The sequence below is a fragment of the Pristiophorus japonicus genome, chromosome 20 (genome assembly GCF_044704955.1).
Source record: "Pristiophorus japonicus isolate sPriJap1 chromosome 20, sPriJap1.hap1, whole genome shotgun sequence".
Taxonomy (NCBI): Eukaryota; Metazoa; Chordata; class Chondrichthyes; family Pristiophoridae; genus Pristiophorus; species Pristiophorus japonicus.
This window is the reverse complement of record NC_091996.1, coordinates 55133195-55205283: the sequence shown is the minus strand read 5'-3', so window position 1 is coordinate 55205283 and position 72089 is coordinate 55133195.

The following is a 72089-nucleotide window of genomic DNA, read 5'->3' as shown; positions in this document are numbered from 1 at the left end:
AATTCTCTACCGCAGAGAGTTGTTGATTCCAGTTCATTGGATATATTAGTTAGATACGGCCCTTATGGCTATAGGGATCAAGGGGTATGGAGAGAAAGCAGGAAAGGGGTACTGAAGTGAATGATCAGCCATGATCGTATTGAATGGTGGTGCAGGCTCGAAGGGCCAAATGGCCTACTCCTGCACCTATTTTCTATGTTTCTATGCTTCTATGTTTCTTAGCCTGTACAGCAAGGCTGCTGGAGGACTGCTGTGTTGGGAGCCAGACAATGCAGACGGTTTCTCAGGACGGCCTGGACCAGCTCTTAGCTTTGAACTGAGACGCCTCATCATTGGCGTCACCAGTCACAGCTGGCTGGGTTGTCAACTGTATATGGAGCATGGTGGGCGAGTGAGTTGTGAGATCCGGAATGCTATCATCCTGAGAAAGGACAGCCCCTCCCATTTCCGTGGAGCCACTGACTCTCCAACGGGGCTGGGCCCTAGCAATCAGAGCACAGTGTGTCCCCACACCTTGCTGGCCTGCTATGGCACCGTCACTTCCCTGTTGGATAGTGGGAAATGCAGAGAGTATGGAGGCAGACATTAACTGCATCACTTGACCAAGCTGAAGCATAGCTTGTGCCTGCGATGCGCCCGAGTCTGCGATGTGATCAAGGGCATGCACCACACTCTCCGGAACTCCACTGCCACTGCTCGAGGCCACCAGCTGGACTCATGACTGGCAACGACAATCTGCAACACTGCCTCCACAACAGATGCAGTAAGCTTGTTGATGCTGACTGGGATCCGTTCCAATGCATCCATAAACTCACAGTGCATTACTGTGGTTTGCTACATTTTTTCACCAGGTCCAGTTGCACGTCTGCCTGTCTTTGAGCAGAGCGACTTTGCCGCTTGCCCTCCGCAGAGTTGGCCTGCAGGATTCCAACCTGGCACTGTATGGAACTGGTGGGCTGTGACGCTCTGCAGGAGCAATCTCCTCCCCTCCCTCGTTGTCTCCACCATGGCCTGACATGGAAGCCTCGCTCGAGGGATGTTGTGCCTGTGGTTGGTTCTCTGGAAGTGGAAAACAACAGAGGAGTGGTTAGCAGCAGGGGAGGGGGCAGGGTGACATGAGGAAGGTGGCATTGTACATGTTCATTTGAAGGCCCACCGCAAGTTCATTATATCTCTCAATGCAGTCTGTTGAGTCGTGCCACCTCACTACCCGAAGGGGGCTCAGCATCACCCCTGGCAACTGCCCGAGCTGGGACCCCGATTTGGGCCGATATCCTGTGTTATATATGTATACTTGTATTTACTCTGTACAGTCACCAGAGGGCTTATCCTCTGGAGTCCTAAAGGATCCTATAATCCCTTGGGAGCACAGGTATTTAAGGAGGCTTCACAGATTGGAGAGGCACTCTGGAGACCTGCAATAAAAGACTCAGGTCACACTTTACTTTGAGCTCACAGTATTCAGTCTGACTCTTTCTCCATATACAACAACTGGCGACGAGATACAGATAGAAAACCCAAAGATGCAGAGAACAGTGGGCATCCTGGAGAAATTCTCAGAGGGAGATGATTGGGAAACCTTTGTGGAACGACTCGACCAATACTTTGTGGCCAATGAGCTTGATAGGGAAGAGAGCGCTGCCAAAAGAAGGGCGATCCTCCTCACCATCTGTGGGGCACCAACGTATGGCCTCAAGAAGCATCTGCTCACTCCAGCACAACCCACGGAGAAATTGTATGATGATGTGTGCACACTTGTCCGAGAGCATTTGAACCCAAAGGAAAGCGTTCTGATGGCGAGGTACCGGTTCTACACCTACAAATGGTCTGAAGGCCAGGAAGTGGTGAGTTATGTCGCCGAGCTAAGATGCCTTGCAGGACATTGCTAATTTGAAGGACATTTGGAGCACATGCTCAGAGATTTTTTTGTACTTGGCATTGGCCACGAAACCATACTTCGCAAACTTTTGGCTGTAGCGATTACTGTTGAGTAAGGCCATAGCGATAGCCCACGCGTTCATTGCCACCAGTGACAATACGAAGCAAATCTTTCAGCATACAAGTGCTGCTACAAGTACTGTGAACAAAGTGATGTTGTTTTCGAATCGTAACGTACAGGTCAGGTCACACATACCTGCAGCTACACGTCCACAGATGTCTCAGAGTCCACCATCAAGGGTGATGAATGCAAGGCCTTTAACACCTTGTTGGTGTTGCGGGGGTGATCATCGTTTCCATTCATGCCGATTCAAAGAGTACGTTTGCAAGGGCTATGGAACAATGAGACACTTCCAACGATTGTGCAGGCGAGCTGCAAAGCCTATTAAAACTGCAAACCACCATGTTGCAGAGGAGGGCAGATCTATGGAGGATCACGATGTACCAGAGCCTCAGATCGAGGAGGTGTGCATACATTCACTACGAATTGTCCCCCGATAATGCTGAATGTTGAACTAAATAGATTCCTGGTGTCAATGGAGCTGGACATGGGCGGGAGTCAGTCCATCATGGGCAAAAAGACTTTCGAAAGTTTGTGGCGCAACAAGGCCTCAAGGCCAGTCTTAACTCCAATTCGTACGACACTAAGAACTTGCACGAAAGAACTGATTCCCGTAATTGGCAGTGCTACCGTAAAGGTCTCTTATGATGGAGCAGTGCACAAGCTACCACTCTGGGTGGTACTGGGCGATGGTCCCACGCTGCTCGGCAGCAGGTGGCTGGGAAAGATACGCTGGAACTGGGACGACATCTGAGCGCTATTGCCCGCTGATGACACTTCGTGTGCATCGGTCTTAAACAAATTTCCTTCGCTGTTCGAACCAGGCATCGGGAAATTCCAAGGAGCAAAAGTGCAGATCCACCTAATTCCGACCCATCCATCACAAGGTGAGAGCAGTACCATGCATGATGAGAGAAAGAGTAGAGATCGAGCTAGACTGGCTGCAAAGAGAGGGCATCATTTCCCCGATCAAGTTCAACAAGTAGGCCAGTCCTATCGTCCCAGTCCTCAAGGGAGATGGCACCATCAGAACCTGTGACATTTTCAAAGTAACTATCAATCGTTTCTCCCTGCAGGACCAATACCCACTACCAAAGGCTGATGATCTCCTTGCAAGGCTGGCGGGAGGAAAGACATTCACAAGCTGGATCTGACTTCAGCCTACATGACACAGGAAATGGAGGAATCATTGAAGGCCCTCACCTGCATCAACATGTACAAAGGTCTTTTTGTTTATAACAGATGCCCGTTTGGAATCCAATCGGTGGCGGCGCTATTCCAGAGAAACATGGAAAGCTTACTGAAGTCAGTCCAGCACACCGTGGTCTTCCAGGACGACATCTTGGTCACAGGTCAGAATACAGCCGAGCATCTACAGAACCTGGAGGAGGTTTTTAGTCGACTCAACCACGTGGGGCTCAGGTTAAAATGCTGGAAATGGGTTTTCCTTGTGCCTGAAGTGGAGTTCCTGGGAAGGAGGATTGCGGTGGATGGCATCAGGCCCACCAATGTGAAGACGGAGGCAATCGAGAACACACCGAGGCCACAGAACGTGATGGAGCTGCGGTCATTTCTGGGACTCCTGAACTACTTTGGTAACTTCTTACTGGGTCTCAGCACACTGTTAGAACAACTGCATGTGTTACTACGAAAAGGGGATGAATGGGTTTGGGGCAAAAGCCAAGAAAATGCCTTTGTAAAAGCGAGAAAATTATTATGTTCAAACAAATTGCTTGTATTGTATAATCCATGTAAGCGTTGGGAACTAGCATGTGATGCGTCATCATACGGCGTTGGGTGTGTATTGCAACAAGCTAATGATTTTGGGAAACTGCAACCATTTGCTTACGCTTCCAGGAGTCTGTCTAAGGCTGAGAGAGCCTACAGCAAGATTGATAAATAAGCGTTAGCGTGTGTCTATGGGGTAAAGAAAATGCATCAATACCTGTTTGGGCTAAAACTCGAATTGGAAACTGACCATAAGTCACTTATATCCCTGTACTCCGAGAGTAAAGGGATAAATACCAACGCATTGGCCCGCATCCAGAGATGGCGCTCACGTTATCCGCATACAACTACGCCATCCGCCACAGCCCAGGCACAGAAAACTGTGCCGATGCTCTCAGTAAGCTGCCATTGCCCATCACGGGGGTGGAAATGGCACAGCCCGCAAATCTAGCCATGGTTATGGAAGCAATTGAGAGTGAGCAATCACTCGCCACTGCCTGGCAGATCAAAACCTGGACAAGCCAGGATCCCTTATTATCTCTAGTCAAAAGCTGTGTGCTTCACGGGAGCTGGTCCAGTGTCCCAGTGGAAATGCAGGAAGAGATAAATCCGTTCCAACGGCGCAAAGATGAAATGTCTATACAGGCAGACTGCCTTCTGTGGGGCAATCGAGTTGTGGTCCCCAAGAAAGGCGGAGACACCTTCATCAATGACCTCCACAGTCTGACCCAGGCATCGTAATGATGAAAGCGATAGCCAGATCCCACGTGTGGTGGCCCGGTATCGATGCGGACTTAGAGTCCTGTGTTCACGGATGTAATACATGCTCGCAGTTAAGCAATGTACCCAGGGAGGCGCTGCTAAGTTTATGGTCTTGGCCCTCCAAACCGTGGTCCAGGGTACACGTCGATTATGCAGGCCCGTTCTTGGGTAAAATGTTCCTTGTGGTTGTAGACGCGTACTCCAAGTGGATTGAATGTGAGATAATGATGGCCAACACGTCCACTGCCACGACTGAAAGCCTGCGGGCCATGCTTGCCACACATGGCCTACCGATGTCCTGGTGAGTGACAACGGGCCATGTTTTACCAGTGCTGCCTTCAAGGAATTCATGGCCCAAAACTGGATCAAACATGTCACATCTGCCTCATTTAAACCAGCGTCCAATGGTCAGGCAGAGAGAGCAGTGCAAACCATCAAGCAAGGCTTGACGAGGGTAACTGAAGGCTCACTGCAGACTCGCCTATCCTGAGTCCTGCTTAGCTACCGCACGAGACCCCACTCACTCACTGGGATCCCACCTCTGAACTGCTCATGAAAAGAGCACTTCAGACAAGACTCTCATTAGTTCACCCTGTTCTACATGAACAGGTAGAGAGCAGGCGGCTTCAACAAAGTGCATACCATGACAGCGCAAATGTGTCACGCGAGATTGAAATCAATGATCCGGTATTTGTATTAAATTATGGACAAGGTCCCAAGTGGCTTCCCAGCACTATTGTGGCCAAAGAGAGGAGCAGGGTGTTTCGGGTCAAACTTTCAAATGGACTCATTCACCGGAAACACTTGGACCAAATCAAACTCAGCTTCATGGACTATCCTGAGCAACCCACTTTGGACCCTACCTTTTTTGATCCCCCAACATACAGACCAGTGGCAACTGGCACCACGGTTGACCACGAAGCAGAACCCATCATCCACAGCAGCCCTGCAGGGCCCAACACATCAAACAGCCCAGCAAGGTCAGCTGCACAGCAGCCCAGTGAGGGCCCAACAAATGATTCAATAAAATGAACTTTCACATCAAGACGATCAACCAGGGCAAGAAGGGCCCCAGATCGACTCACATTGTAAATAGTTACACTATTGACTTTGGGGGGCAGTGTTGTTATAGATGTATACTTGTATTTACTCTGTACAGCCACCAGAGGGCTCATCCCCTGGTGTCCCAAGGGATCCCATAATCCTTTGGGAGCACAGGTATTTAAGGAGGCTTCACAGGTTGGAGAGGCACTCTGGAGACCTTCAATAAAAGACTACGGTCACACTTTACTTTGAGCTCACAGTGTTCAGTCTGAATCTTTCTCCATACACAACACCCTCGCCTCCACATCAGTCAGTGGGATTGGTTGAAGCAGATCCCCGCCTGTCCGCAGCTGCTCCGATCTATTATGGGAGTGTTTGGACTGAAAAGAGAAAAATAGTAAGGGTTCAGACAGGGTTTCTCTGCTGTTGTGGCACATATGCCGACCAGAGTACAATAGGTGTGACACTTTGTGAATGTTATTGTTGCTTTGGTTCAATCTGTTCAGATGTTGCATGTGCTTTGTCAGTATTTGGTCACAGGTTTGAGGCATCTAACATGGGGGCTGTAAGTGATCTTTCAGAAAGGCATAGCAGCAGTTGGAGTGTCTTGTGAGCGAGCGTGTGAATGATAGAGTTATTGTGCATGGATCATTACAAGCGACTGGGTGCTGAAGTAATCCTTCATCTTTCTTATACATTGTGATAGCCACCCCACAATGAGAGGGACCATATGTATGATAAACTTCACAAAGTGTGTGAGATTAATGTTATAAGTCATGGAGGCATACACAGATGCAAATGGTACTAACCCTGATGACCTTCGTGAGGTCGTTGAACTTTTTGTGGCATTGGGTGCCAGTGCTAGCGCAGGAGGTGTCTGCTGCAGACACTGTGCCTATGTCCCTCCATATTGTCTTAAACACAGGAGGGAATGGTCTGGCCCACCTCCTCTCCACTGCACTCACTAAGGCCTCACTTGCCCCTTGGTTGATGCGCCTGGCACGCTGCCTTCCCTCTGATACTCCATCTCAGCGGCAGTGGCTGAAGTGAGTCAGTTTTTATGCGCATGCGCGCAGGAAGCTGCCACTCCCTGCAGTAGCGTTTGCAATCGGATTTTTAACAAAAATTCAAAGCCCATGCGCAAAATGACTGCCTCCTTTAATGCCGAAAGCTTCGGCTTGGGCGCACAAAGTCAGTCGTGTAATGTATGACTTAACGCCAACACTCCTCCAGATGATTTTTTTGGACGAAACTTTCAGACGAAGACACAAACTATTTTCAGGCGCAAACTTTTACGCCCTGCCGCAATTAATGCCCCGAAATCCAAAGAAACGAAAATCCAGCCCCTTGACTTCGCATTCAGCCTTGCAGTGCAATGGCCTGTAAAACATAAGCGCCTCGATTTTGCTGTGGAGCATATGTCAGGCAGGCGGTGGGCAGAGCTATGCCAGCCACTTTGTTAACCTGGCCATATTTATATTTGCCAGACAAGCTGCTAGCATGAATCTTGCTGCTTACATGCAACCGCCCACCCCCCAAATCCTTTTATATTTCTTCTTATCCCTATACCTTTTAAATGATGTACTAGTCTCTGCCTCACTAGTCACTTGTGGTGATACCTCCCAAGGTCTAACAGCCCGCACTGCAAAAACCTACCTACTCACTTCATTCTTCTAGTGCGAATCCTTCATCTCCAGCTCGAGCAGTGGAAACAATCTGTCACTAATTACCCACTAATTACATAGCAACACAGGAACAGTCATACTCCATCTGCCACAGTTTTACCCACACAGTTAATCTATCAATGTCCCTTTGCAACTTTCAAGGTCCCCAGGTTTCACTCACCAATTTACTGGCTGCTCCTCTCTCGGCACTGATCCTATTCACCACGTTGCTGGTGCAGCTGTTCCTGGCTCTGTAGGAAGTGCTCGGCCCCACACTCGTGCCCACCCCACCTCTCCAACCCATATGACTCCACCAGTCTGCAGCCTCGCTCTCTCTCCTCCCTCCCAAGGACCAATCCCCCGGCCCCCAGACTCCCTCTACGTGGGCCTCTCTCTCTCCGTCACATTGACCACAACTCTCTCTTCCTCTGAACCTCCAACCTCCACCTCCATTTCAAAGTCTCCCTCTCTCCCTCTGAGCACCCATCGTCAGCTACTTGTGCCTAGTACCAGATGGCCAACTGAGCCACGGAAGGAGCTTTCAACGACCGTCCATTTAATAGACCTGACTTTCGCCCAAATGTTTAAAAGTGTGTTCCTTAATTAACTTTATTTTTCAAATGGGAGAAAAGTTATTTTTCTGGAGGATTTAGATATTTTTTTGGTAACTTTATCACAGCGAGTCTTACACGATTTGAAATTAAAAAAGAGCATCCTGATTCCTGCTATATAATCAGTCAGTGAGCCAGAACCAGCCTGGGTAATGGTTCAAGACAGAGCTGTAGCCAGTTAAGCCTAAGTTTAGTCAAAATGGCTGCCTTGGTCAGATAGCAACAAAATCATTACAGAAGGGGAAGGCCATCAGCCCATCCTCGCCTTTCCATTCAGGGCTGTCCCTCATCACAGCATCCAACTGTTACTCGATTGATGCCGTGGATTTCATCTCCGCCAGCTTACTGAATTACACTTGTCGATCTTCTTTGTTTGAATAACTACAATTGAAATTAGTTTAAATTCATCTTTTAAAATATCTGTAAAGTTAAATTCAACAAAGCTGTGTTCCTGGAATGAGCCTCACTAGACTGGAGTATTGGTTGGAGAATCAGGCCAAGAGCGTTATCTCTGACTTCCATCTCATGAAGCCACACTCCAGTAAAGGTGGCCTCATCGATTATAGTGTGAAAAATAACAGATATATCGAGAAATTGTACAGAGCTTTGGTGAAACCACACCTGGAGCACTGAGCACAGTTTTGGTCTCAGGAAGGATCAATGAAGGTTCACCACATTGATTCCTGGGATCAGAGGGCTGTACAATGAGGAGAGACTGTCTAGATTGGGCCTATATTCTCTGGAGTTGAGAAGAATGAGAGGTGATCTCATTGAAACATATAAGATTCTGAAAGGGATTGACAGGGTGGATGCTTTGAGGTTGATTCCCTGGGCTGCAGAGTCTAGAACTAGGGGGCATAGTCTCAGGATAAGGGGTCGGCCTTTTAAGACTGAGATGAGGAGGAATTTCTTCACTCAGTGGATTGAGAATCTTTGGAATTCTCTACTCCAAAGGGCTGTGGATGGTGAATCATTGACTATATTCAAAGTTGAGATAGATAGATATTTGGGGGCCAAAATTCATCACTAACATCCCGCTGCCGCCGACTATCGGCCACTGCCACCAACATTCTTCCTGAAGCTCCACCCAGTGCCACTTTCGATGTGGGCTGGAGCGGGCAGGAGGAGAGAGCCACCGGGAACCGCCCGCTGACGTCAGCGGACGGCCGAGTGGCGCAACTGAGCTCCCGCCCGCCGAGCTCCCAGATTCCTGTGGGCGGGAGTCGGCAGGCCTCGGCAGCAGAACGCGGGATGGTAAGTCTGGAGAATCTGAAAAAAAGCTAACTTAACATTTAAAAAAAAATGTCAACAGCGACTTACCTGGATGGGGTCCTCGGAAGGTCTTCGGATAGTTTTTTTATTGTTTACTGTTGTTTTTTTTTCGGGTCTTCGACCCTCCGTGGGCCTGACTCCATCCCCGGCGGCACTTGGGTGGCAAGCGCCTCTGCTGCCGAGAATGAGAGCTCCCACCCGCTGCCGCCCAGATTGGCGGTGTATATCATCCATTTGCTGCCCGCTGACCTTCGAGGGACCACGGCCATGAATATCCCGCCCAAAGTACTGTCCGGTACTTCGGCAGGCATCGGCGGTACTTTGGGTGGCACTTGGGCGGGCGGAGGCCTTGATGAAAATCGGCCCCTTAGACTCTAGGGGAATCAAGGAATATGGAGATTGGCGCTGAGGTCGAAGCACAGTCATGATCGCATTGAATGGAGGAGCAGGCTTGAGGGGCCGTTTGGCCTACTCCTGCTCCTAATTGTTGTGTTCTTATGTTCTTATAAATAATTACCAAGTAGAAATCTGGTTTAGTTAAAATCATAAACTGAGAGTGAACTAGTGAACAGCTTTGACTGTCAATTGTATTGACTGCCATGTGTATGTTCCTCACAGTGTGTATGATGGAATTTGTGGAGACTGTTTTATTTTGTTTTGCTACTTTTTTCTTTAGTTGGTAGTATTATGTATCTTACATTATTATATATAACTGTATCCTAACATGCTATACATGACTGTAATAAGATATGACCTGTAACCACCAGCATACGTTTCCACCAGGGGTGCACTTGCAAGAGACAGGTACATAAGGACAGGTCTCAGGCAAGTGCAGCATTCCAGAGCTCTGAAATAAAGGTGCAGGTCCAGAGTGACCTTGACTTCACTACATGCCTCATGTGAATCTGTACTGAGGGGACAGGAGTTTACAGTGGCGACGAGTTACGGGATTACAGAATCCACAGAATGGCGAACAACGGATCAAATGAAAAGTACAATGCGGGAGACAATTGGGAGGACTTTATAGAAAGGCTCCAGCAAAGCTTTGTAACCAAAGATTGGTTAGGCGACGATAAGGCAGACAAGAGAAGAGCTCATCTCTTGACCAGCTGAGCTCGAAAACATACGCTTTAATGAAGGATCTGTTGGCACCTGAGAAAGCAGCAAGCAAGTCGTTTGAAGAATTGAGCACACTGGTAAGAGACCACCTGAAGCCAGCGAGCAGCCGACACATGGCCAGACACAGGTTCAACAACTATAGATGCTGTGTGGGCCAGAGCATACCCGACTTCGTGGCGGAACTTCGGAGATTGGCAAGTTTATGTGAGTTCTCCGATGAACTGAGGAGAGAAATGCTGAGAGACATTTTCATTGAAGGAATAGGCCACGCAGGCATATTCTGAAAGCTCATAGAGACCAAGAACCAGACCTTAGAGGCAGCAGCACTGGTTGCACAGACATTCTTGGTAGGGGAAGAAGAAATGAGGTTGATTTACAATGCAGGTATGACAACTAACGAAATATCGGAACAAGAAGTTCACAGCACTAAACAAGCTGCTACCCCCACACACAGACAAAACCGGGAGAACAGGCTCTTGACAGCAGGCAGAAGCCATCAAGGGCCACAGGAACGGCTGTTCACACCTCATCAACCCACAATGCGAGCAATCAACTACAAACTGAGAGAAGCTCAAGAGAGATCAGCCAGACGCAGCTCATTCTTTGGGAACACTTTGAACAATGGAACAGGTCTGTGCTGGAGGTGTGAGGGTGGGCACTCGTCAAGGGGATGTCGATTTCAGCAGGCTGTTTGCAGAAATTGTGAATATACAGAGCATTTGGCCCGCATGTGCAAAAAGACGGCAGCTCAGCTGGTATACGAATCGGATGGGTCGGAATGCGGACCAGAAGATGGTGGGGACAGTACCCGGGACACCGATGTACAGCGGGTCAACACGATCAATGGCCGCTGCTCCTACAACAGGATGCCTCCTATAATGATGAGGGTCCTACTCAAGGGATATCTGTCAACATGGAGCTGGATATGGGAGCAAGTCAATCTCTCATGGGCGCTCAACAATTTGAACAACTGTGGCCGCATAAAAGAGACAGACTAAAACTCACAAGGGTCGACACCAAACTAAGGACCGATACCAAAGAAATCGTACCAGTCCTCGGCAGCGCCATGCTCTCTGTCACACACAAAAGGACAGTGAATCGACTTCCCCTGTGGATTGTCCCCGGAGACCCGCCAGCACTGCTGGGGAGAAGCTGGCTGGCAAAACTAAACTGGAAATGGGATGATGTCCATGCCATGTCATTAGAGAAACGGACCTCCTGCTCAACAGTTATAAAGCAATTTGAACATCTCTTTCAGCCAGGTGTGGGCACTTTCAAAGGGGCCAAAGTCAAAATCTACATCACACAGGATGCTAGACCGGTCCATCGCAAGGCCAGAGCTGTACCCTCCCTGTGTGATGAGGGAAAAGATTGAACACGAATTAGACAGGAAGGTATTATATCACCTGTGGAATTTAGCGACTGGGCAAGTCCCATCGTCCCAGTCATGAAGCCTGATGGATCCGTACGAATCTGTGGGGACTACAAATCTACCATAAACAGAGTCTCCCTACATGACCAGTACCTGCTGCCCACAGCGGAGGACTTATTTGCCACAATGGCTGGAGGTAAACTTTTCTCAAAATGAGACCTCACATCTGCGTATATGACGCAAGAATTGACTGAGGAATCCAAGCTACTCACCACCATCAACACACATCGAGGCCTTTTCATGTACAATCGATGCCCATTCGGCATCAAGTCGGCAGCTGCCATATTCCAGCGCAACATGGAGAGTCTGCTCAAGTCCATCCCGGGGACGGTTGTATTTCAAGACGACATATTTATCACGGACAGGGACACCGACTCCCATCTCCGTAATTTGCAGGAAGTACTAAAGCGATTGGATCGGATAGGCCTACGAGTCAAGAAATCCAAGTGCCTGTTTCTCGCACCCGAGATTGAATTTTTGGGCAGAAGGATTGCCGCTGATGGAATCCGCCCAACAGAGTCCAAAACAGAAGCAATTCGCCTGGCACCCAGGCCCCGGAATGTCTCAGAACTGCGTGCATTTCTCGGGCTACTCAATTACTTTGGGAACTTTATGCAGAACTTAAGCATGCTGCTGGAGCCTCTCCGCGTGCTATTCAGGAAGGGGTGCAGTTGGTTTTGGGGGATGCCCAGGAACGCGCCTTCAATAACGCACGCAACCTTCTGTGTTCCAACAATGTTTTGACTTTCTTTGATCCAGGTAAAAAGCTAGTTCTCACATGCGATGCGTCAGCATATGGGGTCGGGTGCGTTTTGCAACATGTCAATAGTGCGGGCAAATTACAACCCATAGCTTAAGCCTCCAGGTCACTTTCGCGGGTGGAGCGCGGGTACGGAATGGTAGAGAAGGAGACGCTCGCGTGCGTATACGGTGTCAAAAAGATGCACCAATACCTTTTCGGGGCCAAGTTCGCGTTAGAAACCGACCACAAGCCCCTCACGTCCCTCCTATCCGAGAGCAAGGCAATAAACGCCAACGCCTCGGCACGAATTCAACGGTGGGCACTCATGCTGGCGTTCTACGACTATACCATAAGGCACAGACCAGGCACAGACAACTGTGCCGACGCGCTCAGCAGGCTACCCCTGGCGACCACGGAAGGGTCTGACGAATAGGACTGTGAGATAGTCATGGCAATCAATGCCTTTGAGTCCACAGGTTCGCCAATGTCGGCTCGCCAAATCAGAGCCTGGACAGCCAGCAACCCCACGTTATCCTTAGTAAAAAGATGTGTCCTAACCAGTGACTGGGCAGAGGCTCGCGATGCCTGCCCCAAGGAATTAAAACCCTTTCACAGGCGCATGCATGAGGTATCACTACAAGCAGACTGCCTGATGTGGGGCAGCTGAGTCGTCATGCCTCTGCGAGGCAGAGAGGCATTTGTCCGGGAGCTCCACCGCGAGCACCCGGGGATCATTCTCATGAAGGCCATAGCCAGATCCCACATCTGGTGGCCTGGTATTGACGCGGACTTGGAGGTCTGTGTGTGAAGGTGCACCATTTGTGCCCAACTCAGCAATGCCCCCAGGGAGGCTCCACTGAGCCCCTGGCCCTGGCCTACCAAACCGTGGTCGCAGGTGCACGTAGACTATGCGGGCCCATTCATGGGCAAAATGTTCCTCGTAGTTGTAGATGCATTTACAAAGTGGATCGAATGCACCATTTTAAACTCGAGCACAACCTCCACCACTGTGGAGAGCCTCGCAACCATGTTTGCAACGCACGGAATCCCTGACATATTGGTCAGTGACAATGGTCCGTGCTTCACCAGTGCAGAATTCCAAGACTTTATAATTGACCACGGCATAAATCACGTCAAGACGGCACCGTTCAAGCCGGCCTCCAACGGCCAGGCGGAGAGAGCAGTGCAAATCATTAAACAAAGCATGCTTAAAATCTAAGGTCCCACGCTGCAGGGTTGCCTGTCGCGACTGCTGCTGGCATACAGATCTCGTCCGCACTCATTGACTGGGATCCCCCTCGCGCAACTGTTGATGAAAAGGACTTTAAAAACAAGGCTCTCATTAATCCTCCCAGACATGCACGAAATCATTGAGGCAAAGCACCGTAAGCTGACTGAGTACCATGACAGAAATTCGAGGGGGAGGTGGAATGAGATAGAGGACAAAGTGTTTGTACTAAACTATGGCAGGGGTCCCAAATGGCTTGCAGGGACAGTAACGGGCAAGGAAGGAAACATGCAACTGGTAGTACAAATGGACAATGGCAAAACCTGCCAGAGGCATGTAGACCAAGTCAAAAGCAGATTTACCAACAACACTGCTGAACCAGAGGCAGACTACATTGTGGAACTCGCACCACACCTGGTGGACAGACAGAGGGAATAACCTGAGGAAAGGACAATCCCAACAGACAGCCCAGGCAAGATACCAGCAACCACACCCAAAGAAAAACAGACACCAAGGCAAACAACTGAACCACAACTCAGACGCTCCACGCGAGAGCGTAGACCATCTGAGAGACTGAACCTATAAAGACAATAAGACCTTGGTGGAGGGTGATGTCATGTATTTTACATTATTATATATAATTGTGTCCTAACATGCTATACATGACTGTAATAAGATATGACCTGTAACCACCAGCATACGTTTCCACCAGGGGTGCACTTGCAAGAGACAGGTATATTAGGACAGGTCTCAAGCAAGTGCAGCATTCCAGAGCTGTGAAATAAAGATGCAGGTCCAGAGTGACCTTGACTTCACTACATGCCTCATGTGAATCTGTACTGAGGGGACAGGACTTTACAGGTAGCAGGTTTCATACCTTTCATCGAGGCCTGGCACTCTATGCAGCTAATGCATAATCATCTTAACTGAAGGATTAATGACTTCTGACATATTTATTGCAAATCTGATAGGTGTTAACCATAAGTTGATTAGGGCGCAACACTAGTGTCAGTTTCTGTTGTCGTTTTAATCAGAAGATTGTTGATATAATCACAATATCAGCAGTTCTACCTTTATTGGCTAATTAATCCCTTTTAAAAATGTTGAATACATCAATGTGCTGCACACTGTCTTCTTCTCTTCCATACATAATGGCGCATGAGGCAACTCATTTTTTTCCATCGTTTTACATCCAGCAGATGGTGCTCTGGGATGTTTCCAAAATGAAGTCGCTTTTTTACGTGGCCAGGTCTTTCACATGACTCGCAACTCCCGACCAGACGAATTGTCTCGATGCGATGGAGAGATCTCTAGTCCACTCTCATTGGACATGAGTGTATCGCTAAATATCAACCCAGTATTCAGTGACTTGAGCTCTGGTCTTCTGCTTGCTGGGGCTATGGTGGGGGGCAGGCAGGGCTACTCCGTTCCTATTGGACATGAATGTACTGCTGGACGTCAAGCCAGTATTCAAAGTCTGGGACAGTCTGGAGTGGGGCTCGAACTCATAGGGCTGGATTTTCGGTTGCCTAACGCCTCAGTTAATGGCCAGAGGGAGCGTTAATGGGAGCGTAAGAGGTTACTGAGTGGGAGTGCAGCTTTTAGCGCCCTGACTGAAAATTCTTTAGAGGCTCACCGGAGGTGCAAACCAGTAGCGCCTGGCTGCTGACAATCAGTGCGATCCTGACGTCAGTCCTGGTACAATGCCCACGCTTGCTCCCCGGTCGGTAAATTAGGTGCAGCCGCTTCATCAAGCGACCGGCAAGAACAACATCTGGAAAAACAGTCGGAACAAGCTTGCAGAGTCATTAACTGGTGGCTACTTAAAGGGATGAGGAAGCACTTCCCTCGGAGGTCACAGTCAGTGCAACGTTTACACAGAGCACTGTGCCTGAGCCTCTGAGTTTGCAGCAGCAGACAGAAATAAGAGTTCAATTTGAGAAAAAGTGATTTTGAAAACTTTAATGGGTGCATTACTAGCCTTTAAGACTCGGCTTTTCCTGGGATCTGAATCGGAGTTCTGCGCATGCGCAATGGCTGGATTAAATTTAGTGCCAGCATTTTCGTTAGTGTCCCCCAGCTCTGGTGGTCAATGGTTCATTTTGCGCCCCTGTTAGCTCTTCAACCGATTCTGGCGAATTTCCAGGCAGGAGGCGCAAACTTTTGCAAGGCGCTAAAAATACCGCTCCACCTCGATTAACGCCACAACAGAGGCACAACCAAATTTCTCTCCCATAAACTTCCATCTCAAAAACATAAATGCAACCACTGAGCCAAGACTCACTCCACTACACACTGTACTGTGTGAATATTTTGTATTCACTAAGGGGAGGGACATTGGTATTTAAATCGGAACATGTTTCCACTTTTGTAACTCAGTATCACTCCCAAGCCAGGTATCTCAATGGCCAGTTGAAGATTACAGTTCATTCTAGCCCAAAAATATGATTTTTTTCCCCCCATTTTCCCCACAAGCCATCCCTGTCAATTTAGCATGAAAGAAAAACTTGCATTTAGATATCATCTTTCACAAGCTCAGGACATCTCAAAACATTTTGCAGCCAATGAATTACTGTAGTAATTAAGTGTAGTCACTGTTGAAATGTAAAAAACATGGCAGCCAAATTGCACACAGCAAGGCAATGAGATAAGTGACCAGACCATTTGTTTTAGGTGTTGGTTGAGGGATAAATGTCGGCCAGGACATTGGGAGAATTGATGGATTACAGCTATTGGGAAATATTGAATACGTTGATGATTTATTTCTTTCGAAAGGAGAAGACTTCGAGGTAACCTGAAAGAGGAGTTTAAAATTATGAATGGGTTAGACAGGGTAGACGTGGAGAGAATGTTTCCACTTGTGGGAAAATCCAAAACCAGGGGACATCAATACAAGATAGTTACTCATAAATCCAATAGGGAAATAAGGAGAAATGTCTTTACTCAGAGAGTGGTTAGAATGTGGAACTTGCTACTACAGGAAGTGGTTGAGGCAAAAAGCTTAGATGTTTTCACAATGAAAATAGATGAGTACACAAGACAAAAAGTAACAGAAAGATATGCTGAAAGGCTGAGAGGAGGTCGATAGAATGAAACATAGAAACATAGAAACATAGAAAATAGGTGCAGGAGTAGGCCATTCGGCCCTTCTAGCCTGCACCGCCATTCAATGAGTTCATGGCTGAACATTCAACTTCAGTACCCGATTCCTGCTTTCTCGCCATACCCCTTGATCCCCCTAGTAGTAAGGACCTCATCTAACTCCTTTTTGAATATATTTAGTGAATTGGCCTCAACAACTTTCTGTGGTAGAGAATTCCACAGGTTCACCACTCTCTGGGTGAAGAAGTTCCTCCGCATCTCGGTCCTAAATGGCTTACCCCTTATCCTTAGACTGTGACCTCTGGTTCTGGACTTCCCCAACATTGGGAACATTCTTCCTGCATCTAACCTGTCTAACCCCGTCAGAATTTTAAATGTTTCTATGAGGTCCCCTCTCATTCTTCTGAACTCCAGTGAATACAAGCCCAGTTGATCCAGTCTTTCTTGATAGATCAGTCCCGTCATCCCGGGAATCAGTCTGGTGAACCTTCGCTGCACTCCCTCAATAGCAAGAATATCCTTCCTCAGGTTAGGAGACCAAAACTGTACACAATACTCCAGGTGTGGCCTCACCAATGCCCTGTACAACTGTAGCAACACCTCCCTGCCCCTGTACTCAAATCCCCTTGCTATGAAGGCCAACATGCCATTTGCTTTCTTAACCGCATGCTGCACCTGCATGCCAACCTTCAATGACTGATGTACCATGACACCCAGGTCTCTTTGCACCTCCCCTTTTCCTAATCTGTCACCATTCAGATAATAGTCTGTCTCTCTGTTTTTACCACCAAAGTGGATAACCTCACATTTATCCACATTATACTTCATCTGCCATGCATTTGCCCACTCACCTAACCTATCCAAGTCGCTCTGCAGCCTCACAGCATCCTCCTCGCAGCTCACACTGCCACCCAACTTAGTGTCATCCGCAAATTTGCAGATACTACATTTAATCCCCTCATCTAAATCATTAATGTACAGTGTAAACAGCTGGGGCCCCAGCACAGAACCTTGCGGTACCCCACTAGTCACTGCCTTCCATTCTGAAAAGTACCCATTTACTCCTACTCTTTGCTTCCTGTCTGACAACCAGTTCTCAATCCATGTCAGTACACTACCCCCAATCCCATGTGCTCTAACTTTGCACATCAATCTCTTGTGTGGGACCTGGTCGAACGCCTTCTGAAAGTCCAAATATACCACATCAACTGGTTCTCCCTTATCCACTCTACTGGAAACATCCTCAAAAAATTCCAGAAGATTTGTCAAGCATGATTTCCCTTTCACAAATCCATGCTGACTTGGACCTATCATGTCACCTCTTTCCAAATGCACTGCTATGACATCCTTAATAATTGATTCCATCATTTTACCCACTACCGATGTCAGGCTGACCGGTCTATAATTCCCTGTTTTCTCTCTCCCTCCTTTTTTAAAAAGTGGGGTTACATTGGCTACCCTCCACTTGATAGGAACTGATCCAGAGTCAATGGAATGTTGGAAAATGACTGTCAACGCATCCACTATTTCCAAGGCCACCTCCTTAAGTACTCTGGGATGCAGTCCATCAGGCCCTGGGGATTTATCGGCCTTCAATCCCATCAATTTCCCCAACACAATTTCCCGGCTAATAAGGATTTCCCTCAGTTCCTCCTCCTTACTAGACCCCCCGACCCCTTTTATAACCGGAAGGTTGTTCGTGTCCTCCTTCGTGAATACCGAACCAAAGTACTTGTTCAATTGGTCCGCCATTTCTTTGTTCCCCGTTATGACTTCCCCTGATTCTGACTGCAGGGGACCTACGTTTGTCTTTACTAACCTTTTTCTCTTTACATATCTATAGAAGCTTTTGCAGTCCATTTTAATGTTCCCTGCAAGCTTCTTCTCATACTCCATTTTCCCTGCCCTAATCAAACCCTTTGTCCTCCTCTGCTGAGTTCTAAATTTCTCCCAGTCCCCAGGTTCGCTGCTATTTCTGGCCAATTTGTATGCCACTTCCTTGGCTTTAATACTATCCCTGATTTCCCTTGATAGCCACGGTTGAGCCACCTTCCCTTTTTTATTTCTATGCCAGACAGGAATGTACAATTGTTGTAGTTCATCCATGCGGTCTCTAAATGTCTGCCATTGCCCATCCACAGTCAACCCCTTAAGTATCATTCGCCAATCCATCCCAGCCAATTCACGCCTCATACCTTCAAAGTTAGCCTTCTTTAAGTTCTGGACCATGGTCTCTGAATTAACTGTTTCATTCTCCATCCCAATGCAGAATTCCACCATATTATGGTCACTCTTCCCCAAGGGGCCTCGCACAACGAGATTGCTAATTAATCCTCTCTCATTACATAACACCCAGTCTAAGATGGCCTCCCCCCTAGTTGGTTCCTCGACATATTGGTCTAAAAAACCATCCCTTATGCACTCCAGAAAATCCTCCTCCACCGTATTGCTTCCAGTTTGGTTAGTCCAATCTATGTGCATATTAAAGTCACCCATTATAACTGCTGCACCTTTATTGCACGCACCCCTAATTTCCTGTTTGATGCCCTCCCCAACATCACTACTACTGTTTGGAGGTCTGTACACAACTCCCACTAACGTTTTTTGCCCTTTGGTGTTCTGCAGCTCTACCCATATAGATTCCACATCATCCAAGCTAATGTCCTTCCTAACTATTGCCTTAATCTCCTCCTTAACCAGCAATGCTACCCCACCTCCTTTTCCTTTTATTCTATCCTTCCTGAATGTTGAATACCCCTGGATGTTGAGTTCCCAGCCCTGCTCATCCTGGAGCCACGTCTCCGTAGTCCCAATCACATCATATTTGTTAACATCTATTTGCACAGTTAATTCATCCACCTTATTGCGGATACTCCTTGCATTAAGACACAAAGCCTTTCGGCTTGTTTTTTTAACACCCTCTGTCCTTTTAGAATTTTGCTGTACAATGGCCCTTTTTGTTCTTTGCCTTGGGTTTCTCTGCCCTCCACTTTTCCTCATCTCCTTTCTGTCTTTTGTTTTTGCCTCCTTTTTGTTTCCCTCTATCTCCCTGCATTGGTTCCTATCCCCCTGCCATATTAGTTTAACTCCTCCCCAACAGCACTAGCAAACACTCCCCCTAGGACATTGGTTCCGATTCTGCCCAGGTGCAGACCGTCCGGATTGTACTGGTCCCACCTCCCCCAGAACCGGTTCCAATGCCCCAGGAATTTGAATCCCTCCCTGCTGCACCATTGCTCAAGCCACGTATTCATCTGAGCTATCCTGCGATTCCTACTCTGACTAGCACGTGGCACTGGTAGCAATCCCGAGATTACTACTTTTGAGGTCCTACTTTTTAATTTGGCTCCTAGCTCCTTAAATTCATTTCGTAGGAACTCATCCCTTTTTTTACCTATGTCATTGGTACCAACGTGCACCACGACAACTGGCTGTTCTCCCTCCCTTTTTAGAATGTCCTGCACCCGCTCCGAGACATCCTTGACCCTTGCACCAGGGAGGCAACATACCATCCTGGAGTCTCGGTTGCGGCCGCAGAAACGCCTATCTATTCCCCTTACAATTGAATCCCCTATCACTATCGCTCGCCCACTCTTTTTCCTGCCCTCCTGTGCAACAGAGCCAGCCACGGTGCCATGAACTTGGCTGCTGCTGCCCGCTCCTGATGAGTCATCCCCCTCAACAGCACTCAAAGCAGTGTATCTGTTTTGCAGTGGGATGACCACAGGGGACCCCTGCACTACCTTCCTTGCACTACTCTTCCTGCTGCTCTTCCATTCCCTCACTGGCTGTGGACCCTTCTCCTGCGGTAAGACCAACTCGCTACACGTGATACTCACGTCATTCTCAGCATCGTGGATGCTCCAGAGTGAATCCACCTTCAGCTCCAACTCCGCAACGCAGACCGTCATTAGCCGGAGGTGAACACACTTCCCGCACATGTAGTCGTCAGGGACACTGGTGTTGTCCCCGTGTTCCCACATGGTACAGGAGGAGCATATCACGTGACCGAGCTGTCCTGCCATGACTTAACCCTTAGATACACCTAAATTGCCGACACCAATGTTAAAAGTTACTGACTAATAAAGAAAAAGAAAAACTACTCACCAATCAGCAGCCAATCACTTACCACGTTGGCTGTGACGTCACCTTTTGATTTCTTTCTACTTCTTTTTTGACTTCTCTCAGCTGGAGCTGCACCGGTACGCCTCTCTCGACTCCCGCCTCTCTCGACGCTCCCCGGACTGCTGAGCCTTTTATAGGCCGCTGCCTCTCTCGACTCCCGCCTCTCTCGACGCTCCCCGGACTGCTGAGCCTTTTATAGGCCGCTGCCTCTCTCGACTCCCGCCTTTCTGGACGCTCCCCGGACTGCTGAGCCTTTTATAGGCCGCTGCCTCTCTCGACATGAATGGAGACTCATGTCGAGTATAAACACCAGCTCAGACTAGTTGGACTGAAAGGCCCATTTCTGTGCTGCATATTCTCTGTAATTATACTTAATTATATGTAATTTCCCTGTTCTTCTTCGAATAATGCCGTGAGACCTTTTATGTCAACCTGAGAGGCATCAACCTGAGAGACCTAACAGGGCCTCGGTTTAACATCTCATCTGAAAGATGGCACCTCTGACAGTGCAGTGCTCCCTCCGTATTGTATTGGAGTGTCTGCTTAGAATTTTTTGTTTTCAAGTGTCTGGAGTGGGACTTGAACGCAGAACCTTCTGAATCAGAGTGAGAGTGCTAACCACTGAGCCAAGTCTGATACCTTCAGATCCATTTTGGGTTGAATTGTGTGCTGTTTTGTGGCATGGAGCTCTTGGAAACTGAGTTGAGATGACTTGTAATCATATTATATTGGAGGCATATAGCTGACAACAAGAGAAGAGACTTCAGTCACATTAGTCTAGGCTGGGTTCAAACTCAGCTTCAAGGGTTCAAAGATCAGTGTGTCACTCAGTCCTACATAATGATGTTTTTACAGGAAATGATTTGAATGATATTTTATTGTAATGCAGAACCAGCTACTAATTAAATTAATTAGATTAAAAGGAGTACTCCAGAGCTCGGCTTGGATGGGCCATACGGGTGAGTATATATCTTCTAAAAACACAGTAAATCCCAGCATACTTAATTATTTCTAAACTGTATGAAAATATGTAGTGGAGCTTTTAAAAAAATGATTGGAAGTTACAGAGTAAATTGCTATCTTGGGGATCTCTTCAAAGGCTCTTGTCTTGCTTTATTTTGAAGCATTTTAAAATAGTCTTTGAAAATGTGCATTTCTGAACAAGTCTTACTGAGCAACAGATACTTATTTGGCTTCCAATGTGCTAAGTTGACACTTTATGGTAGAGTTTCTGACTTCACACATATCAGAAGATCCTGGGCAGTTCACCACAGTGGGTGAGGTACCTCACTTGGAAATTCTACCCTACAAACAGTGCTTTAAACTATGCTTTGTGTTGTTGTGGAGAGAAGTTATAAATTCCCCAAAACCCTACTGGTCATCTAGGGATTGTAATCCTTTTGCTTTGCCCAATGTCTCAGGATCTTGACTGAATGTGTAAGCACTGACGTTCGTTACCTGGGAGTCCACGATCGTGACACTGGGTACAAAAAAAATCTGGTCCTTTAGCACCGACCTCCATCACTTGCTGAATACAAAAGTTGCCCAAATTTGAATAATTTAAAAATGTAACATATTATCATAGAACCAAATAGCTCAGAAGGAGGCCATTCAGCCCACCGTGCCTGTGCTAGCTCTTTGAAAGAGCTATTTAATTATTCCCAATGTTAATGTGATTTGGCAGGGATATTTAAAAGTAATTTGCATGATACCATGAGCAATGATTATTCAGAAAACATATTTAGATTGGCTTTTATCTTCAAGCTGCTTGTGTAATTATCTCCCAGTATATTTTTAAAAATATATAATTTTTTTCAAGATCTTAAGGATGATTTTGTGGCCGAATCTAATTGTCCCAGCACAATCGTAATTGTTCAAGCACAATCATCCCTTTTGAAATCTGTGCTGGCTCCATCTACCTATTTTCTTTTTATCTATTTTCCCACTGCCCTAAAATTCCTTCCGATTCAAGGATGTAATCACATTTAAAATAAACAGGGGAGAAATATTTAATAAACAAATCAAACTCAGTGGATAAAACCCCTGGTCCCGACAGATTGCACCTGCACATTTTAAAATAATCTAGGAGAGTGATATCAGAGGCACTGTTACACATATTTAATCATTTGTTTGTAAAAGGTGTAGTGCCATCATCATCATCATCATAGGCAGTCTCTCGGAATCGAGGAAGACTTGCTTCCACTCCTGAAGTGAGTTCTTTGGTGGCTGAACAGTTCAATACGAGAGCCACAGACTCTGTCACAGGTGGGACAGATAGTCGTTGAGGGAAGGGGAGGGTGGGACTGGTTTGCCGCATGCACTTTCCACTGTCTGCGTTTGATTTCTGCATGCTCTCGCTGTTGAGACTCGAGGTGCTCAGCGCCCTCTCGGATGCACTTCCTCCACTTAGGGCAGTCTTGGGCCAGGAACTCCCAGATGTCAGTGGGGATGTTGCACTTTATCAGGGAGGCTTTGAGCATTGTAACGTCCTTGTAGCGTTTCCGCTGCCGATCTTTGGCTCGTTTGCCATGAAGGAGCTCCGAGTAGAGCACTTGCTTTGGGAGTCTCATGTCTGGCATGCAGACTATGTGACCTGCTCAGCAGAACTGATTGAGTGTGGTCAGTGCTTCAATGCTGGGGATGTTAACCTGAATGAGGACACTGATGTTGGTGCACCTGTCCTCCCAGGGGATTTGTAGGATCTTGCGGAGACATCGTTGGTGGTATTTCTCCAGCAACTTGAGATTTCTACTATACATGGTCCATGTCTCTGAGCCATACAAGAGGGCAGGTATTACTACAGCCCTGTAGACCATGAGCTTGGTGGCAGTTTTGAGGGCCTGGTCTTCAAACTCTCTTTTCCACAGGCGACCGAAGGCTGCACTGACGCACTGGAGGCGGTGTTGGATCTCGTCGTTGATGCCTGCTCTTGTTGATAGGAGGCTCCCGAGGACTGGCGGATAGCTAATATTGTACCTATATTTAAGAAGGGAAATAAAACATGTCCAGGGAACTAATATCAGTGGTCAGAAAAATAATAGAATCCCTATAAAAGAGGAAAGAGAAAAACATCTATCATCCAAAAGGGAAAGTCTTGCTTGAACAAACTCATTGAATACTTTGAAGAGTTAACAGAGAGAGTAGACAAGGGTCAAGTAGTAGATGTAATCTATCTAGCTTTATAAAAGGTCTTCGATAAGCTACCACATAATAGACTAATGAATAAAGTCAGAGCATGTGGAGTCAGGGGATAAGTAGCAAAATGGTTAGCTGCTTGCTGAATGACAGAAATCAGAGAATAGGGGTAAAGCTAGCAATTCAGAGTGGCTGGGTTCCCACAAGTGCTGAGACCACTGTTGTTCACAATTAATATCAATGATTATGGGCTAGAACCTCCACTTTTGCGCTTATCGTCCAAAAATGGTCGTTATTTCCAGCGTGAGCATTAAAAAAGGGTTTTCAGATCGTCGGCTTCTTGCCATTTCTCAAAACACCTAGTTTACATTTTTGAAAATGGGCGTTACCATGAACGATATCAAATGGGCGGTAGCGTTAAATTTTTCTGAGCTCCTGCCATAAAGTGTGGCTGTCCTTAGCAACAGCATGGCAACGCTCGATTGCCACGATTCAGGAGGTCAAGGGTCATCATGACATGCGCAGAAGAGGAGACAGAGAGAGAGGGAGCTCAGAGGCACTGAAAGTGTATGTGGCTGTGGTATGTGTTTGTTTGGCTGTTGTGGGAGGAATGAGGGAGATTCACCAGCAGCAAAAAGCCCAATAAGCACCAAGAACATAGTTGGCACTGAGTTTTTGTCCAACAAATAACATATAAAATGGAAGGGGTGGAGGAGGCCCTGGAGCTGGTAGGCAGGAACATTGGGAGCAGAGGGCTCCCAGTAGTCCCGGAGCGCCGCACTCCACCCCAAGGTGCCGCAACTCCATTGCCAATCACACATGTGACCCAGCAGCAACATCTTGATTATGGCTCAGAGCATGCTCCCACCTCGGGACCGTCCTCTCCCGTATCAGTCCAAGCAGCACTTCGGCAGTCAGAGGTGGGGAGGAGAAGCGAGGGTGAGGGGGAGGGTTGGTTTGTACAGAAATACTGATGATTTCAGACTAATGTTCAGTTTAGATATTTTTTATTTAACAAAACCTTGCAGCACATTGGCTCAGATAGCTGCATCATTACACACTGGTGATTCCTTTACATCAAAGGATATAATCACAATTAACTTCAATCAACGTAAACTTTAACTATCACCAAGGTGATGCCCACCATTGACGTATGACTTGCACATCCAGCAGTGTGTCAGCCTTGTAAATAACACCAATGCTCTTTCAGGCAAAGCGATCATTGATGAGCTCCTGACGTAAGGCTCTTGCAGCTATCATGCCACCATGGGTCCTTTCATGCGGGCTGCAGGGGGGTGGGGGCATGGCTTCAATGTCAGCCTGATTGTCTGGCCCAATGTCAGCATCTGCCACCTCATCCTCCTCTTCCTCTCTCTGGTGAGGTGGACTGTCAGATTCATCAGGCAATTCTTGTCCCCTCCTGATAGCCAAGTTGTATAGCATGGAGCAGACCACCATGAATTGGGCTCAGGGTGATATTGGAGCTCGCCTCCTGGGTGGTCCAGGCATCTGAAGTGCTGCTTCAGCACGCCAATGGTTTTCTCCATGATATTGCGAGTTGCTCTGTGGCTCTCGTTGTATCACCTCTCGGCCTCAGTGTGGGTGTCACACAGGGGGGTCATCAGCCAGGTGGTGACGCCATATCCTTTGTCCCCAAGCATCCAGCATTGACCTTGTGGCTGATTGTTAAACAAGTCAGATACAGTGCTCTCACGCATGATGTGCGCATCATGGATGCTGCCCGGAAATTGAGCATTCACTGCCAGTATAATTTTCTGATAGTCGACAACCAGCTGTACATTCAGCGAGTGGAATCCGTTGCAGTTCCTGAAAACCTCAGCATCCTGAAAAGGTACCTGTATCGCGATGTGCGTGCAGTCTTTTGCTCCCTGCACCTTGGGGAAGTTTGCAATTCTGGAGAAACCTAGAGCCCTCTCACTCTGTGCCTCACTGGTCATAGGAAAGATGGTCAAGTCCCTCCTGCATGCATACAGGGCTTCAGTGACCTGTCTAATGCAGCGATGTGTGGCATGCTGAGAAAGTCCGCAAATGTCGCCAGCTGTGGCCTGAAAAGAACCCGAGGCATAGAACGACAGTGCCACAGTGACTTTAAACTCGGTGGACAGTGCAGTTCTGATGGAGCTGGCAGGCTGCAGGTCTGTCCTTATCAGCTGGCATACTTCAGTGATAACCTCTTTGTGGAAGTGCAGTCTCCGAAGGCATGTGGTGTCGGACAAGTCGAGGTAAGAATGCTTCTCCTTGTACTTGCGGGGGGTGTAACGTCTGGTCCTCCTCATCTGTCTGTCACTTCGTACATTGGGCACATGATGCAGTGCAGGGTTCCTTCTGTGATGTCGAGTCTGCTGCATATATTTTGTCACCAAGAGAGGGTGAGAAAGGACAGGCCCCATTGCAGTAGTTTTCTGTTTTCCACCGATTGCACACAAACAAGGAATGTCTCGACGAGCACACCTCTTCACTTCCAATCGGTCACAGTGTGGTCAAGATGTTTTTAGAGATGTTCACATCAACTCCAATGACCTGCAGAGTGCATCTGAACTCTGCCGAGCTTGAAGCACAGCAGCATTTTAAAGGACGCGACATGTGATCTACAACATGGCATCTATAACTCTGAGATTCGTTCCGGTTAGTTCCACTTTATGTGGGCGATTTTTTGAGCAAGGGATTATTGTGGGCGAAATGTGTGCGAGGTGGTGAAATTGACGATGGGCAATCTCCATGGCCGCTAGTTTGGGTAAATATTCTCTTTACGACAAAAAACAGTCACCGGGCGTTAATATTGAATCTCGGCGTTAATTCCGTGCGGAAAGTAACACTGGACGATATTATGGGCATCGAATTTGCCCTTCCTGCTGATTCCGCCCCAAAAAAGTAGGCAGGCTTTAATATTTTTTTCTCGGCGTTAACCACATGGGGAAAGTAATGCTCGGCGATAAGTTTCCGAAAAATGCCCGCCAGTTTCCATTTTGTGCCAACATGGGTGATATATGAGCATTATACATCATTTCAGCAGTAAAATGGGTGTTAAGTGGCTATTAAGCAGGCAAAAAAAGTGGGGGTTTAGACTTTGGAATCAAAAACACAATTTCTAACTTTGTAAATGACATCAAATTGGGAGGCATAGTCAACACTGAGAAGGACTACAACAAATTACAAGACATTATAAACTTGCAGAATAGACATATAATTGGCAAATGCATTTCAACATAAATAACTGTGAGGTATTACATTTTGTAAGAAAAATAAGGAGGTCACATCTTAATTGAGATAGAGGAGCAAAGGGATCTGGGAGTACAAATACACAAATCACTAAAAGTTGTGACGCAGATCAATAAGGCCATAACAAAATAAGCCAAGCACTAGGGATTATTCCTAGAGGGATAGAATTGAAAAGTAGAGAGGTTTTGCTAAACTTGTATTGAACTGTGGTTAGACCACACTTGGAGTACTCTGTACAGTTCTGGTTGCTGTATTATAAAAAGAATGTAGAGGTACTGGAGAAGGTGAAAAAACGGTTTAGAAGGATGATACCAGAATTGTGAGGGTATACATATCAGGAAAGAATGAGCAGGCTGCATCCCTTTTCTCTTGAGAAGGCTGAGGAGTGATCTAAAATAGGTCTTTAAAATTATAAAAGGTTTTGACAGAGTAGAAAGAGAAAGTCTTCTCACCTGTGGGAGAAAGCAAAACTAGAGGCCATCAATAAAAGATAGTCACCAAGAAATTAAAGAGGGAATTCAGAAGAAATTTCTTTACCCAGAGAGTGGTGAAAATATGGAGCTTGCCACCACAGGGAATAGCTGAGGCAAATAGTATAGATGCATTTCTCCAACGATGTCTCCGCAAGATCCTACAAATCCCCTGGGAGGACAGATGCACCGACATTACCGTCCTCGACCAGGCCAAAATCCCCAGCATTGAAGCACTGACCACACTTGATCAGCTCCGCTGGGCAGACCACATTGTCCGCATGCCAGACACAAGACTCCCAAAGTAAGTGTTCTACTCGGAACTCCTTCACGGCAAACGAGCCAAAGGTGGGCAGAGGAAACGTTACAAGGACACCTTCAAAGCCTCCCTGATAAAGTGCAACATCCCCACCAACACCTGGGAGTCCCTGGTCAAAGACCGCCCTAAGTGCAGGAAGTGCATCCGAGAGGGCGCTGAGCAACTCGAGTCTCATCACCGAAAGCATGCAGAAATCAAGCGCAGGCAGCGGAAGGAGCTTGCGGCAAATCTGTCCCACCCTCCCTTACCCACAACAACTGTCTGTTGCACCTGTGACAGGGACAGTGGCTCTCGTATTGGACTGTTCAGCCACCTGAGGAATCATTTTAAGAGTGGAAGCAAGTCTTCCTCGATTCTGAGGGACTGCCCATGATGAGTTGCATTTAAGGGGAGGCTAGATAAGTATATGTGGGAAAAGGGAATGGAGGGTTATATGAGGAAGGATGGGAGGAGACGCGAGTGGAGCACAAATGCCAGAATGGGCTGTTTCTGAGCTGATAATTCTATGTAATTCTATGTCTATGTTCAATTATCTTTTTGAACGTTACTATTGAATCTGCTTCCACCACCTTTTCAGGCAATGAATTCCAGATCATAACAACTCAATGCGTAAAAAAATATCTCCTTATCTCCCCCCTGCTTCTATTATAAAAACGATGATTTTCTATTGTATCTAATTTATAGGTTTAAAAAGTATTCTGGTCGTAAAACTCAACCTCCTAATTCCATTTTTTAACATCAAAAACATTGCTGAGATCTGAATGGAAGAATCCAAGGAATCAGGATGCACATCATGCAATGGTTAGATCTAGCTGTGTATCAGTGAGTGTCTGTTCTGTCTTGCAATCCATTACTCAACTGTTCAATATTAACCCAACATAAAATGTCTTTTGATAAAACACTTTAATCGCAAAATGCATCTGAACACTCTGTGTACACTTGCCTGGCTTCACACTCTTGTACCAATTTTATTTTCTGAGGACATACAGCGTCACAGTAATTGAGTCACTTGGTGTTCATTACAACTGAACACTTTTATGCAATTCTGCTTCACTTGCCAATAGCCGATCACATAATAGTCTGTTTTCTAAAGGTAAGATTGCACAGAAGAGAATTGCTGGCTCACCCCCCAAAAATAGCAACAAAGTGGCAAAGCTGCATTAAAATAACTCGAGGAAATTGTGTATGATCAGCGCTTTTCAATTGATTTACTTCAACAATGAAACCTTTTAAAACCCTATGAAAAGAATCAATGACTTTTCACTAAACATTCGATGAGGACAAGTGATAACTTTGCAGAGCACTTGTCCTCACAGAGCCAATTGCTGTATTACAATTAGTGCCCAAACCAATATTTATCTCTCAATCAATGGTACTAAAAACAGATTATCTGGTCATTATTACATTGCTGTTTGTGGGACCTTTGCAAATTGTCTGCCGCGTTTCCTACATTACAACAGGGACTACACTTCAAAAGTACTTCATTGGTTGTAAAGCACTTTGGGACGACCTGAGGTCATGAAAGGCGCTATAGAAATGCAAGTCTTTCTTTCTTTTTTAAACATGTAGTGCATGGAATGGACTAGTGTTAGTTAAACATTGTCTCAATTGAAAGTTGCCCAATCATGAAAGGAATTGACCAGGCAAATTGTTTACTCTGGTGTAGGGTTCAAAATCCCAGGTTAAAATACTGCCAAAAGTTTCATCATCATAGGCAGTCCCTCGAAGCGAGGATGACTTGCTTCCACACCAAAAAGGGATGAGTTCACAGGTGTTTCAATGAAGGATCTAATATTCCAGATCCTGAACTACTTCTTGAAGGGTGAAAGATGCCTGTGCGTGGATTTTTTTAATGTGTGGTGGCCGTTGCACACCAGCCACCACACGTTAAAAAGTTTTAAAAGTTAAAAAAGTCAGCCAGAACTGTTTTAGCCAAAGGATAATGCACTGATGAAATAAAATATCAAAGGACAGCAGTGTGTAGTATAAACATGCTCAAGAGGCAATTGGATCTGCTTGTGATTGAGGGAAGAGTTTCAGATACAGGGCAATAGGTGGGTAGGTGGGGGTGATCAATGAGAAAGGGATTGACTTGTTTGGCCTAATTGCTTTTTTCCTGAAAATTCTTACCGTCTTACCTAGCTCATGCACATCACAAATGTATTGTAATTGTATTACTTACCATTTATACATGAGCATACACTGCTGACATAAGAACTTAAGAATTAAGAGCAGGAGTAGGCCATTTGCCCCCTCGAGCCTGCTCCGCCATTTAATAAGATCATGGCTGATCTGATCATGGATTCAGCTCCACTTCCCTGCCCTCTCCCATAAACTTTTATTCCATTATCTCTCAAAAATCTGTCTATCTTCACCTTAAATATAGTCATTATTTTATATATTTCAATAAGATCCCCTCACATTCTTCTGAACTGCAATGAGTATAGGCCCACCCTACTCAACCTATCTTCATAAGTCAACCCCCTTATCTCTGGAATCAAACTATTGAACCTTCTCTGAACAGCCTCCAATGCAAGTATATCCTTCCTTAAATACGGAGACCAAAACTGTATGCAGTACTCTAGGTGTGGCCTCACCAATACCCTGTACAGTTGTAGCAGGACTTCTCTGCTTTTATACTCTATTCCCATTGCAATAAAGACCAACATTCCATTTGCATTCCTGATTACTTGCTGTATCTGCATACTAACTTTTTGTGTTTCATGCACAAGGAACCCCAGGTCCCTCTGCACTGCAGCACTTTGCAATTTTTCTACATTTAAATTATAATTTGCTTTTCTATTTTTTCTGTCAAAGTGGATAACCTCACAATTTACCACATTTTACCCCATCTGCCAAATTTTTGCCCATTCTCTTAGCTTGTCTATATCCCTTTGCAGATTTTTTGTGTCCTTACAATTTGCTTTCCCACCCATTTTTGTATCATCAGCAAACTTGACTACTTTACACATTACAAGGAGATGAACAGTGTCAAAGCTTACCTATTATATTGAGTTGAAACTAAGCTACCCATCGCCCATGCAGCACTACACATGACTCAATTATGCAGCACGACACGAGAAAGAAAAGAAAGAATGAATTAGCGTCTTTCACAACCTCAGGATGTTCCAAAGCACTTTACAGGCAACCAAGTAGTTTTGAACTGCAGTCATTATATATATTTCATTAAACTTTACCCTTGCTGAATACAATTGCAGACAAGTTAAAACGTCTTTGGTGATTATAGAGTGGACCCCTCCTAAGATCAATATCTATTTGTTAGGTTACAAGAGTTCACAAGAAATTGATAGTAATTAGAAAAGTTCACCCAGTGCTTGTTGCAGCACTGATTTTCTCCCTCTGGATATACCTTTATAAATGATTTCTGAGGCTTTCTATGGTATTTTTAGAAATTAAGCCTTGTTTTTGCAACTACAGTTTATTGAGCTGCATCCAGGTACAATACATCCTGAACGGCCATAATCTTAAAATTAGTGCTAGGCCATTTAGGAGTAAAATCAGGAAGCAGGTTTTCACAGAAATGGTAGTGGAAATCTGGAATTCTCTTTGCCAAAAGGCTGTGGATGCTGGGTCAACTGAAAACTTGAAGAGTGAGATCATTAGATTTTTGTTAAGTAAGATTATCAAGGCTATGGAGCAAAGGTGAGTAAAAGGAGTTCAGATACCCAATCAGTCCTGATCTATTTGAATGGCAGAACAGGCTTGAGGGTACCTATATATTCCAATATAAAGAAAGAAAGACTTACATTTTTTATAGAGCCTTTCACGACCACCGGACGTCTCAAAGCGCTTTATTCCCTTATCGCTCAAAAATCTGTCTATATCTGCCTTAAATATAGAAGACAAGTGTGAGAAATTAGGGTTGCTAATGCTGTTGGGACCTCTGCTTCTGAGGCACTACATACGTCTGCAACCAAATAAGGTGACTGCACACCAGAATGCGAGGTCAGCCTATTTAAATATTTTTGTGCACTCCCAGCATTCCATACTGGAAACATCACTGGGTCAAAGGCCAAAATATCAGCCATCAGCAGCCAATAAAGAGCTGCTGGCTACTTGTGAAACATTGCCATTTTTGAAATATCGTGGCGATCTAATTTTCCTTTCAGGAATTGTCCATTGGACGAAAAAGCCATGTGAAGGTATAATCGCTCAGTGATGCTATCAGAGGAGGGCCCCCCATCCCAGGCAGCCGTTGCTAATGGGAACTGATTATCTGGAGCAGTGTTCGAGCACTCAGATTAGGGGGAATGCTCCTAATTTAAATAAAACATTTGGGCTCACTGAACCTTGTGCACATGTGGTGGGCAGACACCACGTGGGCTTGGCACCTCCTGCCTGCATTCAAGTACACTGAGAGTATTAGGTGTGGAGTAGACCTCAGGCCTTTGTGCCCAAAAATACAGGGCCAGAGGACACCCAACATAACATTATTGGCCCCATTGAGCTTAGTTAGATTTTAACCTCAAGAATTATAAAATGCAGCTATTTGCAACACCAAAAATAAACATGTACTTGGCGCTCAACTGATCAGATACCAGATACCTCCCAACAACTTTCTTATTGTGGTTCAAGTTACAAATGCAAACAGTGTGGCAGTATCTATCATGAGAGAGCCTGGGTCTATGACAAATTAATGGAGAAGCGTGTGCAAAGAACAATATATTTGTTTCTGATCCCTTGTTATATTGAAGGAGAGGGTGCAAAGTCAGAGGGCAATTTTTCGAGTTTGAGCTGTTGGCGGGGAGCTTCAACTACTGGCCCTGGATAACAACAGATCACCGATGTGGCATGGTGCACACAAGATTCTATCCTTTAAAATTAAAGTTTCCCAATTCACAAGACATTGTGTAAAGAGCACAAAGTCTGAAAGTCAGCAATTACGTGCTTACTTTCCTTGCGACATTCAGGAGAAATTTGCGGACTAAGCTTAATTTGTGGACTTAGTTTGGAGATTCAGGAGAATCTCAAGCTGCCTGAAAGTCCCCTATTTACTAAGCACTGTGTGCTACATGGAAACGTTCTATTCTCCAGCATGGTTTTAGCAACAGGTTGCAGCATTATAAAGTGCTTTGAGACCGAGGGCAGATTGCAGATTTATATGTAAGATCCTTCTGTGATTTACTAAGGTCCCAAAACAATTTATATAGCAAAATATTTTAATAACCTTTGAGTTTGTCACATGGAATGCAGTACATTTTGAGTAAATTTAACATATAATGAATGTTAAAAATGAAAAGGACCATTTTGTCCTTGAAATGATGCAGCGGGTTTGGCTTGAATTCAAAACAATGAGAACTCAACTGTGAAAATAGAAAAGATAACCATCTTGGGACAAATGTAGCATTCCTGTTCTCGTGTACTTTTTTGTTTGTTAATGTGATTCGGCAGGGATATTTAAAAGTAATTGCATGATACCATTAACAATGATTATTCAGAAAACATATTTAGATTGACTTTTCTCTTCAAGCTGTTTGTCTAATTAACTCCCAGTACATTTTACAAAATATATAGGGGAAGAAATTTGGTAACGTCCCACATGGGGCGTTAATTTTTGAAATGTTGAAAAATTAGCACCAGGCGGTAATGATTCTCAGTTTCCACTAAATTGGCTGTTAGCATTCCAAGAAAGAACTGGAGTGCTAAATCAAGCACTATTGACCTCAGTATGGTGCTACAAAGGCTCTACCAGCAGAGCGATAATGAACTTCAGGTGCAATGCAATCAGGAATGATCATTCACAGTTGACTTGCAATCAATTCAATCCCTTGATCGTAATGGCTAATCCCACTCCCAGGGAGAGAGCTTGTCATTTTATAGACAATGCATTGGAGGCATTGGTCATGGGAGTGGAGCAAAGGAGGGCAGTGCTGTTTCGGGCTACTGGAAGGAGGCCATTGCCCCAGGTCTTCAGGGTAATGTGGAAGGAAGTGGCCCAGGAGGTCTTGGCCAGTAGTGTGGTCGTCTGCAGCCTAACACAGTGCTGGAAGAAATTCAATGAAGGAAAGGTCAAGGTGCATCTGAACTTCAGTCTGTACACACTGCACAAACCACTACACCCCCGCCACGAACCCACCAAGCATCTGCACCTACTTAAACTCAGTTTCCTACCATTATAGTTATTCAAATATGGCATGCATATTTCCCAAACACATAGCTGGATTCTGATTCATATACATTTGTTTCTCTTGCAGGCTTGGATGGTCCACAATAAGAGGGAGCAGGAGAAAACAGGTGGGGGTGATGCACAGTTCCAGCAGCTGGAGGAGCGAGTGCTGTGACTCATTGGGCCCGCAGGTGGTGGGCGCCGTGGCTGTCAGCGACATCGACCCTGTTGCGGGTATCAACGGTATCTTCAATCCTTCTCCTTCTCTTATCCCACTTCCCCCTCACACCGCAAGCCTTTCTCACTTTTCAGCTCCTGATAATGTCTGCATTCCTTGCTCAATTCCTGCCCCTCTGCCCTCACCTTATGCTTTCAGATAATCAGCAACCAGATGACCAGCCTGACCCTGAGCCTCGCACTGAGAGTGAGGAAGGAGAAGAGGAGGAGGAGCAAAGCACGGCATCACTGCTTCTCTCACCCCGCAGACAACACCTCAGATATAAGATCCTTGGAGGCAAGTTTAGTAAGGGGTCTTCACTGGATGATGCACCAGGGATGAGCGGGCTGCAGCAAGGCTAGGGAGAAAGCTTAATTCAGGAGCGAACTTCCCGGAGAGAGAGTTCACGCATGCATTTTGCTGCACAGGACTCAGATGAGGACCTCGATGGGGAAGCGTTCACAAGAAGGGTGATGGCATGTACACCGACATGATAGGTGCAATGGCAAGGGTGACCGAGAGTCACTCTGCTGTGGTAAGAAGCATGGAGGAGTCCATCTCCAAAAATGCACAGAGCTCTGCGCACAGCATGGAGCCCATCACTTCCACTCTGTAGAGGATGGTGGACTCCCAGAGAGACTGCATGGATCCAGATCTCATGACATGTGTCATGGGTGAAGTGGCAGCTTCCATTGTAGCAAAGGCAGAAGCAACGCAACATCTTAGTGCTGTAATGCAGAAAATAGTTACTGGCATCGAAGATCAGACTGCTCTCATACAATCTCAGCTAGATGCCCCGCAAGCTCTGACTGCTGCCATCATCGCTGGGTCCACCACGTTCGACCAGGGATCTCACGGTGTCACAGCAGGCCACCAATCTGTGCCCTGTGAGAATGGCAGTGGGTCAGTGGAGCAGGAACCTGCTGCCCTCTCTCAGGATGACAGCATTCCTGAGCCCACCACTACCACTCCGCCATTGCACTTGTCACTGCCTGTCACCCAGCCAGCCCAGACTGCCGCCATCCAGCCTGAGGTGGCGCCATCTACGGCCGGGACGTCCAGGTCATGAGCTGGTCGAGGGCATCCTGCAAGGCCATCTATAGTCTCTGGCACCGACACTCAGCAGCGTTCCAGCAATCCTGCTACAGCCACTGGGAAGACACTACGTAAGAACAGTAGATTAGGAAAAGGCCCAGTAAAGAAGGGAAGTAAGGGTTTGCACAAGGTTGATTAGTTAATATTGTTGTTGTATATATGTGGTTACTGAATTTGGATAAATATCTTATTGGAATGTTGCAGATGTGGTCCTGTTTCTCATTTCAGCTTTGGGGTGTGGTATGGAATGAGAAATTGATGGATGATGGAGACATGGTGAGCAGCCGGAAATTGGCCTTGAATTCATTGGAGTCTGATGGGGCAGCATGCATGATGCATTCATCTTGTGCCAGTCTGAGCAGTCAAGGCAGCGGAACCATTGATTGAGCACTCCAATGGTCTGCTCAATGATGTTCCTGGTGGCGGCATGGCTCTCATTATTTGAATGCTGGGCACAAGTGTTGGGGTTGTGAAGGGGAGTCATGAGCCAGCTGTAGAGTGGATAGTCCTTGTCTCCGACCAGCCAGCCGCGAGCTTGATGCGATGGTTGGAAGAGAGCTGGCGCACCGGTCTGGCACCGGATGAATGCATCATGACTGCTGCCAGGATAGCGGGCATTGACAGTGAGGATTCGGCATGTGTGATCACACACCAACTGCACATTAAGTAAGTGATAGTGTTTGTGGTTACGGAATACCTCGGGATTGTTATGCGGTGCCGGCAAGGGGATGTGGGCGCAGTCAATGGGAAGCCTACTATCCTGGCAAAGCCACATACACACTCGTGCTGCTTCTCTCTGCTCATGGGGAAGGAGATGTAATCCTTTCTTCTTCTGTAGCCAACCGCTGTAACCTTGTGGATGGAGCAATGCACAGCGAACTGCGATATGTCAGATATGTCTCCTGTTGCACCATGGAAGGATCTGCTGGCGTAGAAATTAAGGGCGACGGTGACCTTGACTGCCACTGAGAGCGCCGCCCTCACGCTTGTCTGAGGCTGGAGGGTGCAGGAGGTGGCAAAGCTCTGTGACCACATCCTTGGTGAAGTGCAGCCTTCTAAGACACTGTTCCTCAGTGAAATTGATGTAGGAGAATTGCTGCCGGAATACCCTGGGAGGGTAAGGCCTCCTTTTGAGAGCCCTGTTGGCCCTCTTACCTCTGGCCACATTTTGCAATATTTCTCTCTGCCTCCGTTGTCTCCGACATTGATGGTGAGGCCAAGGTCCAGTGCCAGTACAGCCCCCATTAATGTATGGAAATATTGCACTTTTAAATCTCACCTAAATGAAAGCGAATAATTTTTCTGAGGCAGAAAACTCCTGAAAGTGAAAAACGCTGACATCGCTCAAAACGCCTATTTGCCGATGTCAAACTGACAAGGCAGCATTCTTTGCCGACTACAAATAAACCGGATGTTGATGCCTTTACATACCGCTCCTTCTGTGGCCATCCAACTGCATACCATCTCCTCTATCTGCCATGAATAGCAGGCGCTCAGCCAGGAGATGAGAAGGAATTTCTGATCCGAGGCGATAACAGGGCGCTGCGCACTAGATGGCATCACGATCACTGGGGCACTCGGGACTGAAGCGATAACTCTTAGCACAGTGCAAAACTGGCAGGGAAGTTCATGGGTGTCATTCAATTTTCCGCGCCCGGTCGCAAACCCATTTGGGCCCCATTCACGCCCCCCGGAGGCGCAAACAGGAGGCACAAAGGAGGCCAATCCAAATTTGTTTAAGATCTTATGGATGATTTTGTGGTCATAGAATCATAGAATCATAGAATGGTTACAGCACGGAAGAAGGCCATTCGGCCCTCAAAAGTACCGACTCATAGCTAGTCCCACTTCCATGCTCTTTACCCGTATCCATGCAAATGATTTTCCTTCAGATAATTATCCCTTTCAGGCAGTGCAGTCCAGATCCCAACCACTCGCTGCGTAAAAAGAGTTTTTTCTTGCATTGCTCTTTGGATCTTTTGCCAATCTCCTTAAACCTATGTCCTCTGGTTCTTGACACTCTGTCAATGGGACCATTTTCTCTCTATCTACTCTGTCCAGACCCCTCATGATTTTGAACACCTCTATCAAATCTCCCCTCAATCTTCTCTGCTTCAAGGAGAACAACCCCAGCTTCTCCAGTCTATCAATGTAACATATCCCTCATTCCAGTGAGTTACCCATAATTGGACACAGTAATCCAGTTGGGGGCCGAACTAGTGTTTTATACAGGTTCATCATAATTTCCACACTTTTGTACTCTATGGGCTAGAAATTCCATTTTTGTCATAGCGGTATTTATCTGCCAAAAATACTGTTATGACTCCGCTATGATTCCTCGGGCTAACATCTGGGGAAAAATACACACAGCAGTAAAAATCGGTGTTGCACGTAGATTCACAGCGCAAACTACGATCCTCGCCAACTTTAGTCCGAGGCCGATACCGCTGCGAGTTGGGCCTAGGAAGGGCGGAAAAACAGCTGAAAATAAATTGGAAAAAAAAAAATCACAAAACATTTACAAGACACTTATCTATCAAATCGCTGCAAAAGAATTAAAAAATAAAAATTTTAACTTACCTTTTTTGCAGGTCTTCATACCTACTGCTGTTCCAAGGGCTGCAACGCAGGTTTTCCCTGGGCGTTTTTTTTTTGGTCCTATCTACGGGTGCGCTGCGAGCCAAATTTTAGGCTGAAGCACTTTTTCCAGTCTTGCATGCCGGTGTTCCGCTCCCCACCAACAACCGGTGCAAGACTTCAGCGAATTTCCCGATTCACCATTTTTCATCAAAAACGGCAAACTATCGCTGAAAAATCCGGTGCAAGGTTGGAGAATTTCTAGCCCTATGCCTTTATTTATGAAGTCCAGGGTCTGTAAGCCATTTTAACTGCTGTCTCAACCTGCCCTATTGATTTGTGCAGGTCTCTTCTGTTCATGCACCCCGTTTAGGATTGTTCCATTTAGTTTATATGTCCAAACTAATAGACCAAGCATAATTGTAATTGTTCAAGCACAATCGTCCCTTTTGAAATCTGTGCGAGCTGTATCTATTTTCTTTTAATCTAGATATGTCGAAATTTCCTCCCTAAAGGACAAACATTTTTCCTACTGCAGATGTTAACTGGCCTGTAATTACCTGGATTAGCTTTGTCTCATTTTTTAATATGTGTACTGCATTAGCTACTGCCTAGCTCTCCACCCACACTCAGCCATGAAATATAATTTATGGAGCTGTGGCAATTTCCTCCTTCAAAATCCAAGGATTTATCCCATACCTCAATAGGAAACACAATCCATATGTAACTATAATGAAAGCCAGACCTCAGACTCATCTTTCAAGGGCATCACATTTCCAAATCATTGAACACAACCTATCTGAATGATACAGTCTTATACTGACACTCAGGTTGGACACCTGCCCATCACTCTGTGTGAGCTCCTTAGACTTTCAGTATTTCAATGCTACTTTTCAGCTGCGAGAAAATCGCACATGAGTGGCACAATCTCAATATGAAGAAAGGCTTCAGTGCTGAAATATAGGTGGCAAAGACCCATTTCCTCAGACTTATCCAAGCTGCTCTGGTGGCATCTGTAGGCTCACATACCTAGGCATCAGTGGGCCTGTGTTTGCCACCTCTTGTGTAGGTGGGCATCCCTTTGATCATTCCACTGCAACACCTTCTTTGCCTTAAGATCCCTGGGGGCAAGGGCCACATTCACCGCTTGTTTTCACTCAGATCGATCAGGGGGTGAATTTTTCTGTTTTCAGGTCTTCTCAGAGTTATGATAACTCAACTAAGGAGCTGAATGTTTACAATAGAAGAGCTTGTGATATTCTTATACATTGGATGACGATGGCAACATCAAGATAACAGACCATTTGTTGTCTAATGTTAATCTACAATCCAAATTCGACAGTTTCTGTCTGAAGTGATTTCTGCATATGTCTGCATCATTTGCTTTTCAATCGGATAATTCGCCAGCCTGAGGAGGATTATATCATGAACAGAGAGAATTTTCACTTTTGAAGGCATCTATCCATGTTAGATCACTGAGAAGATAAGAAACTGTTGGGCTTAGTACACTTTCCTGAGAAGACTGCAGTGGTTTCTTTATAAACTAAACAGCCACTTAATACAACTTGATGTCTTTGTACTTTGAAGAAGCTATTGTCTTGTACAGCATCTCATCAAAAATGTCACACAGATGCTAAAATCCCAGGGAAGCTGGGATGCAATGATGAACTGTGTTGTAGGTTGAATCTAGTGGCTTGGCTTTAACTCAGCACTGCCCCCCAGTCATCAAGATCCATGGCGCGGCCCTGGACAACATGGACCATTTCCCACATCTCGTGAGCCTCTTATCAACAAGAGCAGACATTGACAATGAGATTCAACACCACCTTCAGTGCGCCAGTGCAGCCTTCGGCTGCCTGAGGAAAAGAGTGTTTGAAGACCAGGCCCTCAAATCTGCCACCAAGCTCATGGTCTACAGGGCTGTAGTAATACAGTAGACACCTCAAGTTGTTGGAGAAATACCACCAACGATGTCTCCGCAAGATCCTACAAATCGCCTGGGAGGATAGATGCACCATCGTTAGCATCCTCGACCAGGCCAAAATCCCCAGCATTGAAGCACTGACCACACTTGATCAGCTCCGCTGGGCGGGCCACATTATTCGCATGCCAGTCACGAGACTCCCAAAGCAAGTGCTCTACTTGGAACTCCTTCATGGCAAATGAGCCAAAGGTGGGCAGAGGAAACGTTACAAGGACACCATCAAAGCCTCCCTGATAAAGTGCAACACCCTACTGACACCTGGGAGTCCCTGGCTAAAGACCGCCCTAAGTGGAGGAAGCGCATCCGGGAGGGCGCTGAGCACCTTGAGTCTCGTCGCCGAGAGCAGCAGAAATTAAGCACAGCCAGCGGAAAGAGCGTGCCGCAAACCTGTCCCACCCACCCTTTCCCTCAATGACTATCTGTCCGACCTGTGACAGGGACTGTGGTTCTCGTATTGGACTGTTCAGCCACCTGAGGAATCATTTTTAGAGTGGAAGCAAGTCTTCTTGATTCCGAGGCACTGCTATGATGATGATGATGGTACCATAATGGCAGTCAATACAAAAAAATTACCCGAGGTACGTTTAGGAAGGACAAATCTCAACCTCATTATTAAAACATGTCCATTCTAGAATTCTTTCAGGAACTCCCATAAGAACATCACATAAGATGAGAAATAGGAGCAAGAGTAGGCCATTTGGCCCCTCGATCCTGCTCTGCCATTTAATAACTATCACTAGGGGGGTAGTGCTGGACAGGCTAATGGGACTCAAGGTAGACAAGTCCCCTGGTCCTGATGAAATGCATCCCAGGGTATTAAAAGAGATGGCGGAAGTTATAGCAGATGCATTCGTTATAATCTACCAAAATTCTCTGGACTCTGGGGAGGTACCAGCGGATTGGAAAGCAGCTAATGTAACGCCTCTGTTTAAAAAAGGGGGCAGACAAAAGGCAGGTAACTATAGGGCGGTTAGTTTAACATCTGTAGTGGGGAAAATGCTTGAAACTATCATTAAGGAAGAAATAGCGGGACATCTAGATAGGAATAGTGCAATCAAGCATAATCAAGGGGAAATCATGTTTAACTAATTTACTGGAATTCTTTGAGGATATAACGAGCATGGTGGACAGAGGTGTACCGATGGATGTCGTGTATTTAGATTTCCAAAAGGCATTCGATAAGGTGCCACACAAAAGGTTACTGCAGAAGATAGAGGTATGCGGAGTCAAAGAAAATGTATTAGCATGGATAGAGAATTGGCTGGCGAACAGAAAGCAGAGAGTCGGGATAAATGGGTCCTTTTCGGGGTGGAATTCGGTGGTTAGTGGTGTGCCATAGGGATCGGTGCTGGGACCACAACTGTTTACAATATACATAGATGACCTAGAAGAGGGGACAGAGTGTAGTGCAACAAAATTTGCAGATGACACAAAGATTAGTGGGAAAGCAGGTTGTGTAGAGGACACAGAGAGGCTGCAAAGAGATTTGGATAGGTTAAGCGAATGGGCTAAGGTTTGGCACATGGAATACAATGTCGGAAAGTGTGAGGTCATCCACCTTGGGAAAAAAAACAGTAAAAGGGAATATTATTTGAATGGGGAGAAATTACAACATGCTGAGGTGCAGAGGGACCTGGGGGTCCTTGTGCATGAAACTCTTTTGAGTTTACCTGCTAAAACATAAACATTAAAACCATGCCACCCGACCTGGGTGACACAGCAGACATTTTCAAGGCCCCTTTTTTTTTTTTTTTGTTTTTTTTTGGGGCGCTAAAATCAAATTTTTCCAGTGCCCCCTATAAAAGGGGAGGGGGACACTAAAAGCACCGGCAATGAAAACAAATTAAACTTTAAAACGTAAAATCAAATTAAAATTTGGTTGCCGGGCGTGATGATGCACTCCAGTCCCTCCGGTGCCCACCTCTCGCGGAAGGCCGCGAGCGTACCGGTGGACACCGTGTGCTCCATCTCCAAGGACACCCTGGACCGGATGTAAGAGCGGAAGAGAGGCAGGCAGTCAGGTTGAACGACCCCCTCGACCGCCCGCTGCCTGGACCGGCTGATGGCACCCTTGGCCGTGCCCAGGAGCAGTTCTACGAGGAGGCCCTCGGACCTACCCGCTCCCCTCCGCACAGGGTGCCCAAAGATCAGGAGAGTGGGACTGAAGTGCAGCCAGAATTTCAGGAGCAGCCCCTTCAAATAATAAAACAGGGGCTGCAACCTTGTGCATTCCATAAAAACATGGAACACGGACTCTTCCAGACCGCAGAAATTGCAGGCGGCCTGGGAGTCCGTGAACCGGCTTAAAAATTTGTTGCACGGCACTGCTCCGTGCACCACCCTCCAGGCCAAGTCCCCGATGAATATTGGGAGAACCCCTGCATAGAGTGCCCTCCATCGGGGACCCTCGCCTCCTCCGGACAGCAAGATGGTACGCCATGGCGTGTCCGGACGGCCGGCGAGGATGGCAAAGTTGAGGGTGTGCAGGAGCAGCCCGTACAGGAAACCCCTCCGCGCGGAACTGAAAGGCACGGAGGGGATTTCCCCGAGGCGGCTCAAGTTGTGAGGCGCCGGCCCGCGAGGGAGGTTCCGGGGTTTGGCGCCGATGAGGAATTCCGTCCGGACGGGGGTCAGTTTGGACGGGATCTCCCCACGTGCTTGAGCCTCCTCGATGCACCTAACGGAGTCAGGGCCCAGAGCTGTTTTTAGCGACTCGATGGCATCGGCCGCATGGCGGAGGGGAAGCCCCCCTGCTTCCTTCTCCAGTCGGACCAGAATCGACGGAACGAGTCCTGGAACCGCACGTCCTCCAGCAGCCGGTTGTTAAAGTGCCAGTACGCGGACCCCGTCCTCGCGCGGAGCGAAGCGAGCTCCGCCCACACCAGGTGGTGGTCCGAACACGGCACCGGCCGCATGGAGGCCGCCGGGACGCAGGAAACGTACGCCCGAGACACGTAAAGGCGGTCGACTCTAGACCATCCTACTCCAGGCCTCACCCAAGTAAAGGCGCTGGAGTCGGGGTGGAGATTTCGCCAGACGTCCACCAAGTCGAAGGACCCGACCAGGTCCCTCAACTTCTCCATCGCCGTCATGCACTGCGGGGCACCGGAGCGGTCCCTCGCCTCGAGGGTGCAGTTAAAATCCCCCCCGAGGACAATGCAGTCGCCGACGTCGACGGAGCCAAGAAGAGCGGACACCTCTTCAAAGAAGCGCGTTTGCTGCGGGCCGGGCTGAGGGGCGTACACGTTCACGAGATGGAGCGGCACGTCCCCCAGGCGAACCGTTACGTGCAGCAAGCGGCCTGGCACGGGCTCCTCGACCCCAAGATCTCCGGCTGAAAATGCGGGCCCAGCAAGATGGCCACCCCACTAGAAATGGCGGTGAGGTGGCTCATGCGGACCTCTCCTTGCCATTCCAGGAGCCACGTGGCTTCGTCTCCCGGAACGGTGTGGGTTTCTTGCAGGAAGCACACCGCATATTTCCCCTCCCGCAGGAGCGAAAAATTGTCAAATCTACGACGTGCCCCTCTTCCGCCGTTGATGTTGAGGCTGGCTATGGTTATCTTCATGGCAAAAGCATAGTGCAACCTCTACCTTAACCTATTGTGGGGGAGGGAGCGGAGTCTTTTGTTGAACTCCGCTCCCTCCGCAGCCCAGCGAGGAGTCCCTCGAGCTCGCGCAGCTCAAGGTGTTGCGCCTTTGTCAAGGGCCCGCCCGCGGCCAAGGTTTTGACGGCGGCGCGGACGGACCCCTTGATCAGCTCTGGCTCGGACCATTTTTCCAGGGCCAGTCGGGCTTGGTTGCAGCGACCCCGGCTCTGGGCCAAAAAGTCCCGGAGTTCCTTTGCAGGAATGAGGATGGCCTCGGCGGCGGCTGCGAGCAGATCCACCGCCTCGCTGGCGGTGGTCTCTAGGTCTTCACCCGCGTCCCCCACCGAGTCCCCGTCCTCCTCCGGGAGGTGGCCGCCAGCAGCCGGCCCATCGACCGCACAAGGTACGGCAAATGAACCGGCCGCTCCAACCGGCCCTGGCTCTGCCCCGATCCCACCCCCAGGATCGTCGGCAGAGGAGTCCCCACTGGGCTCTTTTAAAAATGGTGCTGGGTCGGGAAATGACAGCGGAAGGGGTTCCCCCTCCGCCCCAGGAACCGGGGAACTTGGAGAGACCCGGCCATAGGAAATCCCCAGGCTCCCCAAGTGCACCAGCTCCAAAGTAAGGGGCGAGGGTGGGTGTTCCTCCCCCTCCCCGCTGCCACCCCCCGGCCCAGCATCTACAGTTTCATTAAAATCAGTAAATTGTGTTTCTGCCGGGTCGAGCGACTCCCGGGGGAAGTTGGATAATAGCTGGGCGGGCTCAGGTTCGGCCTTTTCGGCCCCGCCCGCCTCGGTCCCCGGGACGCTCGACCCGGCGGCTACGCATTCTTCCACTGGCCCCACGCCCCCCACGACAGGCAGATCTTCCACGCCTTCCCCAGGAGGCAGTGGCTGGGCAGCCTCGACTGCCTCACCCTCCCCGGGGAAAGACTCCTCGCGCCTGCAGCGCAATTTGGGGGCGCTGGTGGGGGACGCGGGACACGCGGCGGGCACCGCCTCCTCCGCAGAGGGATGTTGTTCCCCCTCCGCCTCATTGGGGCGGTGCCTCTTTTTGTTCCTGGGGGCGCGCGGAGTCAGGGAGACCTCCATGTCTGCCGAGGCCTCCCGCTCCGCCCCCCCCTTTTCCTTTTCTTGCCTGCGCCCGGGCCCCTCTGTGGTGTTGTTCAAGGGCTCGGGCACGGGCTCGGGGCACCCCGCGCTCGCCGGTGACGGGGTTGGGCTGAGCGCGGTGGTCAAATTATCTGGCGCACTGAGGGGACCCGCCTCTTGATGTTTTGCCTTCTTCCGCGCCTTCTTTCCGGTCGGACGCTCTCCCTCCCCCCCGCCGGAGGCCCTGAAAACAAAGGCCTCCGACGATGCCCGCACACCTACGGCTCCCGGCACGCGGACGCAACTAGGGGGAGGGGTGGCGGCGGCGCCAGCCTTGGCCGCCTTCGGTGGTTTGGCGGCCTTGGAGGCGGGGCAGTTCTTACGAACGTGCCCCACCTCCTTGCAGGCATGGCACCGCACGCCGTCCGACGTCCAGAAGACGCGGTAGGCAGTCCCCTCGTGCACCACATTAAAACTTCCCTCCGTCGTGTCCTCCCGCGCCAGCCGGACAAAGAGCTGACGGCGGAAGGAGAACACGTGGCGCAGGCTGTTCTCCCTGAGGCCGAGCGGTATGGGGTTGATCCCTGACCTTACCTCCCCCAGTTGTTGTAGGTGAGGGAGGAGGAGCTCAGCGGGAACAAAGGGCGGGACGTTCGACACGATGACCCTCTGCGCGGTGGCCTCGAGAGGATCCACCGGCAGGAACGTCCCGCCCACCGTGAGCCCCCTTTCGAGGGCCAGGGACACCGCTCGCTCCGACCCCAGGAAGAACACAGCCTTCCCAGACATCTTGGAGGCTGCGACAATGGCCGAGGGGCCGACTACCCCAGCCATCGCCCGCACGCACTCCTCGATGCTCATTGTGGGGTGAGTGTAGCTCTTGACCCGTGTTTCCTGGTTATAAGTCTGAAAGGTGGCAGGGCAGCGGGTGGCGCAGGAGGTGCCGTGGAAGCGGTTGCCACCTGCGCATACGTCTTCGCTGGCCCTGCCACCGGCGTGGATGGGGTCGCCATCACGGGGTCCCTTTAAGGGCTACACCCACCCCAAAGTCATAGGCCTTAAAGGTCTTTAATGGCCTCGTTTGGTTTGACTGAGCAGAGGAGCTCTTAATGAGGCACCTCTCCCCTGGTTGGTAATTGGGGAGGGGCCTTGCTCCCTCTGCTCAGTTGTCTTAATTGTTTTTTTTTTAAATTAGGAAGAAAGGGCTCTCAGAGAGAGAGCGGAGAAACAGAGGGTAACGGAGAAAGAGAGAGGGGGGTGGGAAGGGGGGGCGCTGCGAGGGCAGGTCTCCCCTCGCAGCTGTGGGTGGGTGCAATCCCAGATGGCAAAACAAAAAGTCTTTGGGGTGGTCTTCAGGTGGGGGGAGAAGACGTCTTCACCTGGGGTAGCTAGAGCCACCAGGCACACACTCCTAAACGATCTTTAATAGGGTGATTAATGAAAATCTTCAGCCTGGTAGCTCTAGCTATCCCAGGCTAGGCAAATGTGGGGGGGTGGGGGGGGTTCCAATTGTGGGGGGGGCCGAGTTGTAAGCAAGGCCCCCACACACACTTCCACACACACACACACCCCCCGCGATGTTCCGGCCCTCAGTGGTCTTCTTTCCTCCCCCCACCGATACAACAAAGTCTTTTTGGGAAATGCACCTACACCCACCTGTAGAAGATGTAGAGTCTCCCTCCTTCCACACTGGATGTTGTTGGTCTTTTCCCCCTCTCTCCAACTCCTTGCAGAATGGTAAAAAATGTTGAAAAGTTTTCTGTTCTCCTCCTCTCCCTCTGGGTAAAGTTGAAGGTGAAGCCCCTTCCTTCCTTCTCTTCCTGGGCTGGTCTCAGGGCTCTCCAGGCAGGAGCTCAAGTTGATAGCTGCTCTCCTCACTGCTCACAGCTCCAACTGAGCAGGACACGCCTCCACTGCTCCACAATTGGTCCTTGTGCATGAAACTCTTTTGGAGTTCACCTGCAAAACATAAAACATTAAACTGTGCCACCCGACCTGGGTGACACTCCAGACATTTACAAGGCCCTTTTTTTTTTTCCCCCTTTTTTTTTTTTTTCTTTTTTTCTTTTTTTGGTTTTTTTTTTGGGCACTAAATTCACAATTTTCCCCAGTGCCCCCTATAAAAGGGAAGGGGGACACTAAAAGCACCGGCAATGAAAACAAATTAAACTTTAAAACGTAAAATCAAATTAAAATTTGGTTGCCGGGCGTGATGATGCACTCCAGTCCCTCCGGTGCCCACCTCTCGCGGAAGGCCGCGAGCGTACCGGTGGACACCGCGTGCTCCATCTCCAAGGACACCCTGGACCGGATGTAAGAGCGGAAGAGAGGCAGGCAGTCAGGTTGAACGACCGCCCGCTGCCTGGACCGGCTGATGGCACCCTTGGCCGTGCCCAGGAGCAGTCCCACGAGGAGGCCCTCGGACCTACCCGCTCCCCTCCGCACAGGGTGCCCAAAGATCAGGAGTGTGGGACTGAAGTGCAGCCAGAATTTCAGGAGCAGCCCCTTCAAATAATGGAACAGGGGCTGCAACCTCGTGCACTCAATAAAAACATGGAACACGGACTCCTCCAGACCGCAGAAATTGCAGGCGGCCTGGGAGTCCGTGAACCGGCTTAAAAATTTATTGCACGGCACTGCTCCGTGCACCACCCTCCAGGCCAAGTCCCCGATGAATAGTGGGAGGACCCCTGCGTAGAGTGCCCTCCATCGGGGACCCCCGCCTCCTCCGGACGGCAAGATGGTACGCCATGGCGTGTCCGGACGGCCGGCGAGGATGGCAAAGTTGAGGGTGTGCAGGAGCAGCCCGTACAGGAAACCCCTCCGCGCGGAACTGAAAGGCACGGAGGGGATTTCCCCGAGGCGGCTCAAGTTGTGAGGCGCCGGCCCCCGAGGGAGGTTCCGGGGTTTGGCGCCGATGAGGAATTCCGTCCGGACGGGGGTCAGTTCGGACGGGATCTCCCCACGTGCTTGAGCCTCCTCGATGCACCTAACGGAGTCAGGGCCCAGAGCTGTTTTTAGCGATTCGATGGCATCGGCCGCGTGACGGACGTTGGCAGAGTTTAGGCGCCGCGCCAGCGTGTCTGGCGCCATCCAGCCCGCTCCTCCGCCATCGAGCAGGTCCCTGACCCTGGTCACCTCACCAGCCACAGCCCTCTCTTCCGACCGCCACATGAAACCTCGGCCGTGGAGGTACGGATTCCCGAGCAGCGGCTCCTGCAGGACGGCCGCCACTCCAGCCGGCGGAGAGCTGCGCTTGGTGGAGACTTTGTTCCAGACCCTGATGAGTTCCCTGTAAAAGACAGGCAGCTCCCGGAGGGCGGTCCTGGCACCCCCCAAGTTCACAAACAGGAGCTGCGTGTCATAATTGAGGTCGAGCTGCTGGCGGAAGAAATACCTCGCCAGAGCACACCACCTAGGAGGGGGCTCGACGTAAAGGTATCTCTGCAGGGTCTGAAGACGGAAAGTCGCGAGCTGGGCGCTGACGCACACCAACGACTGACCGCCCTCCTCAAGCGGGAGACTCAAGACCGCGGCAGAGACCCAGTGCTTCCTGTTGTTCCAGAAGAAGTCCACCAGCTTCTTCTGTATCTTGGCGACAAACGCAGGGGGAGGGGTCAAAGTGACCAGCCGGTACCACAGCATTGCGGCCACCAGCTGGTTTATGACTAGCGCTCGACCCCTGTAGGACAGCACTCGGAGCAGTCCTGTCCAGCGCCCGAGGCGAGCGGCGACCTTGGCCTCCAGCTCCTGCCAGTTCGCCGGCCAGGCTCCCTCGTCGGGGCTAAGGTAGACTCCCAGATAGAGGAGATGGGTCGTGCTCCAGGCAAAAGGCCTGAGCTCCTCCGGCAGGGAGTCCACCCGCCACTGACCCACCAGGAGTCCGGAACATTTCTCCCAGTTGATCCTGGCGGAGGACGCGGCCGAGTAAATCTCCTGGCACTCACGCATCCTCCGCAGGTCAGCGGGATCCTCTATCGCGAGGAGCACGTCATCGGCGTAAGCCGAGAGGACGACCTCCAGGCCCGGCCCTTGCAGAGCCAGTCCCGTCAACCTCGTCCGCAAGAGGCGCAGGAAAGGCTCCACGCAAACGGCGTATAACTGGCCGGACATGGGGCATCCCTGGCGCACCCCTCTCCTAAAGCGAAGGGGCGCCGTCAAGGACCCGTTAACCTTAATCAGACACTCCGCGGCGGCGTACAAAAGTCGGATCCGGGCGACGAAATGCGTCCCGAACCCGAAAGCGCGCAGAGTTCCGAGCAGATAGTCGTGATCCACCCTGTCGAACGCCTTCTCTTGGTCGAGGGATAGGAAGGCGACCGACAGACCAGCCTCCTGGGAGCAATGGATGAGGTCCCGGACCAGATGGATGTTGTCGTGGATTGTCCGGCCCGGGACCGTGTATGACTGGTCGGGGTGGATCATGTGGTCCAGCACGGCACCAAGGCGAGCAGACATCGCCCTGGCGAAGATTTTGTAGTCCGTGCTGAGGAGGGAGACCGGGCGCCAGTTCTTAAGGAGGCGGAGATCGCCCTTCTTAGGCAGCAGGACGATGACTGCCCTGCGCCAAGAGAGGGGCATCTCCCCGGTCGCCAGACTTTCCCCCAGGACCCGCGCGTAGTCGCCCCCCAGGACGTCCCAGAACGCCCTGTGGAACTCCACGGTCAGCCCGTCCAGCCCCGGGGATTTTCCCCTCGAGAGCCGGGCGAGGGCACCGGTCAGCTCCGCCAGGCTTAGCGGAGCTTCCAGATTTTCGGCGCCCTCCGGGCTGACCTTCGGCAGGTCCTCCCACAAAACTCTACGCGCTTCCTCGCTGGACGGATCCGGAGAGAACAGAGCGCCGTAATATTCACGGACCCTGTTGTTGACGCCCTCCGGATCCGAGACGAGAGAGCCGTCGTCGGCCAGCAGCGTCAAGAGCTGCTTACGGACACTCTGCCCTTTTTCCAGCGAGTAGAAGAAGGGGGAGCCGCGGTCCAGATCCCGCAGGAACCGGATCCGCGACCTCACGAACGCGCCTCGGGACCCGACGAGCTGCAGGTCCTTCAGCGCGGCCTTCTTCGCTTCGTACACCGTCCGCAGGGCCGGGTCCTGGACGACTTGACCGAGACGGGCTTCCAGGTCGAGCACCTCTTTTTCTAGGCGCCCGACTCTGGCCGCCCGCCTCTTGGTCGACCCCCTCGCGTACTCTTGACAGAAGACGCGGACGTGAGCCTTGCCCACGTCCCACCATAGCCTCAAGGAGGGGAAGCCCCCCTGCTTCCTTCTCCAGTCGGACCAGAATCGACGGAACGAGTCCTGGAACCGCACGTCCTCCAGCAGCCGGTTGTTAAAGTGCCAGTACGCGGACCCCGTCCTCGCGCGGAGCGGAGCGAAGCGAGCTCCGCCCACACCAGGTGGTGGTCCGAACACGGCACCGGCCGCATGGAGGCCGCCGGGACGCAGGAAACGTACGCCCGAGACACGTAAAGGCGGTCGACTCTAGACCATCCAACTCCAGGCCTCACCCAAGTAAAGGCGCTGGAGTCGGGGTGGAGATTTCGCCAGACGTCCACCAAGTCGAAGGACCCGACCAGGTCCCTCAACTTCTCCATCGCCGTCATGCACTGCGGGGCACCGGAGCGGTCCCTCGCCTCGAGGGTGCAGTTAAAATCCCCCCCGAGGACAATGCAGTCGCCGACGTCGACGGAGCCAAGAAGAGCGGACACCTCTTCAAAGAAGCACGTTTGCTGCGGGCCGGGATGAGGGGCGTACACGTTCACGAGATGGAGCGGCACGTCCCCCAGGCGAACCGTTACGTGCAGCAAGCGGCCTGGCACGGGCTCCTCGACCCCCAAGATCTCCGGCTGAAAATGCGGGCCCAGCAAGATGGCCACCCCACTAGAAATGGCGGTGAGGTGGCTCATGCGGACCTCTCCTTGCCATTCCAGGAGCCACGTGGCTTCGTCTCCCGGAACGGTGTGGGTTTCTTGCAGGAAGCACACCGCATATTTCCCCTCCCGCAGGAGCGAAAAATTGTCAAATCTACGGCGTGCCCCTCTGCCGCCGTTGATGTTGAGGCTGGCTATGGTTATCTTCATGGCAAAAGCATAGTGCAACCTCTACCTTAACCTATTGTGGGGGAGGGAGCGGAGTCTTTTGTTGAACTCCGCTCCCTCCGCAGCCCAGCGAGGAGTCCCTCGAGCTCGCGCAGCTCAAGGTGTTGCGCCTTTGTCAGGGGCCTGCCCGCGGCCAAGGTTTTGACGGCGGCGCGGACGGACGCCTTGATCAGCTCTGGCTCGGACCATTTTTCCAGGGCCAGTCGGGCTTGGTTGCAGCGACCCCGGCTCTGGGCCAAAAAGTCCCGGAGTTCCTTTGCAGGAATGAGGATGGTCTCGGCGGCGGCCGCGAGCAGATCCACCGCCTCGCTGGCGGTGGTCTCTAGGTCTTCACCCGCGTCCCCCACCGAGTCCCCGTCCTCCTCCGGGAGGTGGCCGCCAGCAGCCAGCCCATCGACCGCACAAGGTACGGCAAATGAACCGGCCGCTCCAACCGGCCCTGGCACTGCCCCGATCCCACCCCCAGGATCGTCGGCAGAGGAGTCCCCACTGGGCTCTTTTAAAAATGGTGCTGGGTCGGGAAATGACAGCGGAAGGGGTTCCCCCCCCCGCCCCAGGAACCGGAGAACAAGGAGAGACCCGGCCATAGGAAATCCCCAGGCTCTCCAAGTGCTCCAGCTCCACAGCAAGAGGCGAGGGTGGGTGTTCCTCCCCCTCCCCGCTGCCACCCCCCGGCCCAGCATTTACAGTGTCATATTTAATAGTTTGTGTTTCTGCCGGGTCGAGCGACTCCCGGGGGAAGTTGGGTATTGGCTGGGCGGGCTCAGGTTCGGCCTTTTCGGCCTCGCCCGCCTCAGTCCCCGGGACGCCCGGCCCGGCGGCTACGCATTCCTCCGCGGTCCCCACGCCCCCCACGACAGGCAGATCTTCCACTCCATCCCCGGGAGGCAGAGGCTGGGCAGCCTCAACTGTTTCACCCTCCCCGGGGACAGACTCCTCCCGCCTACGGCGCTGCTTGGGGGCGCTGGTTGGGGACGCGGGACACGCGGCGGGCACCAACTCCTCCACGGAGGGATGTTGTTCCCCCTCCGTCTCATCGGAGCCGTGCCTCCTTTTGTTCCTGGGGGCGCGCGGAGGCAGGGAGACCCCCATGTCTGCCGAGGCCTCCCGCTCCGCCCCCCCCTTTTTCTTTTCTTGCCCGCGCCTGGGACCCTCTGTGGTGTTATTCAAGGGCCCGGGCACGGGCTCGGGGCACCCCGCGCTCGCCGGTGATTGGGTTGGGCTGAGCGCGGTGGTCAAACTTTCCGGCGCACCGAGGGGACCCGCCTCTAGATGTTTCTCCTTCTTCCGCGCCTTCTTTCCGCTCGGACGCTCTCCCTCCCCCCCGCCGGAGGCCCTGAAAACAAAGGCCTCCGACGATGCCCGCGCACCCATGGCTCCCGGCACGCGGACGCAACTAGGGGGAGGGGTGGCGGCGGCGCCAGCCTTGGCCGCCTTCGGTGGTTTGGCGGCCTTGGAGGCGGGGCAGTTCTTGCGAACGTGCCCCACCTCCCTGCAGGCATGGCACCGCACGCCGTCCGACGTCCAAAAGACGCGGTAGGCAGTCCCCTCGTGCACCACATTAAAGTTCCCCTCCGTCGTCTCCTCCCGCGCCAGCCGGACAAAGAGCTGGCGGCGGAAGGAGAACACGTGGCGCAGGCTGTTCTCCCTGAGGCCGAGCGGTATGGGGTTGATCTCCGACCTTACCTCCCCCAGTTGGTGTAGGTGAGGGAGGAGGAGCTCAGCGGGAACAAAGGGCGGGACGTTTGAAATGATGACCCTCTGCGCGGTGGCCTCGAGAGGGTCCACCGGCAGGAACGTCCCGCCCACCGTGAACCCCTTTTCAAAGGCCAGGGACACCGCCCGCTCCGACCCCAGGAAGAACACGGCCTTCCCAGACATCTTGGAGGCTGCGACAATGGCCGAGGGGCTGACTACCCCAGCCATCGCCCGCACGCACTCCTCGATGGTCATTGTGGGGTGAGTGTAGCTCTTGACCCCGTGTTTTTTAGTAATTAATCTAAATGGTGGCAGGGCAGCGGGTGACGCAGGAGGTGCCGTGGATGTGGACACCGCCTGCGCATACGTCCTTGCTGGCCCTGCCACCGGTGTGGATGGGGTCGCCATCACGGGGTCCCTTTAAGGGCTACACCCACCCCAAAGTCACAGGCCTTAATGGTCTTAATTAGGCCTCTTATCTAAAAGACTGAAGCAGAGGAGCTCTTAACGAGGTACCTCTCCCCTAGTTGGCAATTGGGGAGGGGCCTTGCTCCCTCTGCTCAGTTGTCTTAATTGGTTTTTTTTTAAATTAAATTTGGAAGGAAGGGCTCTCAGAGAGAGAGGGGAGAAACAGTGTAACAGAGAAAGAGAGAGGGGGGTGGGAAGGGGGGGGGGGACTGCGAGGGCAGGTCTCCCCTCACAGCTGTGGGTGGGTGCACTCCCCAGATGGCAAAACAAAAAGTCTTTGGGGTGGTCTTCAGGTGGGGGGAGAAGATGTCTTCACCTGGGGTAGCTGGAGCCACCAGGCACCCACTCCCAACGATGTTAATGGGGTGATTAAACAATCTTCAGCCTGGTAGCTCCTGCTATCCCAGGCTAGGCAAATGTGGGGGGGTGGGGGGGGGTTCCAATTGTGGGGGGGGCCTAGTTGTAAGCACGGCCCCCACGCACACTACCACACACACACACACCCCCCGCGATGTTCCGGCCCTCAGTGGTCTTCTTTCCTCCCCCCACCGATACAACAAAGTCTTTTTGGGAAATGCACCCACACCCACCTGTTGAAATGTAGAGTCTCCCTCCTTCCACACTGGATGTTGTTGTTCTTTTCCCCCTCTCTCCAACTCCTTGCAGAATGGTAAAAAAGTTGAAATGTTTCTGTTCTCCTCCTCTCCCTCTGGGTAAAAGTTGAAGGTGAAGCCCCTTTCTTCCTTCTCTTCCTGGGCTGGTCTCAGGGCTCTCCAGGCAGGAGCACAAGTTGCTAGCTGCTCTCAGCACTGCGCACAGCTCCTACTGAGCAGGACACGCCTCCACTGCTCTACCATTGGTTCCTTGTGCATGAAACTCTTTTGAGTTTACCTGCAAAACATAAAACATTAAGACCATGCCACCCGACCTGGGTGACACAGCAGACATTTTCAAGGCCCCTTTTTTTTTAAATTATTTTTTTTTTGTTTTTTTTTTGGGGCGCTAAAATCAAATTTTCCCAGTGCCCCCTATAAAAGGGGAGGGGGACACTAAAAGCACCGGCAATGAAAACAAATTAAACTTTAAAACGTAAAATCAAATTAAAATTTGGTTGCCGGGCGTGATGATGCACTCCAGTCCCTCCGGTGCCCACCTCTCGCAGAAGGCCGCGAGCGTACCGGTGGACACCGCGTGCTCCATCTCCAAGGACACCCTGGACCGGATGTAAGAGCGGAAGAGAGGCAGGCAGTCAGGTTGAACGACCCCCTCGACCGCCCGCTGCCTGGACCGGCTGATGGCACCCTTGGCCGTGCCCAGGAGCAGTCCTACGAGGAGGCCTTCGGACCTACCCGCTCCCCTCCGCACAGGGTGCCCAAAGATCAGGAGAGTGGGACTGAAGTGCAGCCAGAATTTCAGGAGCAGCCCCTTCAAATAGTGGAACAGGGGCTGCAACCTTGTGCACTCCATAAAAACATGGAACACGGACTCCTCCAGACCGCAGAAATTGCAGGCGGCCTGGGAGTCCGTGAACCGGCTTAAAAATTTGTTGCACGGCACTGCTCCGTGCACCACCCTCCAGGCCAAGTCCCCGATGAATAGTGGGAGGACCCCTGCGTAGAGTGCCCTCCATCGGGGACCCCCGCCTCCTCCGGACGGCAAGACGGTACGCCATGGCGTGTCCGGACGGCCGGCGAGGATGGCAAAGTTGAGGGTGTGCAGGAGCAGCCCGTACAGGAAACCCCTCCGCGCGGAACTGAAAGGCACGGAGGGGATTTCCCCGAGGCGGCTCAAGTTGTGAGGCGCCGGTCCCCGAGGGAGGTTCCGGGGTTTGGCGCCGATGAGGAATTCCGTCCAGACGGGGGTCAGTTCGGACGGGATCTCCCCACGTGCTTGAGCCTCCTCGATACACCTAACGGAGTCAGGGCCCAGAGCTGTTTTTAGGGACTCGATGGCATCGGCCGCGTGGCGGATGTTGGCAGAATTTAGGCGCCGCGCCAGCGTGTCTGGCGCCATCCAGCCCACTCCTCCGCCATCGAGCAGGTCCCTGACCCTGGTCACCTCACCAGCCACAGCCCTCTCTTCCGACCGCCACATAAAACCTCGGCCGTGGAGGTACGGATTCCCGAGCAGCGGTTCCTGCAGGACGGCCGCCACTCCAGCCGGCGGAGAGCTGCGCTTGGTGGAGACTTTGTTCCAGACCCTGATGAGTTCCCTGTAAAAGACAGGCAGCTCCCGGAGGGCGGTCCTGGCACCCCCCAAGTTCACAAACAGGAGCTGCGTGTCATAATTGAGGTCGAGCTGCTGGCGGAAGAAATACCTCGCCAGAGCACACCACCTAGGAGGGGGCTCGACGTAAAGGTATCTCTGCAGGGTCTGAAGACGGAAAGTCGCGAGCTGGGCGCTGACGCACACCAACGACTGACCGCCCTCCTCAAGCGGGAGACTCAAGACCGCAGCAGAGACCCAGTGCTTCCTGTTGTTCCAGAAGAAGTCCACCAGCTTCTTCTGTATCTTGGCGACAAACGCAGGGGGAGGGGTCAAAGTGACCAGCCGGTACCACAGCATTGCGGCCACCAGCTGGTTTATGACTAGCGCTCGACCCCTGTAGGACAGCACTCGGAGCAGTCCTGTCCAGCGCCCTAGGCGAGCGGCGACCTTGGCCTCCAGCTCCTGCCAGTTCGCCGGCCAGGCTCCCTCGTCGGGGCTAAGGTAGACTCCCAGATAGAGGAGATGGGTCGTGCTCCAGGCAAAAGGCCTGAGCTCCTCCGGCAGGGAGTCCACCCGCCACTGACCCACCAGGAGTCCGGAACATTTCTCCCAGTTGATCCTGGCGGAGGACGCGGCCGAGTAAATCTCCTGGCACTCACGCATCCTCCGCAGGTCAGCGGGATCCTCTATCGCGAGGAGCACGTCATCGGCGTAAGCCGAGAGGACGACCTCCACGCCCGGCCCTTGCAGAGCCAGTCCCGTCAACCTCGTCCGCAAGAGGCGCAGGAAAGGCTCCACGCAAACGGCGTATAACTGGCCGGACATGGGGCATCCCTGGCGCACCCCTCTCCTAAAGCGAAGGGGCGCCGTCAAGGACCCGTTAACCTTAATCAGACACTCTGCGGCGGCGTACAAAAGTCGGATCCGGGCGACGAAATGCGTCCCGAACCCGAAAGCGCGCAGAGTTCCGAGCAGATAGTCGTGATCCACCCTGTCGAACGCCTTCTCTTGGTCGAGGGATAGGAAGGCGACCGACAGACCAGCCTCCTGGGAACAATGGATGAGGTCCCGGACCAGATGGATGTTATCGTGGATTGTCCGGCCCGGGACCGTGTATGACTGGTCGGGGTGGATCATGTGGTCCAGCACGGCACCAAGGCGAGCAGACATCGCCCTGGCGAAGATTTTGTAGTCCGTGCTGAGGAGGGAGACCGGGCGCCAGTTCTTAAGGAGGCGGAGATCGCCCTTCTTAGGCAGCAGGACGATGACTGCCCTGCGCCAAGAGAGGGGCATCTCCCCGGTCGCCAGACTTTCCCCCAGGACCCGCGCGTAGTCGCTCCCCAGGACGTCCCAGAACGCCCTGTGGAACTCCACGGTCAGCCCGTCCAGCCCCGGGGATTTTCCCCTCGAGAGCCGGGCGAGGGCACCGGTCAGCTCCGCCAGACTTAGCGGAGCTTCCAGATTTTCGGCGCCCTCCGGGCCGACCTTCGGCAGGTCCTCCCACAAAACTCTACGCGCTTCCTCGCTGGACGGATCCGGAGAGAACAGAGCCCCGTAATATTCACGGACCCTGTTGTTGACGCCCTCTGGATCCGAGACGAGAGAGCCGTCGTCGGCCAGCAGCGTCAAGAGCTGCTTACGGACACTCTGCCTTTTTTCCAGCGAGTAGAAGAAGGGGGAGCCGCGGTCCAGATCCCGCAGGAACCGGATCCGCGACCTCACGAACGCGCCTCGGGACCCGACGAGCTGCAGGTCCTTCAGCGCGGCCTTCTTCGCTTCGTACACCGTCCGCAGGGCCGGGTCCTGGACGACTTGACCGAGACGGGCTTCCAGGTCGAGCACCTCTTTTTCTAGGCGCCCGACTCTGGCCGCCCGCCTCTTGGTCGACCCCCTCGCGTACTCTTGACAGAAGACGCGGACGTGAGCCTTGCCCACGTCCCACCATAGCCTCAAGGAGGGGAAGCCCCCCTGCTTCCTTCTCCAGTCGGACCAGAATCGACGGAACGAGTCCTGGAACCGCACGTCCTCCAGCAGCTGGTTGTTAAAGTGCCAGTACGCGGACCCCGTCCTCGCGCGGAGCGAAGCGAGCTCCGCCCACACCAGGTGGTGGTCCGAACACGGCACCGGCCGCATGGAGGCCGCCGGGATGCAGGAAACGTACGCCCGAGACACGTAAAGGCGGTCGACTCTAGACCATCCAACTCCAGGCCTCACCCAAGTAAAGGCGCTGGAGTCGGGGTGGAGATTTCGCCAGACGTCCACCAAGTCGAAGGACCCGACCAGGTCCCTCAACTTCTCCATCGCCGTCATGCACTGCGGGGCACCGGAGCGGTCCCTCGCCTCGAGGGTGCAGTTAAAATCCCCCCCGAGGACAATGCAGTCGCCGACGTCGACGGAGCCAAGAAGAGCGGACACCTCTTCAAAGAAGCGCGTTTGCTGCGGGCCGGGATGAGGGGCGTACACGTTCACGAGATGGAGCGGCACGTCCCCCAGGCGAACCGTTACGTGCAGCAAGCGGCCTGGCACGGGCTCCTCGACCCCCAAGATCTCCGGCTGAAAATGCGGGCCCAGCAAGATGGCCACCCCACTAGAAATGGCGGTGAGGTGGCTCATGCGGACCTCTCCTTGCCATTCCAGGAGCCACGTGGCTTCGTTACCCGGAACGGTGTGGGTTTCTTGCAGGAAGCACACCGCATATTTCCCCTCCCGCAGGAGCGAAAAATTGTCAAATCTACGGCGTGCCCCTCTGCCGCCGTTGATGTTGAGGCTGGCTATGGTTATCTTCATGGCAAAAGCATAGTGCAACCTCTACCTTAACCTATTGTGGGGGAGGGAGCGGAGTCTTTTGTTGAACTCCGCTCCCTCCGCAGCCCAGCGAGGAGTCCCTCGAGCTCGCGCAGCTCAAGGTGCTGCTCCTTTGTCAAGGGCCCGCCCGCGGCCAAGGTTTTAACGGCGGCGCGGACGGACCCCTTGATCAGCTCCGGCTCGGACCATTTTTCCAGGGCCAGTCGGGCTTGGTCGCGGCGACCCCGGCTCTGGGCCAAAAAGTCCCGGAGTTCCTTTGCAGGAATGAGGAGGGCCTCAGCGGCGGCCGCGAGCAGATCCACCGCCTCCCTGGCGGTGGTCTCTAGTTCTTCTCCCGCGTCCCCCACCGAGTCCCCGTCCTCCTCCGGGAGGTGGCCGCCAGCAGCCGGCCCATCGACCGCACAAGGTACGGCAAATGAACCGGCCGCTCCAACCGGCCCTGGTCTGCCCCGATCCCACCCCCAAGATCGTCGGCAGAGGAGTCCCCACTGGGCTCTTTTAAAATTGGTGCTGGGTCGGGAAATGACAGCGGAAGGGGTTCCCCCTCCGCCCCAGGAACCGGGGAACAAGGAGAGACCCGGCCATAGGAAATCCCCAGGCCCTCCAAGTGCACCAGCTCCAAAGTAAGGGGCGAGGGTGGGTGTTCCTCCCCCTCCCCGCTGCCACCCCCAGGCCCAGCATCTACAGTTTCATTAAAATCAATATATTGTGTTTCTGCCGGGTCGAGCAACTCCCGGGGGAAGTTGGGTAATAGCTGGGCGGGCTCAGGTTCGGCCTTTTCGGCCTCGCCCGCCTCAGTCCCCGGGACGCCCGGCCCGGCGGCTACGCATTCCTCCGCGGTCCCCACTCCCTCCACGACAGGCAGATCTTCCACTCCATCCCCGGGAGGCAGAGGCTGGGCAGCCTCAACTGTCTCACCCTCCCCGGGGAAAGACTCCTCGCGCCTGCAGCGCAATTTGGGGGCGCTGGTGGGGGACGCGGGACACGCGGCGGGCACCGACTCCTCCGCGGAGGGATGTTGTTCCCCCTCCGCGTCATTGGGGCGGTGCCTCTTTTTGTTCCTGGGGGCGCGCGGAGTCAGGGAGACCTCCATGTCTGCCGAGGCCTCCCGCTCCGCCCCCCCCTTTTCCTTTTCTTGCCCGCGCCCGGGCCCCTCTGTGGTGTTGTTCAAGGGCTCGGGCACGGGCTCGGGGCACCCCGCGCTCGCCGGTGACGGGGTTGGGCTGAGCGCGGTGGTCAAATTATCCGGCGCACTGAGGGGACCCGCCTCTTGATGTTTTGTCTTCTTCCGCGCCTTCTTTCCGGTCGGACGCTCTCCCTCCCCCCCGCCGGAGGCCCTGAAAACAAAGGCCTCCGACGATGCCCGCGCACCCACGGCTCCCGGCACGCGGACGCAACTAGGGGGAGGGGTGGCGGCGGCGCCAGCCTTGGCCGCCTTCGGTGGTTTGGCGGCCTTGGAGGCGGGGCAGTTCTTGCGAACGTGCCCCACCTCCCTGCAGGCATGGCACCGCACGCCGTCCGACGTCCAGAAGACGCGGTAGGCAGTCCCCTCGTGCACCACATTAAAAGATCCCTCCGTCGTCTCCTCCCGCGCCAGCCGGACAAAGAGCTGGCGGCGGAAGGAGAACACGTGGCGCAGGCTGTTCTCCCTGAGGCCGAGCGGTATGGGGTTGATCCCTGACCTTACCTCCCCCAGTTGTTGTAGGTGAGGGAGGAGGAGCTCAGCGGAAACAAAGGGCGGGACGTTTGAAATGATGACCCTCTGCGCGGTGGCCTCGAGAGGGTCCACCGGCAGGAACGTCCCGCCCACCGTGAGCCCCTTTTCAAGGGCCAGGGACACCGCCCGCTCCGACCCCAGGAAGAACACGGCCTTCCCAGACATCTTGGAGGCTGCGACAATGGCCGAGGGGCCGACTACCCCAGCCATCGCCCGCACGCACTCCTCAATGCTCATTGTGGGGTGAGTGTAGCTCTTGACCCCGTGTTTCCTGGTTATAAGTCTGAACGGTGGCAGGGCAGCGGGTGGCGCAGGAGGTGCCGTGGATGTGGACATCGCCTGCGCATACGTCCTTGCTGGCCCTGCCACCGGCGTGGATGGGGTCGCCATCACGGGGTCCCTTTAAGGGCTACACCCACCCCAAAGTCACAGGCCTTAATGGTCTTTAATGGCCTCGTATATTAACTGAGCAGATGAGCCCTTAACGAGGCACCTCTCCCCTCGTTGACAATTGGGGAGAGGCCTTGCTCCCTCTGCTCAGTTGTCTTAATTGTTTTTTTTTTTAAATTAGGAAGAAAAGGTGCCTCAGAGAGAGAGGGGAGAAACAGAGGGTAACGGAGAAAGAGAGAGGGGGGTGGGAAGGGGGGGGGGGCTGCGAGGGCAGGTCTCCCCTCGCAGCTGTGGGTGGGTGCACTCCCCAGATGGCAAAACACACAAAAAACACAGTCTTTGGGTTGGTCTTCAGGTGGGGGGAGAAGACGTCTTCACCTGGGGTAGCTAGAGCCACCAGGCACACAATCCTAAACGATCTTTAATAGGGTGATTAATGACAATCTTCAGCCTGGTAGCTCCAGCTATCCCAGGCTCGGCAAATGTGGGGGGGGTGGGGGGGGTTCCAATTGTGGGGGGGGGGGCTAGTTGTAAGCACGGCCCCCACGCACACTACCACACACACACACACCCCCCGCGATGTTCCGGCCCTCAGTGGTCTTCTTTCCTCCCCCCACCGATACAACAAAGTCTGTTTGGGGAAATGCACCCACACCCACCTGTAGAATGGTAGAGTCTCCCTCCTTCCACACTGGATGTTGTTGTGGTTTTTCCCCCTCTCTCCAACTCTTTGCAGAATGGTGAAAAAGATGTTGAAAGTTTTCTGCTTTCTCCTCCTCTCCCTCTGGATAAAAGTTGTGGTGAAGCCCCTTTCTTCCTTCTCTTCCTGGGCTGGTCTCAGGGCTCTCCAGGCAGGAGCTCAAGTTGATAGCTGCTCTCCTCACTGCTCACAGCTCCAACTGAGCAGGACACGCCTCCACTGCTCCACAATTGGTCCTTGTGCATGAAACTCTTTTGGAGTTCACCTGCAAAACATAAAACATTAAACTGTGCCACCCGACCTGGGTGACACTCCAGACATTTACAAGGCCCTTTTTTTTTTTTTTTCCCCCTTTTTTTTTTTTTTTTTTTTTTCTTTTTTTCTTTTTTTGGTTTTTTTTTTGGGCACTAAATTCACAATTTTCCCCAGTGCCCCCTATAAAAGGGAAGGGGGACACTAAAAGCACCGGCAATGAAAACAAATTAAACTTTAAAACGTAAAATCAAATTAAAAGTTGGTTGCCGGGCGTGATGATGCACTCCAGTCCCTCCGGTGCCCACCTCTCGCGGAAGGCCACGAGCGTACCGGTGGACACCGCGTGCTCCATCTCCAAGGACACCCTGGACCGGATGTAAGAGCGGAAGAGAGGCAGGCAGTCAGGTTGAACGACCGCCCGCTGCCTGGACCGGCTGATGGCACCCTTGGCCGTGCCCAGGAGCAGTCCCACGAGGAGGCCCTCGGACCTACCCGCTCCCCTCCGCACAGGGTGCCCAAAGATCAGGAGTGTGGGACTGAAGTGCAGCCAGAATTTCAGGAGCAGTCCCTTCAAATAATGGAAGAGGGGCTGCAACCTCGTGCACTCAATAAAAACATGGAACACGGACTCCTCCAGACCGCAGAAATTGCAGGCGGCCTGGGAGTCCGTGAACCGGCTTAAAAATTTATTGCACGGCACTGCTCCGTGCACCACCCTCCAGGCCAAGTCCCCGATGAATAGTGGGAGGACCCCTGCGTAGAGTGCCCTCCATCGGGGACCCCCGCCTCCTCCGGACGGCAAGATGGTACGCCATGGCGTGTCCGGACGGCCGGCGAGGATGGCAAAGTTGAGGGTGTGCAGGAGCAGCCCGTACAGGAAACCCCTCCGCGCGGAACTGAAAGGCACGGAGGGGATTTCCCCGAGGCGGCTCAAGTTGTGAGGCGCCGGCCCCCGAGGGAGGTTCCGGGGTTTGGCGCCGATGAGGAATTCCGTCCGGACGGGGGTCAGTTCGGACGGGATCTCCCCACGTGCTTGAGCCTCCTCGATGCACCTAACGGAGTCAGGGCCCAGAGCTGTTTTTAGCGACTCGATGGCATCGGCCGCGTGACGGACGTTGGCAGAGTTTAGGCGCCGCGCCAGCGTGTCTGGCGCCATCCAGCCCGCTCCTCCGCCATCGAGCAGGTCCCTGACCCTGGTCACCTCACCAGCCACAGCCCTCTCTTCCGACCGCCACATGAAACCTCGGCCGTGGAGGTACGGATTCCCGAGCAGCGGCTCCTGCAGGACGGCCGCCACTCCAGCCGGCGGAGAGCTGCGCTTGGTGGAGACTTTGTTCCAGACCCTGATGAGTTCCCTGTAAAAGACAGGCAGCTCCCGGAGGGCGGTCCTGGCACCCCCCAAGTTCACAAACAGGAGCTGCGTGTCATAATTGAGGTCGAGCTGCTGGCGGAAGAAATACCTCGCCAGAGCACACCACCTAGGAGGGGGCTCGACGTAAAGGTATCTCTGCAGGGTCTGAAGACGGAAAGTCGCGAGCTGGGCGCTGACGCACACCAACGACTGACCGCCTTCCTCAAGCGGGAGACTCAAGACCGCAGCAGAGACCCAGTGCTTCCTGTTGTTCCAGAAGAAGTCCACCAGCTTCTTCTGTATCTTGGCGACAAACGCAGGGGGAGGGGTCAAAGTGACCAGCCGGTACCACAGCATTGCGGCCACCAGCTGGTTTATGACTAGCGCTCGACCCCTGTAGGACAGCACTCGGAGCAGTCCTGTCCAGCGCCCTAGGCGAGCGGCGACCTTGGCCTCCAGCTCCTGCCAGTTCGCCGGCCAGGCTCCCTCGTCGGGGCTAAGGTAGACTCCCAGATAGAGGAGATGGGTCGTGCTCCAGGCAAAAGGCCTGAGCTCCTCCGGCAGGGAGTCCACCCGCCACTGACCCACCAGGAGTCCGGAACATTTCTCCCAGTTGATCCTGGCGGAGGACGCGGCCGAGTAAATCTCCTGGCACTCACGCATCCTCCGCAGGTCAGCGGGATCCTCTATCGCGAGGAGCACGTCATCGGCGTAAGCCGAGAGGACGACCTCCATGCCCGGCCCTTGCAGAGCCAGTCCCGTCAACCTCGTCCGCAAGAGGCGCAGGAAAGGCTCCACGCAAACGGCGTATAACTGGCCGGACATGGGGCATCCCTGGCGCACCCCTCTCCTAAAGCGAAGGGGCGCCGTCAAGGACCCGTTAACCTTAATCAGACACTCCGCGGCGGCGTACAAAAGTCGGATCCGGGCGACGAAATGCGTCCCGAACCCGAAAGCGCGCAGAGTTCCGAGCAGATAGTCGTGATCCACCCTGTCGAACGCCTTCTCTTGGTCGAGGGATAGGAAGGCGACCGACAGACCAGCCTCCTGGGAACAATGGATGAGGTCCCGGACCAGATGGATGTTGTCGTGGATTGTCCGGCCCGGGACCGTGTATGACTGGTCGGGGTGGATCATGTGGTCCAGCACGGCACCAAGGCGAGCAGACATCGCCCTGGCGAAGATTTTGTAGTCCGTGCTGAGGAGGGAGACCGGGCGCCAGTTCTTAAGGAGGCGGAGATCGCCCTTCTTAGGCAGCAGGACGATGACTGCCCTGCGCCAAGAGAGGGGCATCTCCCCGGTCGCCAGACTTTCCCCCAGGACCCGCGCGTAGTCGCCCCCCAGGACGTCCCAGAACGCCCTGTGGAACTCCACGGTCAGCCCGTCCAGCCCCGGGGATTTTCCCCTCGAGAGCCGGGCGAGGGCACCGGTCAGCTCCGCCAGGCTTAGCGGAGCTTCCAGATTTTCGGCGCCCTCCGGGCTGACCTTCGGCAGGTCCTCCCACAAAACTCTACGCGCTTCCTCGCTGGACGGATCTGGAGAGAACAGAGCCCCGTAATATTCACGGACCCTGTTGTTGACGCCCTCCGGATCCGAGACGAGAGAGCCGTCGTCGGCCAGCAGCGTCAAGAGCTGCTTACGGACACTCTGCCTTTTTTCCAGCGAGTAGAAGAAGGGGGAGCCGCGGTCCAGATCCCGCAGGAACCGGATCCGCGACCTCACGAACGCGCCTCGGGACCCGACGAGCTGCAGGTCCTTCAGCGCGGCCTTCTTCGCTTCGTACACCGTCCGCAGGGCCGGGTCCTGGACGACTTGACCGAGACGGGCTTCCAGGTCGAGCACCTCTTTTTCTAGGCGCCCGACTCTGGCCGCCCGCCTCTTGGTCGACCCCCTCGCGTACTCTTGACAGAAGACGCGGACGTGAGCCTTGCCCACGTCCCACCATAGCCTCAAGGAGGGGAAGCCCCCCTGCTTCCTTCTCCAGTCGGACCAGAATCGACGGAACGAGTCCTGGAACCGCACGTCCTCCAGCAGCCGGTTGTTAAAGTGCCAGTACGCGGACCCCGTCCTCGCGCGGAGCGAAGCGAGCTCCGCCCACACCAGGTGGTGGTCCGAACACGGCACCGGCCGCATGGAGGCCGCCGGGACGCAGGAAACGTACGCCCGAGACACGTAAAGGCGGTCGACTCTAGACCATCCAACTCCAGGCCTCACCCAAGTAAAGGCGCTGGAGTCGGGGTGGAGATTTCGCCAGACGTCCACCAAGTCGAAGGACCCGACCAGGTCCCTCAACTTCTCCATCGCCGTCATGCACTGCGGGGCACCGGAGCGGTCCCTCGCCTCGAGGGTGCAGTTAAAATCCCCCCCGAGGACAATGCAGTCGCCGACGTCGACGGAGCCAAGAAGAGCGGACACCTCTTCAAAGAAGCACGTTTGCTGCGGGCCGGGATGAGGGGCGTACACGTTCACGAGATGGAGCGGCACGTCCCCCAGGCGAACCGTTACGTGCAGCAAGCGGCCTGGCACGGGCTCCTCGACCCCCAAGATCTCCGGCTGAAAATGCGGGCCCAGCAAGATGGCCACCCCACTAGAAATGGCGGTGAGGTGGCTCATGCGGACCTCTCCTTGCCATTCCAGGAGCCACGTGGCTTCGTCTCCCGGAACGGTGTGGGTTTCTTGCAGGAAGCACACCGCATATTTCCCCTCCCGCAGGAGCGAAAAATTGTCAAATCTACGGCGTGCCCCTCTGCCGCCGTTGATGTTGAGGCTGGCCATGGTTATCTTCATGGCAAAAGCATAGTGCAACCTCTACCTTAACCTATTGTGGGGGAGGGAGCGGAGTCTTTTGTTGAACTCCGCTCCCTCCGCAGCCCAGCGAGGAGTCCCTCGAGCTCGCGCAGCTCAAGGTGTTGCGCCTTTGTCAGGGGCCTGCCCGCGGCCAAGGTTTTGACGGCGGCGCGGACGGACGCCTTGATCAGCTCTGGCTCGGACCATTTTTCCAGGGCCAGTCGGGCTTGGTTGCAGCGACCCCGGCTCTGGGCCAAAAAGTCCCGGAGTTCCTTTGCAGGAATGAGGATGGTCTCGGCGGCGGCCGCGAGCAGATCCACCGCCTCGCTGGCGGTGGTCTCTAGGTCTTCACCCGCGTCCCCCACCGAGTCCCCGTCCTCCTCCGGGAGGTGGCCGCCAGCAGCCAGCCCATCGACCGCACAAGGTACGGCAAATGAACCGGCCGCTCCAACCGGCCCTGGCACTGCCCCGATCCCACCCCCAGGATCGTCGGCAGAGGAGTCCCCACTGGGCTCTTTTAAAAATGGTGCTGGGTCGGGAAATGACAGCGGAAGGGGTTCCCCCCCCCGCCCCAGGAACCGGAGAACAAGGAGAGACCCGGCCATAGGAAATCCCCAGGCTCTCCAAGTGCTCCAGCTCCACAGCAAGAGGCGAGGGTGGGTGTTCCTCCCCCTCCCCGCTGCCACCCCCCGGCCCAGCATTTACAGTGTCATATTTAATAGTTTGTGTTTCTGCCGGGTCGAGCGACTCCCGGGGGAAGTTGGGTATTGGCTGGGCGGGCTCAGGTTCGGCCTTTTCGGCCTCGCCCGCCTCAGTCCCCGGGACGCCCGGCCCGGCGGCTACGCATTCCTCCGCGGTCCCCACGCCCCCCACGACAGGCAGATCTTCCACTCCATCCCCGGGAGGCAGAGGCTGGGCAGCCTCAACTGTTTCACCCTCCCCGGGGACAGACTCCTCCCGCCTACGGCGCTGCTTGGGGGCGCTGGTTGGGGACGCGGGACACGCGGCGGGCACCAACTCCTCCACGGAGGGATGTTGTTCCCCCTCCGTCTCATCGGAGCCGTGCCTCCTTTTGTTCCTGGGGGCGCGCGGAGGCAGGGAGACCCCCATGTCTGCCGAGGCCTCCCGCTCCGCCCCCCCCTTTTTCTTTTCTTGCCCGCGCCTGGGACCCTCTGTGGTGTTATTCAAGGGCCCGGGCACGGGCTCGGGGCACCCCGCGCTCGCCGGTGATTGGGTTGGGCTGAGCGCGGTGGTCAAACTTTCCGGCGCACCGAGAGGACCCGCCTCTAGATGTTTCTCCTTCTTCCGCGCCTTCTTTCCGCTCGGACGCTCTCCCTCCCCCCCGCCGGAGGCCCTGAAAACAAAGGCCTCCGACGATGCCCGCGCACCCATGGCTCCCGGCACGCGGACGCAACTAGGGGGAGGGGTGGCGGCGGCGCCAGCCTTGGCCGCCTTCGGTGGTTTGGCGGCCTTGGAGGCGGGGCAGTTCTTGCGAACGTGCCCCACCTCCCTGCAGGCATGGCACCGCACGCCGTCCGACGTCCAAAAGACGCGGTAGGCAGTCCCCTCGTGCACCACATTAAAGTTCCCCTCCGTCGTCTCCTCCCGCGCCAGCCGGACAAAGAGCTGGCGGCGGAAGGAGAACACGTGGCGCAGGCTGTTCTCCCTGAGGCCGAGCGGTATGGGGTTGATCTCCGACCTTACCTCCCCCAGTTGGTGTAGGTGAGGGAGGAGGAGCTCAGCGGGAACAAAGGGCGGGACGTTTGAAATGATGACCCTCTGCGCGGTGGCCTCGAGAGGGTCCACCGGCAGGAACGTCCCGCCCACCGTGAACCCCTTTTCAAAGGCCAGGGACACCGCCCGCTCCGACCCCAGGAAGAACACGGCCTTCCCAGACATCTTGGAGGCTGCGACAATGGCCGAGGGGCCGACTACCCCAGCCATCGCCCGCACGCACTCCTCGATGGTCATTGTGGGGTGAGTGTAGCTCTTGACCCCGTGTTTTTTAGTAATTAATCTAAATGGTGGCAGGGCAGCGGGTGACGCAGGAGGTGCCGTGGATGTGGACACCGCCTGCGCATACGTCCTTGCTGGCCCTGCCACCGGCGTGGATGGGGTCGCCATCACGGGGTCCCTTTAAGGGCTACACCCACCCCAAAGTCACAGGCCTTAATGGTCTTAATTAGGCCTCTTATCTAAAAGACTGAAGCAGAGGAGCTCTTAACGAGGTACCTCTCCCCTAGTTGGCAATTGGGGAGGGGCCTTGCTCCCTCTGCTCAGTTGTCTTAATTGGTTTTTTTTTTTAAATTAAATTTGGAAGGAAGGGCTCTCAGAGAGAGAGGGGAGAAACAGTGTAACAGAGAAAGAGAGAGGGGGGTGGGAAGGGGGGGGGGGACTGCGAGGGCAGGTCTCCCCTCACAGCTGTGGGTGGGTGCACTCCCCAGATGGCAAAACAAAAAGTCTTTGGGGTGGTCTTCAGGTGGGGGGAGAAGATGTCTTCACCTGGGGTAGCTGGAGCCACCAGGCACCCACTCCCAACGATGTTAATGGGGTGATTAAACAATCTTCAGCCTGGTAGCTCCTGCTATCCCAGGCTAGGCAAATGTGGGGGGGTGGGGGGGGGTTCCAATTGTGGGGGGGGCCTAGTTGTAAGCACGGCCCCCACGCACACTACCACACACACACACACCCCCCGCGATGTTCCGGCCCTCAGTGGTCTTCTTTCCTCCCCCCACCGATACAACAAAGTCTTTTTGGGAAATGCACCCACACCCACCTGTTGAAATGTAGAGTCTCCCTCCTTCCACACTGGATGTTGTTGTTCTTTTCCCCCTCTCTCCAACTCCTTGCAGAATGGTAAAAAAGTTGAAATGTTTCTGTTCTCCTCCTCTCCCTCTGGGTAAAAGTTGAAGGTGAAGCCCCTTTCTTCCTTCTCTTCCTGGGCTGGTCTCAGGGCTCTCCAGGCAGGAGCACAAGTTGCTAGCTGCTCTCAGCACTGCGCACAGCTCCTACTGAGCAGGACACGCCTCCACTGCTCTACCATTGGTTCCTTGTGCATGAAACTCTTTTGAGTTTACCTGCAAAACATAAAACATTAAGACCATGCCACCCGACCTGGGTGACACAGCAGACATTTTCAAGGCCCCTTTTTTTTTTAATTATTTTTTTTTTGTTTTTTTTTTGGGGCGCTAAAATCAAATTTTCCCAGTGCCCCCTATAAAAGGGGAGGGGGACACTAAAAGCACCGGCAATGAAAACAAATTAAACTTTAAAACGTAAAATCAAATTAAAATTTGGTTGCCGGGCGTGATGATGCACTCCAGTCCCTCCGGTGCCCACCTCTCGCAGAAGGCCGCGAGCGTACCGGTGGACACCGCGTGCTCCATCTCCAAGGACACCCTGGACCGGATGTAAGAGCGGAAGAGAGGCAGGCAGTCAGGTTGAACGACCCCCTCGACCGCCCGCTGCCTGGACCGGCTGATGGCACCCTTGGCCGTGCCCAGGAGCAGTCCTACGAGGAGGCCTTCGGACCTACCCGCTCCCCTCCGCACAGGGTGCCCAAAGATCAGGAGAGTGGGACTGAAGTGCAGCCAGAATTTCAGGAGCAGCCCCTTCAAATAGTGGAACAGGGGCTGCAACCTTGTGCACTCCATAAAAACATGGAACACGGACTCCTCCAGACCGCAGAAATTGCAGGCGGCCTGGGAGTCCGTGAACCGGCTTAAAAATTTGTTGCACGGCACTGCTCCGTGCACCACCCTCCAGGCCAAGTCCCCGATGAATAGTGGGAGGACCCCTGCGTAGAGTGCCCTCCATCGGGGACCCCCGCCTCCTCCGGACGGCAAGATGGTACGCCATGGCGTGTCCGGACGGCCGGCGAGGATGGCAAAGTTGAGGGTGTGCAGGAGCAGCCCGTACAGGAAACCCCTCCGCGCGGAACTGAAAGGCACGGAGGGGATTTCCCCGAGGCGGCTCAAGTTGTGAGGCGCCGGTCCCCGAGGGAGGTTCCGGGGTTTGGCGCCGATGAGGAATTCCGTCCGGACGGGGGTCAGTTCGGACGGGATCTCCCCACGTGCTTGAGCCTCCTCGATACACCTAACGGAGTCAGGGCCCAGAGCTGTTTTTAGGGACTCGATGGCATCGGCCGCGTGGCGGATGTTGGCAGAATTTAGGCGCCGCGCCAGCGTGTCTGGCGCCATCCAGCCCACTCCTCCGCCATCGAGCAGGTCCCTGACCCTGGTCACCTCACCAGCCACAGCCCTCTCTTCCGACCGCCACATAAAGCCTCGGCCGTGGAGGTACGGATTCCCGAGCAGCGGTTCCTGCAGGACGGCCGCCACTCCAGCCGGCGGAGAGCTGCGCTTGGTGGAGACTTTGTTCCAGACCCTGATGAGTTCCCTGTAAAAGACAGGCAGCTCCCGGAGGGCGGTCCTGGCACCCCCCAAGTTCACAAACAGGAGCTGCGTGTCATAATTGAGGTCGAGCTGCTGGCGGAAGAAATACCTCGCCAGAGCACACCACCTAGGAGGGGGCTCGACGTAAAGGTATCTCTGCAGGGTCTGAAGACGGAAAGTCGCGAGCTGGGCGCTGACGCACACCAACGACTGACCGCCCTCCTCAAGCGGGAGACTCAAGACCGCGGCAGAGACCCAGTGCTTCCTGTTGTTCCAGAAGAAGTCCACCAGCTTCTTCTGTATCTTGGCGACAAACGCAGGGGGAGGGGTCAAAGTGACCAGCTGGTACCACAGCATTGCGGCCACCAGCTGGTTAAAATTTCACGTGACGAGTTAGCTGACCGCGGCACGACTCGAACCATTAATCTTCTGATAACATCACAGTTACAATCGAAGTCAGACGCCTTATCCATTAGGCCACGCGGCTTCCTTGTGCATGAATGACAGAAGGATAGTTTGCAGGTGCAGCAGGTAATCAGGAAGGCGAATGGAATGTTGGCCTTCATTGCAAGAGGGATGGAGTACAAAAGCAGGGAGGTCCTGCTGCAACTGTATAGGGTATTGGTAAGGCCGCACCTGGAGTACTGCGTGCAGTTTTGGTCACCTTACTTAAAGAAGGATATACTGGCTTTGGAGGGAGTACACAGACGATTCACTAGGCTGATTCCGGAGATGAGGGGGCTACCTTATGAATGATAGATTGAGTAGACTGGGTCTTTACTCATTGGAGTTCAGAAGGATGAGGGGTGATCTTATAGAAACATTTATAATAATGAAAGGGATAGACAAGATAGAGACGGAGAGGTTGTTTCCACTGGTCGGGGAGACTAGAACTAGGGGGCACAGCCTCAAAATATGGGGGAGCCAATTTAATCCGAGTTGAGAAGGAATTTCTTCTCCCAGAGGGTTGTGAATCTGTGGAATTCTCTGCCCAAGGAAGCAGTTGAGGCTAGCTCATTGAATGTATTCAAGTCACAGATAGATAGATTTTTAACCAATAAGGGAATTAAGGGTTATGGGGAGAGGGCGGGTAAGTGGAGCTGAGTCCACGGCCAGATCAGCCATGATCTTATTGAATGGCGGAGCAGGCTCAAGGGGCTAGATGGCCTACTCCTGTTCCTAATTCTTATGTTCTTATGTTCTTATAAGATCTTGGCTAATCTAATCCTGGCCTCAACTCCACTTCCCTGCCTGCGCCGGATAACCTTTGACTCACCTATCGTTCAAAAATCTGTCTATCTCCACCTTAAATATATGCAAAGACCCAGCCTCCACAACTCTCTGAGGTAGAGAATTCCAAAGATTCACGACCCTCTGAGAGAAGAAATTCCTCCTCATCTCTGTTTTAAATGGGCGACCCCTTATTCTGAAACCATGCCCCCTAGTTCTCGATCCCCCCACAAGGGGAAACATCATCTTTGCATCTACCCTGTCAAGCCCCCTCATAATCTTATATGTTTCAATAAGACCATCTCTCATTCTTCTAAACTCCAATGAGTTTCGGCCCAACCTGCTCAAACTTTCTTCATCAGTCAACCCCTTCATCTCAGGAATCAACCTAGTGAACCTTCTCTGAACTGCCTCCAATGCAATTATATCTCTCCTTAAATAAGGAGACCAAAACTGTTGCAGTATTCGAGGTGTAGTCTCACCAATGTCCTGTACAGTTGTAGCAGGACTTCCCTCCTTTTATACTCTTCATTGCAATAAAGGCCAACATTCCATTTGCCTCACTAATTACTTGCTGTACCTGCATGCTACTTTTTGTGTTTCATGTACAAGGACCCCCAGATCCCTCTGTACTGCAGCATTTTGTAATCTCTCTCCATTTAAATAATAATTTGCTGTTGATTTTTCCTACCAAAGTGGATAAACTCACATTTTCCCACATTATTAACCATCTGACAATTTTTGCCCACTCACAGCCTATCTATTTCCCTTTGCAGATTATTTATGTCCTTTTCACAACTTGTTTTCCCAGTTATCTTTGTATCATCAGCAAACTTGGATACACTACACTCGGTCCCTTCATCTAAGTCATTAATATAAATTGTAAATAGTTGAGGCCCCAGCACCGATCCCTGTGGCACCCCACTCATTACAGTTTGCCAACCTGAAAATGACCCATTTATCCCGACTCTCTGTTTTCTGTTAGTTAGCCAATCCTCTAGCCATGCTAATATATTACCTCCAACCCCGTGAGTTTTTATCTTGTGCAGTAACCTTTTATGTGGCACCTTATCGAATGCCTTCTCAAAATCCAAATACATGACATCTACTGGTTCCCCCTTATCCACCCTGCTCGTTATATCCTCAAAGAACTCCATGTCTATGCCCTGTCCTTCGCCAATCTTGCAGCTCAGACTGAATTGGACTGAGCAAGGGGCTGGAACAGTGTGGATATGTTGTTTTTTAAGAATCGTACCATTTTGTTTCTGCAATTTGAGCCTGGATTCAGCTCTGGCAACTGTGCTAAAGGCTTCCTC